General features: G+C 40.7%; 1 protein-coding gene and 1 pseudogene across 2 annotated transcripts; one reads left to right on the top strand and one right to left on the bottom strand.

Moving 5' to 3' along the window:
• The first annotated feature begins 21,230 nt into the window (after positions 1-21,230).
• LOC138871514 (sesquiterpene synthase 9-like) lies at positions 21,231-30,177 on the top strand (annotated as a pseudogene).
• Positions 21,980-28,926, bottom strand: LOC104233481 (uncharacterized). Of its 2 annotated transcripts, XM_070150053.1 has the most exons (3): positions 28,337-28,926; positions 27,858-28,217; positions 21,980-22,464 (listed from the first exon to the last, which is right to left on the bottom strand). In XM_070150053.1, exons 1-3 carry the CDS (start codon positions 28,419-28,421, stop codon positions 22,454-22,456), a joined length of 456 nt encoding a protein of 151 aa, XP_070006154.1. In that variant the 5' UTR covers positions 28,422-28,926; the 3' UTR covers positions 21,980-22,453. The 2 variants fall into 2 exon arrangements, with proteins under 2 accessions (XP_070006154.1, XP_009785180.1); XM_009786878.2 differs by having other exon boundaries at positions 27,858-28,926.
• Positions 30,178-72,089: the final 41,912 nt, after the last annotated feature.

The raw sequence follows: 72,089 nt of genomic DNA, 5'->3' as shown, positions 1-72,089 counted from the left end.
AAATACGAGCACAACGTGCAAATTGCCACCGATCTGGGAGAGCGGAACAGGTTAATTCAAGAAAATGAAATGCTCAGAGCCCAGATCAAACAAATAAGATTGGATGCAGATAAACAACCAAGGCGTCAATCAGACGAGCGCCTGATAAAAAGGTTAAAAAGCGAGATCAGAGAATGGCAAAATAGTTTGGAAAAGTCTGAAAGCGTCCTAGCAGAGCTCAAAGCGCAGTGGGATACGAGAGCAGATAAGCATCGCAGATACCTGGATCAATCGGAAGGCGACCACGAGAAAACCGTTGCTAAGATAAAGAGAGAGATGGCTGCACTTGAGATCCAAGCAGTTAATCAGGCTAAGGATTTCCAAACCGAGAGCAGATACTGGTACGACTCAATAGCCCAGATGAAGTTGGAAGTACGACGACTGAAGCATCAGCATGTACAAGATACTCAAGTCTTCAAGATATGCAGCGATCAGATAAAACGCTTGCTCGTAGAGAAGAAGCAAACCAGAAATAGGATCAAGGCCATTGCCCATGCCATCACCAGACAATGTCTACGATGTGAGAACATGTCCAGTGTTACCTTCCTCTCGGCAGTAATGGTTTATGTCAAGCAGACTATGCACGAGCTAGAGCAACTTGAGAGGGATCTCACGCCTAGGACCGCGGCAAGGCCGAACGATGCCCCGCGGAAACCAATTTTTAAAACCATAATGCATTCATAGGTCAAATCTGTATCTTAGCACCTTCTGCCTGTTTTTCCATCAGGGTGATTTTCAGTCTATTTTTGAGTCTAGGTTTATTTTTTAAAGTTTGCTTTTTCTTTGCAAATGTAGTTTGTAATAGAACATTTTTTTAACAATAAAGAGGTTGTTTCTTTTACGCTCATTTTTGTTTTTCGAACTACGTAATGATCTGATTCACGTAGGCATCGTGATACGTAGGCAATCCTCATCGGATCCGGTCGCATTTCTTTTACTGCAAAATAAATAAAATAAATAAAAGAAAAACAAAAAGAAAAAAAAGAAAACTAAAAAAAAAAAAAAAACGCCGGAATGACGCATGCTCTCGTAGCAAACATATAGTAATCCACTTAACTGTATAGGTGCATCATGCCCAACGTGAGATTAACTATCTGTTATTTGCTACAAATTAACCGTGCGTTTGTCATTGAGCATTTCCAGGGTTTTTGAAAAGACGGTTGGTTTGGTGAAAGTCTGGCCTCGCACTCATATTTCACGAGGTCAAGGAGAAGTGTTCAACCACCTGTTGTTAGGGCCAGAAGCAGTACTCACACTTACTTCACCAGGTCGAAAGGAAGTGTGGAAATGTCTTCAGAAATTCCATTGCAAACGATCCCTGTTTCTGAGGAGAGCTCAATCTCAGCCGTCCTCACACCTGAATCCACAACTGTAGAGGAAAATAGAATCCTACGGCTCCGCATGTTGGAAATGCTGGACGACTGGAACAATGGGAAAGAGCCGCCAAGTGTCGTCCCCGGATTCCCTAAATTATTCTCCAAGTCAAGTGGGACTTCTAACGTCCCCATAAATTATCCTGCTACCCCATTCGGGTACCCAGCCACCTCAGCCTTCTCCGCTGGATTGCCTTCTGAACCTCATCCCCGAATGTCGGCCACTGATGCAAGCATGAACATCTTTACTGCATCGCCTTGCCCGGTTACGGCACAACCTACCACATACAAGCCAAGCCTTGACTCATCATCTTTTACATTCCAAGCCCCATCGTTCTCAATGGAACCAACTAGGTTCGCTACCAATACTAATCCTCTACCGCCTCAGTGCGAGCTTGCACCCGGGCAAGGATCAGAACCCCAGATTTGCAGAACAAAATGAGATTGCCAAAAGGATGAGAAGCCTTGAACAAAGTCTGAAGAATATGCAAGGATTGAGCGGGCAAAAGAGCGTCTCTTACGCCGACCTGTGCATGTTTCCTCACGTGCACCTGCCAACGGGTTTCAAGACCCCCAAGTTTGAGAAATACGATGGGCACGGTGACCCCATTGCACATCTTAAGAAATACTGCAACCAATTGCGGGGAGCCGGCGGAAAAGAAGAACTGCTAATGGCATACTTTGGGGAAAGTCTAGTAGGGATAGCTTCGGAATGGTATATGGATCAGGAAATGTCCCGATGGCATATATGGGATGATCTCGCCAGAGATTTTGTAAAACAATTCCAGTATAACATCGACATTGCGCCAGACCGAAACTCTCTGTCGAATTTGAAGAAGAAGCCTTCGGAAAGCTTTAGAGAGTATGCTATTAAGTGGCGTGAACAGGCGTCGAGAGTGAAGCCTCCCATGGATGAAGTGGAAATAGTCACTACCTTTCTCCAGGCTCAAGAGTCAGACTATTTCCAAAACATGATGTCGGCTATGGGTAAGCCATTCGCGGAAGCGATCAAGATTGGAGAGATGGTGGAAAATGGGTTGAAAACGGGAAGGATTTTGAGTCAAGCAGCCATAAGGGCAACCTCTCAGGCCGTCCAAAGCGGATCTGGAGGAACGACAAGGGGGAAGAAGAAGGAAGAAAGCGACTATGGCAGCCTCTGAAACAAGGGAGTATCGTCACCCCAGGCCCCATTTTCCGGAAAGAGCCCCACAACACTATTACCCCCACTCAAATTTGGCATATGCTCATCAGCCTTATATGGTCATGAATGCCCAACCTTATAACCATCCACCACAACAAGCCAACCGAGGCCCAGCTCCACCTCCCAGAAATCAGCCTCCTTACCGCAACCACTATAACCCACAACCCCCGCAGAATAATTACCGCCCCCAGGAGCCACCCCGACGGCGGACTTTCACGCCCATCGGTGAACAATACTCTACTTTGTTCCCTAAGCTAGTCCAGTTGGGTTTCTTGCAACCAATTCCCCAAACGAGGCAAAACCCAACATCGCCTTCTTACAAAGCCGGAGTCAGATGCGCCTATCATTCAGGAGCCGAGGGACATGATACAAACGACTGCTGGTCATTGAAAAGAGTGGTCGAAAATTTGATAGAGCAGGGGAAAATAGTGCTAAGGGACGAAGAGATCCCAAATGTGACTAACAATCCATTGCCCGCTCACAATAATGGGCCGCTGATCGACATGATTTGTGAAGACAAAGAGTTCGACCCTGCTTTGAAAGCCATAATTGCCATCGTCGACACGGGGAAGAGGCCTGAAATAGACCAGAAATTAGAAAAGGGGGAGGAGGCCAAGGTTGCAGAAAGCAAGCCTGAAAAGAAGGTGGAGAAGAAAGTGGTACCAGCAAAGGGTGGAGTTCTTTACATACCACGAGGTCAAGCCAAGAAGACGCAGAACTTCGGGATCAAAAAGACAAAACCTATGTACGTGCCAAAAGGGGCCTATGTGGTCCGGGGGACGATTCAACCACCTCGGCTGAATGAGCCAGTGGTTATCGGACGCGTGCCACAAAAGCCAATGACCAACCCGTCCACAGTGCCGTGGAATTATCAAAAGACTTTGGTAATGTACAAAGGTAAAGAGGTCATGGGAGAACTTCCAGAAAATACTTTCATTGGAAGGTATTCAAATACCCAAGAACTGAACAACGCCACACAAAGGCGCTTCCCGCCAAAGAAGCCCGTAAGTGTTGAAGAAGCGGAAGTGTTCTTCCAACAAATGAAAATGCCGGATTACGAAGTGATAGATCAGCTGCGCAAGCACCCTGAGCAAGTATCCATGCTGTCATTATTAATGAGGTCAACCAAGCATCAAAAGATCCTGCTGAAAACCCTGAATGAAGCATATGTACCGGTTGAAACCTCGGTGGAGCAACTAGAGCGGATGACGGAAAGATTCTTCGCCGTCAATCAAATCTCTTTCAGCAAGAATGATTTACCCCCAGAAGGAGCGGCACACAATAAGGCTTTGCATTTAACAGTTAAATACGAGGACTACTATGTCAAGCGGGTAATGTTGGATGGAGGCTCAGGCGTTGACATTTGCCCGCTCTCCACGCTACAGAGAATGGAAATTGGGACCGGAAGAATCCGACCCAACAATGTCTGCATAAGAGCTTTCGACGGCATCAAGAGAGATACCATGGGAGAAATAGACTTGTTGTTGGTCATAGGACCAGTCGAATTTCGAGTAACCTTCCAGGTGATCGACATGGACACATCCTACAATTTTCTCCTTGGCAGACCTTGGATCCATGCGGCAGGAGCCGTGCCTTCCACTCTTCACCAGATGGTAAAGTTCGAGTATGAAGACCGAGAGATCGTGGTCCACGGGGAAGATGAGCATGCCATTTATCAGGACCCATCCATCCCGTACCTTGAACCAAGAGAAGGAAGTGAACATACGGTCTATCAAGCTTTCGAGATTGTACTGGCAGAGCAGCACGAATAGGGAATACCCGACCCCCAGTCTTTCTTGTCTAACGCCTCATTTATGGTGGCCAAAGAAATGATCCGGCACGGATTTAGGCCAGGGAAGGGACTCGGACGAACCCTTCAGGGAATAACAGAACCCGTTACTTTGCCAGTCATCAAGAAACCTTTTGGACTAGGTTTTAAACCTACTCCAGCAGACGAAGAATGGGCAAAGAAGAGAAGAAATGAGGGTTGAAAGTTACCTCGACCGCTGCCGGATTTATATGCAACTTTCATCAGGCCAAGGTACATCGAAGAAGGAGATGATGAGGTCTTCACAGCTGAGGAAATCGAGGAGATATGTGGGGCAATGAGGGAAATGCTCTACGAGATCCACATGGTTCAACCAGGTGAAGGAACGAGCACTGCTGAGATGCTGTACATGGGCCGAGCGCCCAACTCCAAAACTGGGAGGCTACGCCATTCCCGACTATACGGAAGTCCGGGTAGACCTGTCCTGCCACCTTTCCTGTGTCACAAGTTGTCTCCAGGACATAACTTGAATGTTTTCTTCTTTTCAATTATTGCTTTGAATTCCTAGTTGTAAACACTGTTGTCTTCCAATTTGCCAAAGAAAATATAAAAAAAAATCATCATTGCTTTCCCATTCTTTCTTTTGTTCTGATTTTTATTATTTTGCCTTTTATCTTTCTTTTCAGTCCTAATAATGCGGCTTTAAATATGACATGCTTGCGGACTTCACGCCCGGATCACAATGAGTTATTTAACTGCGAATTAATGAACCCAGAACCAGAATATGATGCGGAAGAGGCTTTTAGGGAGATAAACCGAGAGTTGGAATATTTCGAGAATAAACCTAAGCCGAATCTGAATGACACTGAACCGGTAAATTTAGGAACCCCGGAAGAAATCCGGGAGACCAAGATAAGCATTCACACGGACAAGAAAACGCGAGAGGCGATAATTCAACTTCTTCTTGAATTTAAAGACGTGTTTGCTTGGTCATATGATGACATGCCGGGACTAGGTGTTGATCTAGTGGTTCATAAATTGCCCATTCATCCTGATTGTCCTCCAGTTCAACAGAAGCAACGAAAGTTCAAAACGGAGGTCAGTGACAAGATTAAAGAGGAGATCACCAAGCAGCTGAAAACGGGAGTGATCCGGGTAGTCCAATATACAACATGGTTGGCGAATGTGGTTCCAGTACCGAAAAAGGACGGGAAAACTCGGGTATGTGTAGATTACCGAGATCTGAACAGAGCAAGTCCTAAAGATAATTTCCCGCTGCCCAACATCCACATCCTCGTTGATAATTGTGCCAAACACGAGATACAGTCTTTTGTAGATTGTTATGCTGGGTATCATCAGGTACTGATGGATGAAGAGGACGCCGAGAAAACTGCCTTCACCACGCCTTGGGGCACCTACTGTTACCGGGTCATGCCATTTGGTCTGAAGAATGCTGGGGCTACTTACATGAGGGCCATGACTGCCATTTTCCATGACATGATGCACCAGGAAATAGAGGTGTACGTGGATGACGTGATAGTCAAGTCTAGGACGCAGGATAATCACATCCAAGACTTGAGGAAGTTCTTCGAGAGGCTAAGGAAGTATGACTTGAAGCTAAACCCAGCCAAATGTGCTTTCGGAGTTCCGTCGGGCAAACTTTTGGGTTTCATCGTAAGCAGGAGAGGTATCGAGCTAGATCCAACTAAAATAAAATCCATCAGAGATATGCCTCCCCCAAGAACAAAGAAAGACGTGATGAGTCTTTTGGGCAGGTTAAACTACATCAGTCGGTTTATTGCCCAGCTGACAAGCACGTGTGAGCCCATATTCAAGCTGTTAAGGAAAGATGCGGCGATTAAGTGGACAACTGAGTGTCAAGAAGCCTTTGATAAAGTCAAAGAATACCTTTCGAATCCCCCGGTCTTGGTCCCTCCAGAACCGGGAAGGCCACTTTTCTTGTATCTAACAGTCTTGGAGAACTCTTTCGGCTGCGTCCTCGGGCAACACGACGTAACCGGAAAGAAGGAGCAAGCAATCTACTACTTGAGCAAGAAATTCACCGGCTACGAGGCCAAATACACTCTGCTGGAAAGGACATGCTGCGCTCTCACATGGGTTGCTCAAAAGCTGAGACATTATCTCCAAGCCCACACTACATTCCTCATAAGCAGGTTGGATCCTTTGAAGTATATATTTCAGAAACCAATGCCTACTGGGAGACTGGCTAAATGGCAAATCTTGCTTACGGAATTCGACATAGTTTATGTCACTCGCACGGCAATGAAAGCCCAGGCGTTAGCAGATCATTTGGCCGAAAATCCGGTTGATGAGGAATACCAGCCATTGGATACCTACTTTCTAGATGAAGAGGTAAACACCGTAGAAGTAATCTCGGAGGAAGCTCATGTTTGGAAGATGTTCTTTGACGGAGCCGTGAACGCCAAGGGTGTAGGGATTGGGGCAATTTTGATCTCGCCTTCCGGTCAGCATTATCCCGCCACAGCTAGACTGCGTTTCTTTTGCACAAACAATACAGCTGAGTATGAAGCCTGCATTATGGGCATGCATATGGCAATCGATCAGGATGTCGAAGACTTGCTGATTATGGGAGATTCTGACCTGATCATCCGGCAGGCTCAAGGCGAATGGGAAACTCGGGATGTCAAACTTATCCCGTACCGACAACATATGGAGGACCTCAGCAAGCGCTTTACATCAATAGAATTCAGGTACATTCCGAGGTGTCACAATGAACTGGCAGATGCACTTGCTACTTTGGCTTCAATGCTGCCCTACCCGGGCAATGCCCACGTCGATCCTTTGGAAATACAAATCAAGGAAAGACACGGTTACTGCAGTGTAATCGAGGCAGGATCAAGTACGCAGCCTTGGTACCATGACATCAGGAAATTCCTGAAGACGCAAGAATACCCAGAGCATGCTACTGGAGATCAGAAGAGGACCATTAGGCGACATGCAAGTGGTTTCTTTCTAAGCGGTGAATTGTTATATAAGAGGACCCCGGACCTCAATCTCCTAAGATGTGTCGATATCGAGGAATCGAGAAAGATCATGCACGAAGTACACGCAGGTGTGTGCGGACCTCACATGAACGGGTATGTCTTAGCGAAGAAAATCCTCCGAGCAGGTTATTATTGGATGACCATGGAAAAGGATTGCTTTAGCTTTGTCCGGAAGTGTCATCAGTGTCAGGTGCACGGTGATTTGATTCATGCACCTCCCACGGAACTGCATCCCATGTCCGCCCCTTGGCCATTTGTCGCTTGGGGCATGGACGTCATTGGACCGATTGAACCAAAGGCTTCGAATGGACACAGGTTTATACTGGTAGCCATCGATTACTTCACAAAATGGGTAGAAGCTGTCACTCTCAAGTCGGTCACCAAGAAAGCTGTGGTAGATTTTGTACACTCAAATCTTATCTGTCGCTTCGGTATTCCGGCGACTATCATTACAGATAACGCAGCAAACTTGAACAGTCACTTGATGGGAGATGTGTGCGAGCAATTCAAGATAACACACAGGAATTCCACTCCTTATCGGCCAAAAGCCAATGGTGCCGTGGAAGCGGCAAACAAAAACATCAAGAAGATTCTGAGGAAAACGATCCAAAGTTCCCGACAGTGGCATGAGCAGTTACCTTTTGCATTATTGGGGTACCGCACTACGGTACGCACGTCAGTAGGAGCAACTCCTTATCTTTTGGTTTATGGGACCGAGGCCGTAATACCGGCAGAGGTAGAGATTCCTTCACTTCGAATCATTGTCGAAGCAGAAATCGAGGACAGCGAGTGGGTTAAGACTCGGTTAGAGCAATTGACGTTGATTGATGAAAAGCGGATGGCTGCAGTTTGTCACGGACAGTTATACCAACGAAGGATGGCCCGTGCTTACAACAAGAAAGTCCGACCCCGGAATTTCGAAGTAGGTCAGCTGGTACTGAGGCGTATTCTGCCGCATCATGAAGAAGCAAAAGGAAAGTTTGCCCCAAATTGGAAAGGCCCATACATCGTAAGGAAAATATTGCCAAGAGGAGCATTGTATTTAGGTGATATCGAAGGAAATGACCCCGACACAGCAGTAAATGCAGATGCAGTCAAGAGGTACTACGTCTAAATCATACTCCAGTGGTCCTGACACGTTTGAAAATGGCGAAGGTTTTATTCCCCACTACTCCCCAAACACTACCCAATTCTCTCTACCAACTTTTGAGCCGCTTACAAAACAAAAAAACAAACAAAAAAAAAAAACAAAGAAAGAAAACAAAAACAAAATTTTATTGAGGCCTGAACTACGTTTGACTTGATTCCGAAAGGATACGTAGGCAGCCTCTCCCTGAGGTTCAGTCACACCAACAATAAAATCCCATTCACCCTGAAATTGAAACTGGGGCACGTCGAGCAGTTTAGGAGTTAGTATCATCTACCTCTCTTTACCAAGCACAAACCTTCAAATCAATTACCAAAGATAGTGGGAAACCAATAAGCATCACAAATGGAAACCGGCACACCCTGAGTTGAGAGAAATAAAATGAGAGAGTCTCGGCGGTGAAAACCTTCGGGCACCACGAGGCGACGGGAGAAGAGAAACCAAAATGAGAGAGCTTGTTTAGTAAAAACTCGCAAAGAGTGCTATCAAGCGATGACAGGAAGAGAAATGAGAGAGGTCAGCCAGCGAAAACCCGCAAAGGGCGCTGTTGGCCGAAAAAGAATGACGCCATCCCAAGAAAGTTTCGGCAGAGTGCCACCAGTTTGGAATCACAGATCCGTTCTGGTTCAGGAAAACGCAAGCTCTTAGAAGGTCAGACGTCCAGTCCAAAAAGCATGTCATGTCATTTAAAGCCAGCGTTATCTTCCTCAGATAAGTCTTTCTCATCCCGAAAAGGGTATTCCTTTTCTGATTTGTTTTCCCCTTTCTTTGTTTCTTTTCGAATCCCTTTTGCATTTTAACCCCGAGTTCAGGACACACCGGAAAGGACAGGTGGCAGGTTTGTTTGCACGGAATCCCGTCTCATGAAGGAAAGCACCTCATCTCGTTGATATGATTACCCAAGCATGATGAATCATGACGTTTGATGGTGTTCCGGAGTAAAGAAGAAAGAGAGAAATCTTGAAATCTTCCCCAGCAAGTCCACCTTCGGACAAATCCCCACAGAGTCTCCCCTTGTACAAAACCCCACAGAGTTTCTCTTTTTGTACAATCTCCCACAAAGTCTCCCCAGTATATATATATATATATAAAAAAAAAAATCCCCGTTGGAATTTCATCAGCACATCCCCAGCGAGTCCTTTTGTAAATATTCCCCAACAAGCTTACCCCAACAAACCCTGGGAAACCCGTTTTGAAACAAAAACCCAGCATACCCCATTGTACAGAATCCGCACAAAGAATCCACTTTGTAAATATTCCCCCCACATAGCTTCCTTTTGTACAAGTTCCCACAGAACACCTCCAATAAAATCCCCGTTGAGAACCTTCAATCAAAATGGGACAAAAAGAAAAAAAGAGGCCTTACGAGGCAAATCATCACAGAATCCGGAAATACAAGCCTGAGCAGTCTAAAGGTTTCGCCATTCGAATCAAATCAATGGCGGGACTTCGCAACAGAAATAGAGACGCAACAAAGCAATTGGGAACGATCAAGGTCACCGAACCAACCGTCGTTTCCGAACTAACAATTTTTCTTTGTCTGAAAAGTTGAAACAGGAATGATCCAAGACAACCATGCAAGAAGCGGGTGTCGCCCAAAGAAGAAGGTACACGGGTACAAGAAACATTTTGGCAATAAGGAATTCACTCAAAAGGTAAGTTCCCGCAAAACTCCCTTTTATCTTCTATTGAAACAAGAAAACTCAAAAATAGATCGTGTAGTATTCTCGAGCTTTATCTCCAGCCAATCAGCATTAGGGTTTTAAACCCTCTAAACTGAGCTTTTCCATGCAATCAGCATTAGGGTTTTAAACCCTAAACTGAATTTTCCTTTTTAGTCAGCATTAGGGTTTTAAACCCTAAACTGAACTTTTTCCTTTCAGCCAGCATTAGAGTTTTAAACTCTAAACTGAGCTTTTTCATGCAATCAACATTAGGGTTTTAAACCCTAAACTGAATTTTCCTTTTAGTCAGCATTAGGGTTTTAAACCCTAAACTGAACTTTTCCCTTTCAGCCAGCATTAGGGTTTTAAACCCTAAACTGAGCTTTTCCATGCAATCAACATTAGGGTTTTAAACCCTAAACTGAGCTTCTCCATGCAATCAGCATTAGGGTTTTAAACCCTAAACTGAATTTTCCTTTTAGTCAGCATTAGGATTTTAAACCCTAAACTGAACTTTTTCCTTTCAGCCAGCATTAGAGTTTTAAACTCTAAACTGAGCTTTTCCATGCAATCAGCATTAGGGTTTTAAACCCTAAACTGAATTTTCCTTTTAATCAGCATTAGGGTTTTAAACCCTAAACTGAATTTTCCTTTTAGTCAGCATTAGGGTTTTAAACCCTAAACTGAACCTTTTCCTTTCAGCCAGCATTAGAGTTTTAAACTCTAAACTGAGCTTTTTCATGCAATCAGCATTAGGGTTTTAAACCCTAAACTGAATTTTCCTTTTAGTCAGCATTAGGGTTTTAAACCCTAAACTGAACTTTTCCCTTTCAGCCAGCATTAGAGTTTTAAACTCTAAACTGAGCTTTTTCATGCAATCAGCATTAGGGTTTTAAACCCTAAACTGAATTTTCCTTTTAGTCAGCATTAGGGTTTTAAACCCTAAACTGAACTTTTCCCTTTCAGCCAGCATTAGAGTTTTAAACTCTAAACTGAGCTTTTTCATGCAATCAGCATTAGGGTTTTAAACCCTAAACTGAATTTTCCTTTTAGTCAGTATTAGGGTTTTAAACCCTAAACTGAACTTTTTCCTTTCAGCCAGCATTAGAGTTTTAAACTCTAAACTGAGCTTTTTCATGCAATCAGCATTAGGGTTTTAAACCCTAAACTGAATTTTCCTTTTAGTCAGCATTAGGGTTTTAAACCCTAAACTGAACTTTTCCTTTCAGCCAATCAGCATTAGGGTTTTAAACCCTAAACTGAGCTTCTCCATGCAATCAGCATTAGGGTTTTAAACCCTAAACTGAATTTTCCTTTTAGTCAGCGTTGGGGTTTTAAACCCTAAACTGAACTTTTTCCTTTCAGCCAGCATTAGAGTTTTAAACTCTAAACTGAGCTTTTCCATGCAATCAGCATTAGGGTTTTAAACCCTAAACTGAATTTTCCTTTTAGTCAGCATTGGGGTTTTAAACCCTAAACTGAATTTTCCTTTTAGTCAGCATTAGGGTTTTAAACCCTAAACTGAACTTTTTCCTTTCAGCCAGCATTAGGGTTTTAAACCCTAAACTGAGCTTTTCCATGCAATCAGCATTAGGGTTTTAAACCCTAAACTGAATTTTCCTTTTAGTCAGCATTAGGGTTTTAAACCCTAAACTGAGCTTTTCCATGCAATCAGCATTAGGGTTTTAAACCCTAAACTGAGCTTCTCCATGCAATCAGCATTAGGGTTTTAAACCCTAAACTGAATTTTCCTTTTAGTCAGCGTTGGGGTTTTAAACCCTAAACTGAACTTTTTCCTTTCAGCCAGCATTAGAGTTTTAAACTCTAAACTGAGCTTTTCCATGCAATCAGCATTAGGGTTTTAAACCCTAAACTGAGCTTCTCCATGCAATCAGCATTAGGGTTTTAAACCCTAAACTGAATTTTCCTTTTAGTCAGCGTTGGGGTTTTAAACCCTAAACTGAACTTTTTCCTTTCAGCCAGCATTAGAGTTTTAAACTCTAAACTGAGAATTTTCTTTTTAATCAGCATTAGGGTTTTAAACCCTAAACTGAATTTTCCTTTTAGTCATCATTAGGGTTTTAAACCCTAAACTGAACTTTTCCCTTTCAGCCAGTATTAGAGTTTTAAACTCTAAACTGAGCTTTTTCATGCAATCAGCATTAGGGTTTTAAACCCTAAACTGAATTTTCCTTTTAGTCAGCATTAGGGTTTTAAACCCTAAACTGAACTTTTCCCTTTCAGCCAGCATTAGAGTTTTAAACTCTAAACTGAGCTTTTTCATGCAATCAGCATTAGGGTTTTAAACCCTAAACTGAATTTTCCTTTTAGTCAGCATTAGGGTTTTAAACCCTAAACTGAACTTTTTCCTTTCAGCCAGCATTAGAGTTTTAAACTCTAAACTGAGCTTTTCCATGCAATCAGCATTAGGGTTTTAAACCCTAAACTGAATTTTCCTTTTAGTCAGCATTAGGGTTTTAAACCCTAAACTGAATTTTCCTTTTAGTCAGCATTAGAGTTTTAAACCCTAAACTGAACTTTTTCCTTTCAGCCAGCATTAGAGTTTTAAACTCTAAACTGAGCTTTTTCATGCAATCAGCATTAGGGTTTTAAACCCTAAATTGAATTTTCCTTTTAGTCAGCATTAGGGTTTTAAACCCTAAACTGAACTTTTTCCTTTCAGCCAGCATTAGAGTTTTAAACTCTAAACTGAGCTTTTCCATGCAATCAGCATTAGGGTTTTAAACCCTAAACTGAATTTTCCTTTTAGTCAGCATTAGGGTTTTAAACCCTAATCTGAATTTTCCTTTTAGTCAGCATTAGGGTTTTAAACCCTAAACTGAACTTTTTCCTTTCAGCCAGCATTAGGGTTTTAAACCATAAACTGAGCTTTTCCATGCAATCAGCATTAGGGTTTTAAACCCTAAACTGAATTTTCCTTTTAGTCAGCATTAGGGTTTTAAACCCTAAACTGAACTTTTTCCTTTCAGCCAACATTAGGGTTTTAAACCCTAAACTGAGCTTTTCCATGCAATCAGCATTAGGGTTTTAAACCCTAAACTGAATTTTCCTTTTAGTCAGCATTAGGGTTTTAAACCCTAAACTGAACTTTTTCCTTTCAGCCAGCATTAGGGTTTTAAACCCTAAACTGAGCTTTTCCATGCAATCAGCATTAGGGTTTTAAACCCTAAACTGAGCTTCTCCATGCAATCAGCATTAGGGTTTTAAACCCTAAACTGAATTTTCCTTTTAGTCAGCGTTGGGGTTTTAAACCCTAAACTGAACTTTTTCCTTTCAGCCAGCATTAGAGTTTTAAACTCTAAACTGAGCTTTTTCATGCAATCAACATTAGGGTTTTAAACCTTAAACTGAATTTTTCTTTTAATCAGCATTAGGGTTTTAAACCCTAAACTGAATTTTCCTTTTAGTCAGCGTTGGGGTTTTAAACTCTAAACTGAACTTTTTCCTTTCAGCCAGCATTAGGGTTTTAAACCCTAAACTGAGCTTTTCCATGCAATCAGCATTAGGGTTTTAAAACCCTAGACTGAATTTTCCTTTTAGTCAGCATTAAGGTTTTAAACCCTAAACTGAACTTTTTCCTTTCAGCCAGCATTAGGGTTTTAAACCCTAAACTGAATTTTCCTTTTAGTCAGCATTAGGGTTTTAAACCCTAAACTGAATTCTTCCTTTGTTCGGCGTTAGGGTTTTAAACCCTAAACTGAACCTTTCCCCAGCTAGTCGGTATTAGGTCTCCAACCCTGAACTGAGCACGCATATCCTCTTTCATCAATTTTATGAACTTCCTGGTGAATAATTAACGAAATTTTCCTAGTGAAACTGGGGCAGAAAATTTCGTTCGTTTGTTTTCTCCCGCAGGTCTGACCTCGAGCCACATGGATCGAAATGACCCACGAGATGAATCCCAGTTCGGAATCAAAGAAGAAAAAAAGAAAAAAAGAGAAAATGTCCCGAGATATCGGAGTAAATGCAAGGAGGATTAACTCCAACGTTTGATTAAGGGCCTGAAACTCTGCCAGTCACATTTTATTCGGTATCCCGGAGATTAAACAAGTCGCCGCAACTCGCAAGCATCAAGATTCAGATCAGAGTCTACAAGCAGAATCAGCTAAGACCCAAGATCAAGTCGTAAAAGAATCATAGATAGGAATCTTGTAACTAGCAGTTGACATGCATATAAGTAGTTAGTTCAGTTTCCAATTTTCGTTTGGTTGTAATAAGGCGGTCAGTGACGTAGCAGTGACAACAGCAGCAGCAGTAGCAGCAAGCATTGCAGTCCCATGGTAGTCCCAGCTACCAAAACTTCTCGAACTACATTGACCTGATTCCTGTTTAGCCCAGGATATGTAGGAAATCTTTGAAGCAAGATTCGGTCAGATCTTTCAAAAACATGCTTCATACGGAGTGGCCCATAGGCAAAAATCGCTCATACACGCTCACTTTATCTTTGCACGGAAACTCTTCGTGTTTCCGAACAAAGAGGGGCAGCTGTGAGCACGTGATTTTTGTTTTGCGCGACAGTCGCTCCAAAAGAATAAAATTGGTCTTGCTGTACAATTTTTCGATTTCTGTACGGCACTTTGTTGATTTATTTGTGACTTTCCCCATTTTTATTTATTTACTTGATTAAAACAAATCACAAAAAATGTGTGTGTCATGCATAATTCGAACCGTAATCCGGTCGTTAAATAGAAAATCATAAATAGGCATCTTCGTCCGTGATTTTATTTTTTGTTTAATTTTACCCGTTTTGAATTATTTTAATGTGTGTGTGAATAATTGTATTAGGTGTTTATTTTAATTTGATTTTTGTATTTTTATAATAAAAGAAAAAAAAAGGGACCCTGCCTTTCCGGACTTGGGCCAATTTATCAAAATTGGCCAAAACAAACAGCCCAAAACCCAGGCCTGCCCAGTCCAGTCCAGGTTGATACCGAGGGTGTCTAAACGACACCGTTTTAACCCAGTGTGGTCTAGGCCGTTGATCTCAGATTAATCAACGGCCAAGATCACATTTCCATAACCCACCAATGGCCCCGACCCATTTACACCCGGACCGAACCCAAACCCTAAACACTTGAAACGACACCGTTTCACTTAAGACCATCAGATCCAAACCGTAGATCTAGATTGATCTAACGGTTGAGATCAACCCACCCACTAACTATATAAGCCCAGATCCTTACCCTGCCCCCCCATCCGACACCCCAGCCTTCGTCTTCAACCTCATCCTCATCAAACCCTAGAGCCGCCCCTGTATCCCCCACCATGAAAACCAGCGGCATGAACGTCGGTGACCTTCCCCTTAACACCCTAGAACCCCCTTTCCATCCTGAACATGGATCTGTTAACCATGTAGTTCGAATCATCCCCTAGGTCCTCGAATCTTCATTTGAAGATTCGAGTCAAAACTTGGTTTACACCAACCAACCCCAGCTTCACACCAGACACTCCCCAGACCCTCCTCGTGACCAAACCATACTTGGTTTGGTCCGAATCTAACCAGGGAAGCCTGAATCCCAGATCTAAGTTTTGAAAGTTTTGTGTTCCTCCGTCACTGGTTCAACCGAAGAGATTAAGGTCTAATGGACTTTAATCAAAGTGTTTCTCATCTGAGAAACACTTCGTTTAAAGTCCGTTCAGCCTTAAGAAAGGCCTGACCAAGTCCGAGTTAAGGTTTTGATCTTTTGCGGTTTAAGGTGAGTTTCTTTCTTTTCTTAGTTGTTTTGGTTCGTTTGATTGTTGTAAGGGTCTGTTCGTTTTCTGTCCTTGACTTCTATCAACTGTGCTTCAACCGCTTTGCCTGAACCTCTGTTTGTTTGTCTAAAATCCCCCCTCCTATTCTGATAAGACATATGTATTTGTTGTACAATAATTGAGCTTCAAATGTTGACTGAGCAATTGGTTCCTCGAGTACCACTTTGCTCAGTCAGTATAATTCGAATTATGGGTCGATACTGTTAAATGTCGGATTTTTGGTTACGATTGTGTATGTTAATGCTAATATAGTCGAGTCGACATGTGTCGTCAATTAGTTTCAACTGTCCGAACAATAACAAATCGATTTACTTCTGCTAAGCATTTGTTGAGTCAATTAAGAACCAGTTTTTGTTTACTTATAGCTGTTTGAATTGATCAGTAATGTAAAAAGGATTGTTTGTTTAAAGTTCTGAAATGGAGGGCATGTGCACTTAGCACAGCATGTGCATTGGTGCACCTCATGTGCCTTGTGCACAGCCTGTTTTCCTGCATAAAAGGGCTTTCAATTTTAAAATGGTTTGACAGCATATGCTGTCAGATATATTCTACTGCCCATACTTGCTTTTAGTTAATAAAATGGAAAAGTTGAATCTGCCAGGGAATGTGAATGGGGTCTAATACTTAATTAGCTAAAGTTGGGATGGAAAATGGGAGGCACATGGGAGGGGTATTGGTGATAATCTATCAGGCTGTAAAAAGGGTAATATGAAGGCTTATAAAAGGGAGGACATACAGAGATAAGGGGGGAATCAGAACTGAAAAAGAAAAATACACACATTGTGAGGAGTTTTGAAAGAGAGAGCTGATAGAGATACACAAAAAAGCATACAGAGATAGAGAGAGACACTGAGAGGGAACATCTGAGAGTTCAAATTCTGAAAACAGAAACTGGAAAAGTTTTCTCTTTGATAATCCAAATAGATTTCAAATTGAGGACTGACATTAGAACTTGAAAAGAAAGGAGATAGGGAAAGGGATATCACAAAAATCAGGAATTGTCTTCTCCCTACTGTTTGTTCGATTCTCATTTTGTTCAAACTGTCCAAGTTAGTCCTGTTTTCCTTCAAGTGTCAGTTAAGTCTATTGTTTGGATTTGTGTTGTTGGCTTCCCCTGGAATTGGATTGCTTGATTCTATGACTCCATTACTACTGGGAATTTGTCTCATTCTGCCTTTCCTTCATTGGCTTTACTGGCCTCTTGCATTGGGATTTCTGTTCTATTGGTACCTGCTGTTACTGCTGCTGTTTGGTATCGCTTCTATTGCCCTACTGACCCCTTGCTCCTTCTGTTGTATCCAATATCCAGGTACATACTAACACTCGCATTTGATGTAACAATGAAAGCATGAATCAAAAGATTTGAAGGAGTTAGAAGCACCTGTTGTATTGCTTATGAATTGCTTTTTTAATGTTGTTAAGATATGTAGTTTCTTGGTCTGTTAGCCTAATAGAGACACATTAGTAAGGTTGTACTTAATTAAAGTTTATGCCAATCTGAAACTGTGACATTTTATTCGTTTAGTAGTACATAAGATGTAAATACAATCCATGAAATGTGCAGCCATTTTAATACAATTGTTAACTCAAACTCGCTATTTAAGCATGTTTCGAATATGTAAGGGCAAATGATTGTTTAGCTCTAGCTAAAGACAATACAATTTCAAACTCTTGAGTTTCAGTTTGCGTGAAGCAGTTTACAGGATGAGTTTCAAATACCACTAGTCGCATTTCCTAAACAAGCAATTTTAATTAATCTTGTCTGAATAAGTTAAAGTTAGGGAGCTCTTGTAACAGTCGTAGCATTTCATCAATCCCATATACATTTCTTTTATCAAGTTCAAAGCATGTTTTCATGAGGTACAATGTTTCTTCAGTCCGTAAATAATTAATCGGACGATTAGCTAAAATCCGGATTTGGGCCAAACACATAGTTAAAAATAGCACGCATCTTTTCTTCTATTTTTAAGAGATAAACACATCAGAAATGTAACCGTTTTAGGATGTTCCTTCTAAAATAATGAGACGAGCCTCGCCAAATGAGATGTAAATCGCGGGGCCCTCAATAAATAACCTTGATAATTATCTAGAATTCAGGATGGGCCATTTAATAAATTTCATGGCCTTCTACAAATAATAACGCGCTAGACCCCCTGAGGCGCCCTTAATAAATTACACTATTAAACTTGGGTGCACATTGATGTGACCCGAATCCAAATCTCAACGGAGTCGAAATGTGTTAACAACTACGGGTGCATTGATTGTGACGTGGTTCGAGATGCATTTTCACGACGTTGCAATTCTATAAAAATAAATGATAATGATAAAAACGGTTTTAAATTTAATAAAAGCATATATAGTCATAACATGTATTTGAATCAGATATTTAGCCATTATAACAATTTAAGCGACCGTGCTAGAACCACGGGATTCGAGGGTGCCTAACACCTTCCCTCGGGTCAACAGAATTCCTTACTTAGAATTTCTGGTTCGCAGACTTCATTTGGAAAAGTCTAAAAATTCCTCGATTTGGGATTCAAGATAAACCGGTGACTTGGGACACCAAAAGCCAAACCTTTCCCAAGTGGCGACTCTGAATTAAATAAATAATCCCATTTCGAATATTGTCACTTAAATTGGAAAAACTCCCTCGCGCATTTAACCCTTCGGGGCGGGCGCGCAAAAAGGAGGTGTGACACATATCATGTTCTCATTGCCCCTGCAATCACACCAAGTAAATCTGAGCCTTATGAAATCACTATCAATCATTCCACACTTTTGAATACATAATATAAACTTCCAATTTTTCTCCATTCTATGAGGTTTGCTACGTACTTTTTTTTCTTTCTGTAGGATCAATAATAGTATTAAAATCTCTAGAAATGCACAAAGGTCCAATGATATTCTAACTGCACTAATGGATCCATTGCATATGATTATTATTAAGAAAATGTGATAAATAAAAGCATTATGCAGTACGTTGACATAAACAGGTTAGATAAGATTTCTGATATGGATACGTCTTTTCGGTAACGCTAAAATCGAGGCCCCTATATAATTTTCGAAAGTTAGAAAAGGGAAGATCCTCGTGTCAATTATAAGTATTAATTTAAATTATAGGAGTAGAAAAAGAGCGAAATTGCAAGGGGTCCACTAATAATATGAGATAATTATTATTTAACATGTCAGAATACTTTTTCCCTTCAACGGAATTAAGGGATTTTCTTGTTTGCTTTTCATCATTATATATGATCAGGCACCCTTTTGGGAGCTAAAACTAGTATGGGCGACATCCATTCTCTTCTTCTTCTTCTTCTTTTGTTATCCTACTTGTTGTAATCTTTCTTAGGAGGTCAGGTTTTTACGCCCTCTCCTATGCGACCTCTTCGCCTAAATAATTACACGGTAAAGGTGTCGTGTCAAACTCCACATCACCACAAGAAATGAAAGTATTATATACAAGATGAATATGATTTATTAAAACGAAAAGAAGGGGATGTTCTCATAGCACGTACGTTTTCAATGTAATTTAAAAATATTTTTAACTTTAAAATTTATGATTTATTATATTTTATGTAATTTTAATTTTTTTATTATAAAGAAATAAAATATCGATGTCTAAGTTCTATGTATTCAAAATTTGAACACCCTTGAGTACACATAGCTTCTCCCCTCATTTTGAACCCTATAATTATTTTTTATGGGCGAAATACATAAACGACCCCTTTAAATTGTCCACAACGATCAAACAATCTCCTCAACTGACCAATTTACCATTTAGACACTTCAAATGACTATTAAGTGTATCAAGTAAACACATGTTGCTGATAAGGCATATGCCTATTTACGAACAAAATTTGAGCGCGTCAAGTCATTTTTTCAGCCTAATTTTATTTTTCTTTGACAAAAAAAACCAAGAAACCTTAGAGCAGTAGCTAGCTAAACCAGCTGTAACTAAACCTCTCTTCTTTCTTTATTATGAACTAAACCACCTCAACCCCACCGTGAAACTGCTATAGAGGCGAGGAAAACCAGCCATTAAAGCTCGAACTAAGCACCGAAAACTACAAGAAACTGCCGCCTTTCACCACAAAACTCTATTGCTCGTAACCTTCGGAGCTCCGCCTAGTTCCGTCGACCCAAAATCAGTCCCAGACCCAGCGAAAGAAGGCAACAAAAATGTTGTTGCTGCGAAAAACAACAACTTTTTTTGTCAGTTCTGTCACCCACATCTCTATCATAAGAACACAATTTCTCCACCCTCTTTCATCTTCACCGGGGGACATTTTTAAAGATAATTTTACACCAAAAATAATAAATTAGAGAAAAAAGTGATATAAGCCTAAATTCATAATTAAGAAAATAATGGAGAGAGAAACTGAAGATTCCAATAGAATCATTTTTTTTAGTTTTGCTTGGAGAATGAATTTTCCGGCGATAGAGATCGCATAAGAGGAGCTTTTCCGGCGAGGTCCATTAATAATTCCTTAGTGGATTCTCTATTTGGCTAAACTATGTTATTTCATATTTGTATGAGTTTTAATTTGTTGGGTGAATTTGCCAAAGGCAGGGGAAAGAGGATGGGAATGAGAGCATAGAAGAAGATGAAGGGGGGGGGGAAGAGGGGGATTGGCGCTGGTTTTGATAAAAGTACAGGAAAGGGGTTTATTTTTCTTCTTTAGATGTATTTTCTAGTTTTGTTATTATATGTGTCTTTTTTATTATAAATTACACGTGTCGTACTTTAATTGTCTCATTTAACAGTTCATTGACAATTGTAACTCACGTATGTAGTCTGCTGCACCCGGGTGTTTACTTGATACACTTAATAATCACTTGAAGTGTCTAAATGGTGAATGGGTCAGTTGAAGAGGTTGTTTGATCGTTGTGGACAATTTAAAGGGGTGTAGTTCACCTTTTTTTTTATTTATACAGTGAGAATATGAATCAGAGCATTTCAGAATTAAACAGGGATAGTAGTCTGTATGTCGATTCTCCAGTGAGCCTCCTCTCCATCTCGCTGCATGTTGTCACTATATGTTTTGAGTACTGTTAACTGCAACGGAACCATAAGTGAGAGATAGAGACTAATGAGTCGAGTATTAATGGTCGATTTTCCTTAGTTTTCAAAATTTCAATTGACTATTTGGGAAAACGCTACTACTTCTCATCAACTCAGAGTACACTCATATGGTTTTCCGGCCAGCTCTGGTCGTCGCATAATATTGAGGCAAGCAATGGATAGCTCACGTCCTTTGGCAGATTTTCGTTCAACCGTTTGGGGACACCATTTCCTCTCCTACACTTCTCAACAAACTGTAAGTACACAAGAATTGCACATTTCCCCTACATTAATCACAACTAATTATACAATATGCTCAAAACTAATACTACTACTATATATGCTCAATTTTCTCTTGCAGGAAATTACTACCCAAGAAAAACTTGAACTTGAAGAGTTAGAAGATAAAGTCAGGAAAATGTTGGTAGAAACTCCTGATAACACTTCACAAAAACATGTGTTGATAGACACAATCCAACATTGGGAGTAGCATATCATTTCAATAATGAGATCAAAACATCCATTCAAAATATCTTTGACGCGAGTGAGAATATTAATGATGACAACCTTTACGTTGTTGCTCTTCGCTTTCGACTTGTGAGACAACAAGGCCATTACATGTCTTCAAGTAACTTATTTCTGCCCTATCACTTTTCTTTTTCGTCGTTAATTCATTATTATATTTCAAAATTTCACCTGTATATAGTAGTAGTTTTTTTTGTTTAAAGGATGATTATATTAGCAGCTAATATAAAATAGGTACATCATCAGAGCCAGTGACGGACCCAGAATTTTATGTTAGCGGGTTCAATCTTAGAAGTACATAACTTTAGTCATAAAATAGTAGTTGTTAAGTGGGTTCAAATTAAATATTTATACTAATTTTATGCAACTTCAATCGTAATTTATACATATACACAGTATTATTTTTTGATAAAGGGGAACCCGCTTGCCACCACGTGCGTCCTCCACTAATCAGAGGGGTTGCACAATATACACAATATGTCTGCCCAAAAAACTTTATTTGCAAACACCAGAGGAACTGCCCAGCATGGTTGTTCTTCCAAAAAGTTCTTTTCTTGCTCCTTCCTTTGCCAGTAGATCAACTACCCCGTTCTTCTCCCAGTAGTTGTGTTTCACCACTGTTCCTCTTAGTAGGGATAATACTAAGGTTTTCAAGCACTACTAGTGTATTACATATAGAGCTAGATACTAGTCTAGTAGTAGATGCTTCATTTTTGTCTTCCTGGATCATCCTCTTTACTGGATCTGGAGGTGAGTGCAAAATAGTTATAGTAGAGCTTAGGTGTTGTTGCTTGGAACCCAATTTACACAAAAAGTGTGCCACTTTGTTGCCTTCACGGAAGCTATGCCGGACCACTAGATTCCCCAATTTCTTCAACGAGTACCTGCATTCCAAGATAGTGTTAGTATAAGCAGGAAAGATATTATGTTGGAGCAGTTGGATTATGTCCGTCGAGTCAGTGTCAATCTCCAGTGGTGCTAGTCCTTTGTCATGTGCCAATTTTAAACCTGCATGAAGTGCCTGTAATTCTGCATGAGTAGGGTTGTAGGCTTTGGTTTTGTTAGTAAATCCTACAATCATGTCTCCCTGACTATTTCTTATTATGCCCCCAATGCCTCCCTTGTTGTGGCTACCCAAGGAAGCATCTATGTTTAATTTGTAGTTATGAGGTAGTGGTGGGTACCATTTAATGTGTACCGGAGTTTTCTGCGTTGTGCATTTGTAATTGGAGGCTAGTAATTTAAACTCAATGGCTCGTGTATTAACCATATGGTAATTTAAGTTGTTTGAGTAATTGTGGAAGTAGTTGTTGTTTCTATTTAGATAAAGGTGCCATATTGCAAAAGGAAAAACATCTTCCCAAGTTATGGAGTTGTGAGTAATCGGTACTTGAAGATCTTTAATAGCTAATAGCCAGTGTTTGTTGTGAGGGATGGTGTTGATGTCAGTGCCTGTGTTGTCTCAGAATGAGCGTGCTACAGTGCATTCAAGGAAGATATGAGTTATGGTTTCTTCTGCCATCCTACAAATCATGCAAGTGTTGTCAATTGAGACACCATTTTGATAAAGGTAGGAGTTAGTGGGTAATCTATTTTTAAAGTATTGCCACAGAAAAAATTTGATTTTGTTTAGGGTATGCAGTTTCCAAATTCAATCATAGCCGGTGGCCTTTTGGGTGTGTTGGTGAAGTAATTTGTAAATTGAGTGGGTTGTGAAGGTGCCATTTGCGTTGAGCATCCAAACGGGTGTGTCTACGGCAAGGGGGTTTTTGAGATGGAGATGGGGGTGATGTCAGTAGCAATATATCTGGATAGATCGAATGATATTTTGGACCAGTTCCACTGATCATTTAGCCAAACCTGGTCAAGGGTCAAGTTGCTATCATTCTTGTTAAGAGGGACTTGAATGATTGAGCGAAAGTTTGTTTTTTTTGGGATCCAGCATCTATAGTAGAAGTTTATGGATTTACCATTGCCAATATCCCAAGCCAATCCTTTATTGATGGTTTCCCATCCCTTCAGGACATTTTTCCAAATGAAGGAGGTGGTCTTAGCATTAGGCTTATTGCTGTTTCTTTGAATTAGAGTGTCTGCTCACATGGTTGATGGATTGGTGAATAGTCTCCATGCAAGTCCCGCTAGAATGACTTGGTTTTGTGCCATACCTTGGGTATCCCCCAGCCACCTAATTCCTTTGGAAGGGTTACAACATCTCACGAGATGTAGTGTATTTTTTTTTAATTGTAGTTGTCCCCTAAATAAAGTCCCATTGGATTTTATCAATTTGGTGAAGGATTTTTTGGGAGGGATATGTACTGCATATTATGGTTAGGGATGGCATTGAGGGCAGCCTTTACAAGGGTTGCTCGTCCCGCAAGGGTGAGGAAATTTATTTTCCAGTTAGAAAGTTTCTTCCTCATATTGTCAATTACAAATTAGAAGTCAGATGGTTTGGTCTTGTTATTGGTAATGGGGAAACCCAAATACTTGCCAAATTGGCTAGTTGGGTTAATGTTAAAAAGGTCTATTGCATAGTCTTTTATGGCACTTGAGCAGTTATCGGAGAAGAGAATTTTGGACTTGGTGTTGTTAATTTTGTGGCCTGATAGGGAACAAAAAGTTACTAAGGAGTGGTGAATGGTATTGATGGATTTTTTATTTGCTTGGGCCATGAATGTCAAGTCATATACGTAAAAGATATGTGATACATGAGGTCCCTTTGGCCCAATTCTAATGGGGATCCATAGAGTAAGATCCACTTGGTGATGTATGTATATAGAAAGCAATTCCATGGTTAGGATGAACAGGTAAGGGGATAGGGGGTCCCCTTGTCTAATCCCCCTCGAGGGTTCAAAGAACTTAGTTTGAACACCATGTACTAAGACTGTTATTTTGCTTGTGGTTATGCAGTTCATGATCAGAGAGGTGATTTTTAGTGGGAATTTGAAGAAGGCTAGGGCCTTGTAGACAAACGACCATTCTAGCCCGTCAAAGGCTTTCTCAAGGTCGATTTTGATTATCAGTTGACCATTCATCCCTTTTATTTTTTTGAACTGGTTTATAACTTCTTGTATAATGATAGCATTGTCACATGCTCGCCTACCTTTTAAAAAACTGGTTTGGCATGGGCTGATTAATTCAGGAAGGAAAGGTTTGATCCTGTTAACAATTATTTTGGTGATTATTTTGTATGTGGTGTTGCAGAGACCTATTGGTCGGAAATTATTAAGGTTATTTGCATGCTTGAATTTGGGAATGAGGCATAATAAGGTTTGATTCATTTCCTCAGGGATTTTATATAGGGAGAAGATTTCTTTGCATAACCGTATGACAGAGGGTCCCACAATGTTCCAGTGACGTTGATAGAATATTGGGTGCATACCATCAGGTCCTGGGGCTTTGTATGGCTTGAAGGAATATACTGCAGAAATGATTTCTTGGGTGGCTAGGGGCCTATCTAAGGAGGAGACATCTATATTGGAGAAATTTGTGTAAGCACTTTTAATAGTATTCCACTCTGATAGTGTATTATTGGTAGTGAATATATCTTTCAAATAGTGGTGTGTGTGATCAATGATTTTTTAATGATCTGTAATCCAATTGCCAGCGTTGTCTTTAAAGAAAGAGATACTATTACGCCTCCGCCTATTTAGGACTGATATGTGAAAAAATTTAGTATTTGCATCGCCCTCATTAAGCCAATTCAGGCATGATCTAATCTTCCAATGATCTTCCTCTAGTTGAAGAATGTTGTTATAATCATTGATTAGAGTGTGCTCTAAATTTCTAAGGAAAGTGCTATAGGTATAGTTTGGTGAGTTTTGAATTCCCTTAATTCTAGCCAATATCCTTTTCTTATTGGCAAAGATATTACCAAAATTGTGAGCACTCCATTCACTGACGTTTGTCTTGAAACAAACCTCGGCATCATTGAAGTTTCTATTATTCCAGCTTTTCTCAACGACTTTATTAAACTCAGGGTGGCTTAGCCAATATTTTTCGAGTCTAAATGGGTTGTTAGTATTTGTCCTAGTATTAGTAAGTCTGAGTAGTAAATGTTTATGGTCGGAGTATGTCTTTGGGAGGTGAGTAACTAACACTGAGGGGTATTATTCCAGCCATGCTTCATTAGCAAGGCATCGATCAAGTCTTTCTAGTATGAGACCTTGCCTCCTATTTATGGTTGGACCATGTGTAACGGCAACCTTTGAATCCTAGGTCAATTAGGTTGCAGTAGTTTATACAAGACCAAAATCTGGAGGACCTATTTTTTTTAATATTCCTTCCTCCCCATTTCTCTTCTTGATTTAGGACATCGTTAAAATCACCACCTATAAGCCATGGGCCTTTGTAATTGTCAAAAGTATTCTTTAGGCTATTCCATAAATCTATCCTACTTGATAACGAGTTACTAGCATAAATTGAACTAAAGAGCCAATGGTTGTGATTTGGTAATACCTGGACTAGAGCATGAAGTTCCTGATCAGTTTGCCTAACACGCTCCACTACTACCATTGTGTCAACCCATATAATGACCATACCACCAGCTCTGCCAACCGCTGGTATTTCTATTAAATTCGAGAAATTAAAATCTGCCCTAAGTGGTTGCCCATTTTTGTTTCTAGTAGGTCCCCCATGTATGGGTTGTGATTATTTATAAGCTCCTTAAAGTTACGTCTGAAGTCTGCATTATTGGCGCCTCTAACGTTCCAAATGATTATGCCGGTGGGTGTATTCATGATAGGGCAGTGGTTTTGGAGTTTAGTTGCATGGTTAATTACCTTCGTGAAGGGGCTGTCCCTTAGAGTGGGGTTCACTAGCACTGCGTACTTTGCTGTTGCAGTGTTGATCGATGGAGTTATCTCTATTGAGCACCTTTGAAGTGCCACTGGGCAGCGCAGTATGTATATAAAACTTCAGTTTAAAGGTAAGTTGTTTAAAAATATTTGTTTAGCATATTCAATAGATCTTTTGCTTCTTGTACTTCCTGGTCCAGATTTGGACCTTGTTCCATCGGAGGGGCCATATGAGGATGTGGATGGGCTTGTTGAGGTGTCCAAGGGAAGAATAGAGGGTTCATTTCTGTCACCTCATGTGATGGAAAAAAGGGTACTTCAAACATTTGGTTCATGTTCAGGAGGGAATTGAAGTGTTGTGGAAGGTTCCAGTGGTTGTGCATTGTTTGGTAAAGATCATGGGCAATTGTTGGGGCTAGGGGATCGAGAATGTTTGCCATCCACATATGGTTCATATAATTGTCCATAGCCATTCTCATCCCCTCCGCCACCACTTGTGCTAGGAAGTTTTGATTTTGGATAATCACCATGACTTCCTGTCCCTCTATCAACATTGAGAAGAAGAGAGCTTGGCCTTGGAGACCCTGTTCGATCCAAGAGGTAGGTTGGTGGTCCGGATGCTATGGTTGGGTTGCGTAGACTAAGTTTGGAATGTGCATGGGGTTGTTTGGATTGTTGAAGTTCATCGTGGGAGGTTGAAATGAGTTCCTAGGCACTTTGTAAGTTAGTAGTCCCAGACGTGATCTTTTATTTAGAGGTAATAGTAGGTTTGGAATTTTGTTGGTGTGAAGTATTTGTTTTTAAATTTTCGGTGGAATGTCGTAAAGGTAGGGAGAAAGATTGAATATCTTTTGTGGTAGATTAAACTTGGGTGTGATTGGTTGAATTAACCGTGTGAGAGTATATAGGATTTGTTTGGTTAGAGGTGTCCATAGGTGTGTCCATTTTCACAATGTCCGCTGACAAGTGTTTGCATGTGTGTTGCATGGGGTGTGACTTGTCGTTTGGAGATTGAGTGTTGAGTTAATGCAAGGAGTGATTAGCGTCTAAGTTGTAGCTGTTATTAGCTTCTAGATTTGGCAGCAACTTTCCATGCAAGTGTTGAGCATGCTCATTGGTGGTAGCCACATTTTGTACACGTGGCAGTTGTGTTGTGGCCTTGTTTCTTGTTTGTATCGAAGAGTTTTTATGTGAGGAAGAGGAAAAGTTTTGTAGTTTCAGAGGAATGTCTGCGGGGATGTCCATTCCTTCGTATTCCTCTATTTCCTGAAGAGTTTCAAATTTATTATGGAGAAGCTGGGGTTGGTTAGAAATATTAGAGTCCATTTTCCCAATTGAGTTCATGATTGTTTGTTTGTTTGGTGAGTATATTGGGCTGGTATTAGGGGGTTGGGATTCATCAGTATCTTTAGACCTATATGAGAGTTTTTGAGTGTGGAGGTACTTACCTGTAACTACTTCAAAACTTTTGATATTAATACCTGTGTATCCGCTTTGAGTGCCTTGATGGTATGGTACTGGCTGTGCTTTACTATTCCTTGTTGCTCTTGGTTGTGGTATACTTGCCTGTGTTTTGCTCCTCTTATGGAATGCCACCATTTGCCAGTGGTTTGTGGAGGTGGTGGAAGTCACCATGTTGTGCTCTACATCTCGAGATATGGGGGTAAGTTTGGTATAAGAACAGTGCTGGGTTGTATGTCCTAATCTTCCACAAGCTTTGCAGAGGATGTGCTCGCCTTCATAGATGATTTGCTGCTTGTAGTTGCCTATTGATATACAAGGTTGAACTGGCTCTTCGAGTTGCATCTCAATGCAGAGGCGTGCATATCTTTCTCGCAGTGCTGCACTTGTACATGCATCAATTTTCAGAAGTTTTCCTATGGTGTTGCCTATTTTCTTTAGTATAATAGCATCGTAGAACTCAGTAGGCAGCTGGGGAAGTTGTAGCCAAATGACTGACCTTTCTTGGGTGGCATTGCTTGCTTTGAAGTTTGGTTCAGATTTCTTGATGGATAGGAAGAAGCCATTGATAAACCATGGACCATTTTGGAGGGCGCTGATCATGTTTTTCTCCTTGCTAAATTTTGCAATAAAGTAATCAGAGCCAAGATCTATCAGCGGGAAATTCTCCGATGGTTTCCATATTTTTTGTATTTTCTTTTCTAAATATTGGTGTTGTATTCGTTTACCTAGTAGCTTAATGATCAAGGAGTGTTTCCATGGTAGATACATTCTATTTTTGTCCTTCTCTGATAGTTGGATTGTTCTTATGCCTTCATGTAATTCATTTGATTTTAAAAGCATGGAATCCTCTGTTTTATTTTGTTCTTCCCTTGCATGTTCATTTTCCACCATATCGCTGTACATCATATATTCTGATGAGCCAGTAGTTTTTCTTTGAAGGATGTTTGAAGGCTTGTAGTTATAGTATTAGTGTTTGTAGTACTGATGTCTGGTGGTTTGGGTGGGATGTGCTGGGCTTCTATTTCAACTTCTTCTTTCTCCATCAGCTTGAACTCCTATTGCCTTTTAAATTTCCTTTTAGAATGAAAAAACTGGTGAGAGCCTATTTTAAAGAAGCCGAATGGTTGAACGCGGGCTACATTCCAACATGTGAGGAGTATATGAAGAATGCACTTGTAACCGCTGCCCTTATGACACTTGGAACAAATTCCTTGCTTGGTATGAAGAATGCACTTGTAACCGCTGCCCTTATGACACTTGGAACAAATTCCTTGCTTGGTATGGAGGAAGTTATAACAAAAGATGTTTTTGAATGGATCACAAATGAGCCTTCAATTGTTCGAACTTCATCAACAATCTATAGATTAATGGATGATATTATCGACCATGAAGTAAACACCATAACTTATCATTTACTAATTTGACTATTAGATCTTGGCACAACCAAAAAAGGGACAAAGGGGCAACTTATCAAGTTTTTGTACATAAATTTTACTTTATTGCAATAAAATTACTAAACTATTTTTTACGATGAAAAAAAATGATTCAACTTTAGCTAAATATCACGAAAAGTTACAAAACTACTTTTGTAATTAAAAAGTTACCCAAGTTTGCCTAAGTATCACCAGAAGTCATGAGAGGGAAACTCAATAGACATTTTGATTACAAAAATGATCTTTCGGTTACAAAAATTATTATTTAATTCGTGACTTTTTGTGATACTTTGGCGAAGTTCATTGATTCTCTTGTTATAAAACATAATTTAGCGACTTAGAAAAAGTTGAGTAATTTTTTTATTACAAAAAAATAGAATAGTAATTTTTGTATATAAAATAAAATTTAAATGATCATGCACGAAATTACCCCAGAATATGTATTGGAATTGCTTCATTTTGGCTTATCTATATGAAATTTAGACATGACCGAAAAATGCTTAATTACAAGTAAAATTCTGATGAAGATTATAAGGAAATCTATTGACTTAGGTTCAACAACAAAGAGGACATGTAGGTTCAACAACAAAGAGGACATGTAGCTTCCGTCATTGAATGCTACATGAAAGAATATGGAGCTTCAAAAGAAGAAGCATACGTCGAGTTTCAAAAGAAAGTCAAGAATGCGTGGAAAGACATAAACAAGGCATTACTTCACCCTACTGAAGTACCAATGTCTATCCTCGAAAGAGTTCTAAATCTTGCACGATTACTAGATACACTTTTTCAGGATGAAGATGGATACACAGATTCCAATTCCAAATGTAAAGACATTATTACCATGTTGCTTGTTGAATCTGTCAATATTTTACTATCACAATGCATCTGCAACTTTATCCAATAACTTATTGTGAGCAAACTTGGAAAGTTTTTGTATTCTCATTTTAATTAATAAAATGGAGATTGTTCGTGTTCAGGAGAAAAAATAATAATTGAAACTAAAAACAAGTTCAATTAGTTGTATGGAGATTCCTCATACAATGAGGCTATCAAATAATTATTTGTAACGTATACTATTCAAAATATAGATTAGTTTTCAATTTTCATGAACTTGTATAAAAAATGAAAGTTTTTATTGATTGTTTAGAACCTAGTATAGTATGGCTAAAATTCATCTTCGTACTTATTATGAAATTAACGAGTTATATAGTTAAGTTATAACTTTTTTTTTTGATAATAAGGATATTTATATTATAGAAGCATTAAAGATTGTTCTTAGTACATAAGATCTGAGAATGCAGCTTGTCACGACTTGGTAGCCCAATGTTTGTGACATTCTGGTTGCCTAGGAGTATTAGTCTATTACAAGCCGTAATGTCTAGTGACTTCTTGGAAAGGTAAACAACATCCATATCTTTAGCAAGTTGAGAGATAACAAAATGAGGTGGTGTTGGATGTAGTTTTGCTGACTTCTTGCATGGTTGCCAAAAGGTGTCTTTGTTTGCATCTGTTGCAAAAAGATGAGCTACTTGGTTTCCTTCCCGGAAGTTATGCCATAAGGACAGGTCCTTCCGCTAGAGCATCAATAACCTGCATGCATGAATAATATTAGTCATAACAAGATGATCATTATTAAGTGCATGGATATCAGTGGAGTTTGTTTTGATTTCTAGTAGAAATAGGTTGTAATGGGTTGCTATTTTCATGCCTTCATGGATTGCCTGAAGTTCTGCATGCAGAGGTGATATAGCCTTATCCATTTTTTGATAACCTAATATCCATCTTCCTTTGTTGTTGCGGAACACTCCCCCAATACCAGATTTATTACCTTCGTGTTTAAAAGCACCATCTGTGTTTAGTTTGTACCGATCGCATTGTGAGGGATACCATTTTATGTTAATGCTGGGTTTATCCATAGTTGTTGTGCCAGTGGAGTTGAAAAAGAGGAATTCATAGGCTAGGTTAGAGATGTCTTTCATACGGGGGGAGTAGTGGGTGAGTAATGGGTGTTATTGATATTGTTGTTATTTCTATTGATCCAGGTCCCCCATAGAAGGAAAGGTAGGAGATTGTTCCAAGGAATTTTCAGGGGAATTGGGTTTATGTCTCTCAGCTTGGTTAGCTAGTGTTTGTCCAGATCAGTGTTCATATTAGTGATATGAACTGTCTCCATATCGCTAAGACTATGTGATATGTGAGGAAAATATGAGTGATAGTTTCCTCTTGGAACTAGGGCAATTGGGGTTTATATTTATTCCAATGTGATGGGGATATGAACGGCAAGGAATCTTATTGTGAAGGATTTGCCAAAAGAAGTATCTTATTTTGTTAGGGCAAGGTAGTTTCCATATCCACACAAAGTCTTGGTTACTAATGTTTCCTTGGATTAGTAAGTTGTAGCAAGATTTTGTGTTGAATATCCCGTTTGGGCTGAGACTCCAAAGGGGTTTATCTATGCTTTGGAGGAGTAAGGGGATAGAATTGATTTTGTCCACGATGGAGGAAGGGATAGTAAAAGAAGTTTCCTGAAAATTCCATCTTCCTTTGTGGTATAATCTCTTAATAGGAAGGTTAGCTTCATTTTTGTTTAGAGGGCCCTCAATGCTAGCTCTAAGAGTTGAGACTTGAGGGATCCATTGGGTCTCCCAACTATTAAGATTAGAGCTTTTGCCCGGAGGCCATTGAATTCCTTGGTTACAAATTTCCCAGCCAGTAACAACACTTTTCCAAATGAAGGAGGTGTGTTTGATATTCCTTTTGCAGTATTTACGTATTAGGAGATTTGCCCAGGGTGATGAGGTATTGTTAATGAGTCTCCACGAGATACTACCTAGTAAAACTTTATTATTTAAAAGGGCGTCTTTCATTCCTAGACCTCCTAGAGTTTTAGGCTTGGTAACAGTATTCCAATTAATGAGGTGAAGTTGTTTCTGATTTGATGTAGTGCCCCAAACAAAATTCCTTTGAATTTGATCAATAAGTTTAAGGGTTTTTTTGGGAGCAAAGTATATTGCATAGCATGGTTTGGGATAGAGTTGAGAGTAGCAAGGGCTAAGGTAGTCCTACCAGCTATGTTTAGAAAATTGATTTTCCAATTTGAAAGTTTGGCCCGCATTTTATCAATGATGAATTGGTAGTGTTTTGCTTTGGGAGCATTGTTAAGAATTGGAAACCCCAAGTAGTTGCCAAACTTATTGGCTATATTGATGTTAAAACCTGATGCAATTTCTTTGGTAACTTGAATAGGACAGTTTTGGGAGAACAAAATCTTTGATTTCCCCCTATTGATCTTTTGACCAGACATATTACAAAAAATATTAAGGCATTCTTTGATGGTTTGTAGGTTTCTTTTATCAGCTTTTGCCATGAGGGTAATATCATCTGCAAAAAACAAGTGAGATATGCTAGTGTTATGGTTGCTTAATCTAATGGGGTCCCAAAGATTGATGTCAACTTGGTGACAAATTAGTCGGGATAGCATTTCCATGCACAAAATGAATATGAAGGGGGATAGGGGCAGCCTTGTCTGATACCCCTACTTGGTGCAAAGAAATAGGTTGTAGTGCCATTTACTAAAATGACAATGTTGCTAGTGCTGATGCAATTCATAATAAGATTTTTTATCGTAGTAGGGAATTGAAAGTAAGAAAGGGTTAAGTAGATGAAAGACCATTCCAATCTGTCGAATGTTTTTTCCAGATCTAATTTTAGAATCATGTAGCCTTTTTTCCCTTTCATTTTTTAAAATGGCACATCATTTCTTGGATTATGATGGCATTATCAGAAGACCTTCTCCCTTTTAAGAAGCTAGCTTGGAAAGGACTTATAATTTGGTTGAGGAAATGTTGAATTATATTGGCAATGATTTTGGTAATGATTTTATAAATAGTATTGCAAAGTCCTATGGGCCTAAAATTTTTCAGATTATTGGCATTTGGGACTTTGGGGATTAGACAAATGTAGGTGTTGTTGATATCATTAGGTAGAGACTGAGTATTAAATACTTGGGGTACATAAATCTATAACTGATTTGCCTACAATGCTCCAATATTTCTGGTAGAAAAATGGATGTATGCCATCTGGACCCAGGGATTTAAACGGTTTGAAGGAAAAGACTGCCTTGTAGATTTCTCCCTTTGCAAGATGATTGTCTAGGGTAGAGAGATTAAGGTTGTTAAAAGTTTTTGGATTGTTTTTAATACGAGATCAATTGGAGGCAGAATGATTAGTTTGGAAGGCATTCTCAAAGTAGTTAAGTGTGTGGTCTAGGATTTTGTTAGGTTCATTGATCCAATTACCAAATTCGTCTTTGGAATAAACGATTTTGTTTTTCCTAGCTCCATTAGTTGCACCAATATGAAAGCATTTTGTATTCGCGTCACCTTCTTGAATCCAGGACATTCTAGCTCTAATTCTCCAGTATTCATCTTCTAATTTAAGAATCTCTCTATACTCTTGTTGAAGATTAGATTCTAAGTTCTGTAAATAAAAATTAGAGTTATAGTTATTGGAGCATTGAATGCCGTTTAGTCTAGCAATAATCCTAGATTTTTTAAGGTGAATGTCTCCAAAATGCTACCTACTCCACTGTATGATATTACCTCTAAAGTTTTGGGAGCTATGAATATAGTTGGAGTTACTCCAACTGTTTCTAACTAAATTTATGAAATCCGAATGACGGCACCAAAATGTCTCTAGTCGGAAAGGTTTTTTAAAGGTGTTGCATTTTATAGGGTTGCAAGTGATCAATAAGGGGTTTTGATCCGAGTGGATTCTAGGGAGATGGGTAATGTAAGCATCAGGGCAAGATTTAATCCACTCCTTATTGGCAAACACCCTATCTAACCTTTCTAGATTGAGGCCTTTATTTTTTTTTTCTTTTATTTGACCACGTAAATTTATGACCTTTGAAGCCTAGGTCAATATGAGTACAGTGGTTAATAAAATCCCATAGGACCTTTGCTCTATTTTGATTAATTTTTCTACCACCTAATTTCTCATCGGAGAATATGACATCATTGAAATCACCCCTATTAACCAAGGGCCACTAATTTTACTATGCATGTCTAATAAATTGTTCCACATAGTGTTCCTAATTTTACTATCGTTACTAGCATAAATAGAAGTAAAATACCAAGTTTTGTTAAGGGAGAATACCTCAATTGTGGCACTAATTTCCTGGCTTCTACGCACAAAGCTATGTACCATAACCTTGGTATGATCCCACAAGATAACCATACCTCCCGACTGGCCATCTGCTGGAATCTCTATCATATCTGTGAATCCAAAAGGATTGAGGAGAGAAAGGCGGATGTCCATCTTCGTTTCCAAAAGTGTAACCATACTAGGGTGATGTGTTTCAATTAGATCCCTGAAGCTTAACCTAAAATTGTCATTGTTACCCCCTCTTATGTTCCAAATTATGAACGTGGTTGATCTATTCATGTTTAAGAGCGGGTTGTTCAGGTCTCCATTTTCCCTCATTCTCATTGGGAATATGGGATTCCTCCTCTGAAAAGGAACGAGAATCATTGCGTGTTTTCCTACGGTAGGGTCTGCTGGTGGTCTTATGTCCATTGTGCACTTGTACAGTGCCAATGTATAGTAAAGAATTTGCTTCTGCTCTTGTCTCTCCATAAATAGAAAGATTTTTAGCTCTTCTAGGTTTGAATCCTCGACCACATTTTGAGGGATCAAGTTTACTAGATCGATTTCTTCCTCTATTGCCTGCTCCATTTGGTTTTGATTTTGATGAGGGTGAGGGGTTTGCATGGCTTGGACAACTGGTACATCTAGAGGTGGTGGTGGGTTTTTATGTGCAATCCAAGGTGTGAACACTGGATTCATGGTGGTTAGGAATTCCGAGGTGAAGAAGGGTAGATCCACAACCGAAATTGTGTTCTGAATTTGGACAAAGTTTGCAGGCACGTTCCAGTCCCCCCTCATTTCTTGAATTTGTTTGGTGGTGAGAGATGGGGCTATGGGGTTTAGGATGTTGTTCAACCATATTTGGTTGATGTAATTGTTCATCGCCATGCGAACTCCTTCGGATATCAGTTGAGCAATGTAGTGAGAATTTTGGATAACTATCACTGTTTCCCTCCCTTCTAGTGTGATGTTGAAAGAGAATGCATGCCTAGAAGCCCCATTTCCACCCAGGAATAATGGTTGATGATTCTGAGGAAGAGGAGGTTGGATCAGTATCCTCCTTGGCTGATTGTTTTGGTTCTGATTCTGGTGGTTTTGAGGAGGATTGGGTTCCATGTTTGAGTTGAGTGTTATTCTTTGGAGTTGGTGAGATGATGGCGTCTTCTTGTTGAGATTGGGATTCTGGGCATTTTTGATAGAATTTGGATAATTTAATAGGGACAGAGGAACAATCGAATTGGTAGAGTTAATGTTTCCTAGGATCTCAATGATTGATTTGTTTTATTGCATACAAACTGTCTGGTTTGGCGTGTATTTAATAGAGATTTTCTGATTCTTGAGCGGATTGGGATGATGTGTCTTGTTGTAGGGAATATCAATGGCCATTTGTTTATTGGCTTGGTTATCAATGACCATCAAGGGAGATGAGTTGGTTGGGTTAATATTGCACGTTAGAGGGGTGTTAGGGGTAGGATTAATAGGATCTTCATTAGTTGGGGGTGTGCTGTAAGGTAGGGTGGTATTATGGGTGTTATTAGGGTTTGATTGGGTGAGAGTTATGGTGGGTGTAGCTGGTAGGGGGAAAGTTTGGGTGTGTGGGGTGAAAAGTGGACCCATTGTTTTATCTATTATTTTATTGGTAATATCCTTGTTAGGGAGATTAGTGTTTTGATTATTTTTAACGGGGTTTTTATTGTGGATTGTGGGAATATTATCGTAATTAATATTGGTAATGTTTGTATTAAGGTTATTACTCACGTCATTAGAGTAATTATCATCTGAGTTGGTTTGTTCCAGCACATGAAAACTTCTAGAGTTTTTGCTAGGGTTTGGGAGAGGGGTTGTTTTACCGTTGTTGGAGGATTGTAATTGGTGAGATTTAGTTTTGTAACAAAACTTTTGAGAGGATAGAAATTTATCTAACTTGGCTTCAAAAATATTTACGCTAATACCTGGTTCTTGAACAATTTCTGGCAATTCTGAGACATTTCTTGGGAGATCTCTTCATTTACCTCTTTTGAAAGGGACAATTTTCCATAGTCCTTCCAACTTGGTTTGCCGGATTGGATTGTGTCTAGATCCTTAATGAGTGGTTCCTGCCTTTGAATGGTCTTGGGTTGATTGCACTGAGTTGTTACATGGCCTAGGTGACCACATGTTGTACATAGTAATTTGTCACCTTCATAGTGGATATGTTGTTTGTGACATCCTATAAAGAGGAACGAGGTGACAGGTTTGTTTAGAGGGAGTTCCACATAGAGACGAGCATATGTCCCTCAGAGGGCTGCCGACGTACAAACATCAATTTTTAGGAGTCTTCCTATGGAGCTTCCTACTTTTTGTAGTATTTCCTTATCGTAAAATTCAGTGGGAAGTTGGGGAAGTCGAATTCAGATTGCAGTAAAAGATTGTGTTGCTTTAGATGCTACAAAATTTGGAATTCATTGTTGGATTGAGAGGAAGTGACCATAGATAAATCATGGACCTTTTTGGAATACATTAGCCATGTTCTCTTCTTTAATGAATCGAACGATATAATAGTCCTCCCCTAGATCAATTATTGGGAAGTTTTCTGATGGTTTCCAAAGATCTATTACTTTCTTTTTCAACAAATCATGAGTGATCCTCTTCCCTTGTAACTTAATGATTAAAGAGTACCTCCATGGAAGGTAGATTCTTAGTTTATCTTCGTTCGTAATAGGTACTGAGATGTTATACTCGTGGGAGGGAATTGATGGTTCGCTTGGGATCTCTGTGCCATAGTGGAAATCTATTGGGACTTGTTGTGGAGGTGATGAATCATAGGTTAGATCTATATTAAGGCTCATCTCTTTGTTAAGGAGTTTATCCTTAAAAGAAATAGGTTCCTTTGTCATGGATTTGACTTCCATGTGGCTGGTTATTAGGTTGATATCCGGTGGTTTGGGGGGAATTGTTAAGGATTTGGGTGTTGGTGGCACTTAGACACACTGGTGGTGTTTCAAAGTCATGACTAGAGAGAAAAAACTAGAGAGAGAATGGTTTCTACTTCTTTACTTGTAAATAATAAGAATGCTTTAAGTTATAACTTAGATTTTAGCAACAAAGTGATATTTGTCTACAGAGATCTACACACATCAAATAGATCAGAGAAGCGGTGCAACTTAAACTAAAAGAAGGAAAGAGACGCTTGGAGTTTCAAATTGTGAAGATTATATGAAAATGTACTTCCAGAGCTCTATCTTTATGACACTTGGAACAAATTCCTTGCTTTGGTATATATGGAGGAAAGTATGATACAAGATGTTGATGACATCCAATCCTACTCTCTAGTAGCACGGTTGTTAGTAATAATAAACCCAACAAAGGTTAGGGTTGAATCCCGTAAGGAATAGGTGTGTGTTAGAGTGTCCAAATACGTGCAAACTCGATGATTCTTAATTTAATCTTCAAACAGAGAGTGATTGTTCAATTTATTTTCGACACTAACTAGTAAAGTTTAACTAAGAAATTCTATCAAACACGTAGAGCGCAAATAAGATATAGTTGTAACAAATAATAGAAAGGCGCTAGGATTGCTTCCCCTTCGTGTAGGCTATGCTTTTGGGTATTGTGAAGACCCGATAGGTGTAACGACTTGGCCGGTCATTTTAAGAATTTATGCCCCGATCCCCTATTAATTGCTTTCCCTATGTTTGTTTCTACTATTTTGATATCCCGGCATGATTCGTTGTGTGTTTCGGAGTGTTTTGGAACACTTAGTCCCTCAATGAGAGTTTAAGCTTTAGAATTTGGACCATTATCAGAGCAGTGTGAAGACAACATTAGAATGGAATTCCTTCAATTCCGTTAGCTCCGTTGAGTGATTTCAGTCTTAGGGGCATGTTCGGATTGTGATTTGGAGGTCCGTAGCTTATTTAGGCTTGAAATACCGAAAATTGAATTTTTGAAGTTTCCGGATTGTCAGTGACATTTTGATATCAGGGTTAGAATCCGATTCCGAAAGTTAGAATAGCTTCGTAGCATCGAGTGTGACTTGTGTGCAAAATTTAGGGTCAATCGGACTTGGTTTGGTTGGTTTCGGCATCGGTTGTAGGTTTCTTGAAGTTTCAAGTTCTTAGGGTTGGATTGGAAGGTGATTCGTGGTTTTAGCATTTTTTGATATGATTTGAGAGTTGGAATGAGTTCTTATGATGTTTTAGGTTTGATTGGCATGTTTAGTTGAGGTCCCGAGGGCCTCAGATGAGTTTTGGATGCTTAGCGGATTGGAATTTGGACTTAGGCAAAAATCTGAAGTTGCTGAACCTGTTATAACCGCACTTGCGTGTGTGGGACTGCAGGTGCGGCACCGCAGAAGCGGTTTGGGGACCGCAGGTGCGGTCTAAGGCTTGAGTGGAGTTGGTCACATATGCGGCCCAAAGACCGCCGAAGCGGACCGCATCTGCGAGTAGTTGGGCGCAAGTGCGAGTGTTTACCTTGAAAATGGTAATTACAATTAGATTTGATTTGGTGGTTCTAAAATACGTGATTTATTTTTATGCTAGTTGTTAGGCAGTAGATGCTAAGTGTGAGACTAGAAAATGAGATAAGAACTTGAATGAGATATATTTAGGCAAATCGAGAGGCTGAGAATCGGGGCCTCGAGCCAGGTTATACGGGGCCTCGAGGTCGAGCTAGGTACTAAGCTGTGGATAGCCGATGAAGGACTAACAACTTTGAAAGCTTTGATGAAGGTTCTTTATGACCAATAATGAGCAATTAATGAAGAATAATTAATAGAACACAACAAATGTAAGTAATAAATGTAAATAATAGAATTAAGAGAGAATATGTTAGAGAACACAGAACGTTCTTGTATTGAATGTTGTAAGTGATATTATATGTGTTACAAAATGACAAGGGTCCTCTTTATATATATGAGGTGGAATCCCAACATAGTACAAATGCATTTATTACAAGTATTTAAGGTTGGTACAACCATTTAATGCCATGGTACATGCTTGAACTAGCCTAATAGACTTTTGGTCAGCTTTAGTCACTTACCTTGGGAACTTCCCGTTTGTCCATCATAGCCGTCGATTGCACTACCTCGAGGTCGATCATTGAGAATCCTCAAGATCAAACCCCAAGTAGAGCCTTCTGGGGGGGGGGGTCTTGTGAAGTGCCATAATCGATCATAAAATTAGACCCTCTAAATTTTACTGTATACAGATAGTCCCCACGTTTCTTAGATTGAAATGATAAGAATGATTTTGATGTTGATCTCCTCGAGCCTCTCATGATACCATCATGCTTATGACGTAAGCTTTTTTGATAACTGAGATGTCCCATCCGTTCATCTTTCCATAAGCATTCAATGTAGCGTTGGTTTATTTTCCTAAAAGCAATAATATCGCTGCCGATCCGTTTCCCAAACGCACTAATTGCGCCGATCGATATGTTTCCCAAATTGCATTGATTGCGCCGTTGGTTATGCTACTGACTTTCTATAAATGGGAGCTTTCTTGAATCACAACTCCATCCAGTCATTCTTCATTGACCTTCAACTCTTTTCTTCTCCACGTCCACATCCAAATTCTATTTTCCATGCTTCAAGCCCGTGACCATAGGGTCACACGGTAGCGGTCTCGCCAGTTATGTCATGGTTCTCTCTCAGAGCTTTCCCCCACTGATAGGGATTGTAAGCACGTGATTTTTGACTCTCCCCGAGAATTTTCACATTTTTAGTGTGAATATGTGAAATTGGGTCTAGTATAGCTATTTTAACTATTTTTACTTTATTTCATTGCAAAAAGAAAAAAAATTACAAAAAGTATATGTATAAATTTTAGTCTATGTATCCCTCATAAATTTGAAAAAAAATCAAAAATTGCACTTTATTTTGGTACTTTATATAAATTCGAAAATTAACAAAAAATATATATATAATTCTATTAATGTTTTGAAGTCATTTTAATACAAAAATATTATTTCATATTTTTGTCTTTATTAAAAAAACGAAAATTACAAAAATAGTTTTATTAATATGTTATAGTTATTTTAACTTTGAAAAATACAAAAAAATATTACTTCATATTTTATCTTAATATTTAAGAAAAACGAAAATTACAAAAAATAGTTTCATTAATATTTTGTAGCTATTTTAAATCTTTAAAAAATATTTTAAAAAAATATATAGTTTTGTTTAAATACTAGTCTTATTTTGGTAGCTATTTTGCTTACATAGGACTAGTTAAGCAACGTGTTCCTATTTCTCGGGTCCGGGCAAAAGAATAATATTCGGGTTTAAACTACCCGGTTTTAGGCCTAATTTTCGGACCTAGCCCATAATAAACCGTGTCCAGGACACGTGGGGAACCCCACCACGCGTGGGGGACATATGCCTCGAACCCCACCACGCGTGGGGCTCATTTTTATGGGCATTGAAACACGGACGAGGGGAATTTGAAAAAGGAGGGATTTTAAGAATTTAAAAAAAAAAAAAAAAAAAGAAAAGGAGAACATGTACTGTTTATCTTCTTCTTAAAAGAAGAAGCAGAACATAAAAACGGGAACGCCCCCATCGTCAAGAAAAACGAACAGACCACCCTCCTCAACCCATCACGTTCCCGACCACCTCCGACCAGTCCTAGCACCCCCCCTCGTCGTCACACCACCTGCCCAACACCACCCGTCCCCTCCAACTCCGTCGACTGCCCGACGACCAAACAACCAGTCACACCTCCACGCACTTCCTCCACCATCCAAAGGCACCACCTTCTCAAACACCACTGTCCGAACGCGACTCAACCATAACCACCACCCAAACGACCACCCTACTGTCCAAACGACCCCTCGCTCCCCAGCAGTGAATCGAACCAAGCGTCCTTCACTCCCTCGTCGTCCAAACACCACCACCCTACTGTCCAGACCACCATAACCCAGCCGGACAAGCAGCAGCTGTCGTTACTGCGTCGTCACTATCCGTCGCGCCACCAGCTCCCTCCCGTTCGTCGACCGCTGCTGTGTCACCTTCCCCAGCACCACGACCAACAGCAACAACCAGTGTCCCTGTCGTTCCCCACGCCCCAGCTGCTATCGAGCAGCAGTTGCTGCTGTTTCCCTCGTCGGAACCACCATCGCTTCACCGTCCTGTCCAAAACACGACAACCAATCGGCCATGTTATCGTCGTTCTTCCACTGTCGGCGTACAGACCGTTGAGGTCGCCTCTGTTCGTCGAGGTCCGGCGCGTCGAGTTTGTTCGTTGAAGTCGATGTTGAGGTTCGGTCCATCGCTTCATGCATTTCTGTTTATTCAGGTTAGTAAACTTCAAACATTAGATAAGGAAATGTTACGTTGAACATTCGAAGAGGCAATATATAAATTGATGCGATAATGTTCTGCTTATGTTTTCACCGTATGTGTTTTGTTCATTTTTGGCGTTACATATTTTTGTTTATGTGATATCATTTAATTAAGTAGGGTTAGTTGTTCCACGACACAGTTTAACGTTAAGTTGTTCGTCTTTTCTCTTGCTTAGTTCATTCGGACAAAACTAGCATTACTTGTTGTTATTACTTCCAAAAACACTCATTTTGCTAGATTCCTTTTATTTAAATTGTAACGAATTATGAGATTTCAGTTGTAAATAGGCTATAAGGTTTAATACTGTTAAAGGCGTAAAAATGGCATCCTTTTAAAAATATATATATAAAAAATAATAATAATAAAAAATAATGAGTAAAATGAGACGAGTCTCGCCAAATAAAAGGGACCAAGTGCGGGGCCCTCACAAAATATATGTATTAAATACTTAGACTCCGGGATGGGTCGTTTAGCAAATTTCACGGCCCTACCCAAAAATAATAATGCGCTAGTTGCTTTAGGCGCGCCTTTAATAATGTTATCTCCCTGAACTCGGGTGCACGTTTATGTGACCCAAATCCAAATCTCAACGGAGTCGAAATATGTCTCTAGTCACGGGCGCATTGATTGTGGCGTGGCCCGAGATGCATTTCCATGACGTTGCAAATTATTTTAAAAAAAAAAAAATAAGAATGAGATGAGCCTCGCCGAATAAAAATACAAAGTGCGGGGCCCTCAGTAAATACTTGTTTAAAATTACTTAGAATTCAGGAGGGTCGTTTAGCGAATTTCGCGGCCTCCGCAAAAAATAATAACGCGATAGTCTCTTTAGGCACGTGTTTAATAATTTACTTTCTTAAGCTCGGGTGTGCATTTCATGCAACCCAAATCCAAATCTCAAAACATCAAATAAAATGTGTTCTGGATGGTGGGTGCATTTCATGTGACGCAGTCCAAAGACGTGTTTTAAGCGATGTTCACATTCTCCTAAAAACAATAATAGTAAAGCGGTTAAAAGATAAATTTGCACATAAGTTCATAGTGTATTAAAAATCAGATAAATAAGCCAAATATAACAGTTGAGCGACCGTGCTAGAACCACGGAACTCGGGAATGCCTAACACCTTCTCCCGGGTTAACAGAATTCCTTATCTAGATTTCTGGTACGCAGACTGTAATATAGAGTCATTATTTTCCTCGATTCGGGATTAAAATTGGTGACTTGGGACACCGTAAATCTCCCAAGTGGCGACTCTGAAATAAACAAATAAATCCCGTTTCGATTGTCCTTTAATTGGAAAAAACTCCCCTTGCACCCTCTCTGGTGCGGAAAAAGGAGGTGTGACAGCTCTGGCGACTCTGCTGGGGACTAATAACCCAGAACCACTGGTTCAGGGTTAGAAATTCGAGCTTAGATAAATTGTTATATTTGGCTTTATCTGATTTTTTACATGTTTTAAGCCTAATGTGCTAAATGTTGCTTTTACCGCTTTGATATTATGTGAACTGTATATAAATTGTGCCGAAACCCATCTTCTCTCTGAGTCTTCTAAATCATGAAGAAGGGCGTACTTCGTATGACTTCTTTTCTGTATAGTGTCAAATCCCAATTTAGAACGAGGTTCGGATAAGTTGCTAAGCCGGTGAAGCTTCTGTATTCCCGGTACGCTGCCCCCCCTCGGCTCGAGCTGTCCGCTCGGGTAAGCCAGGTCTAGAACAAACACCCAGGTTCTGAACCTAGTATAACAAAGCCACATGCCGGATCCCTAGTAGGAACGTTTATTTGCATCATGTGCATTTGACTTAGGGGACTCAACACAGGGGTTGGGTCCGTCTAGGACAAGCAACCTGAAAATAATAGACCATCTTATGACATCCTATGTGCTACATGTTGTATTTAGTCAAGGGCGTATGGGTCATTGGGTCATTCCCAGCATAATGTTATTTTAATCAAAGCATGGGGAACATTTGTGGAATCCAAGAAGCCTTGGAATTCCCTATGTCCCCCACGCTTGCTTTTTGGGAAAACACATGGGGAACATTTGTGGAATCCAAGAAGTCTTGGAATTCCCATATGTCCCCCACGCTTCATATGTTGGGAAAAGCGCATGAGGAGCATTTGCGGAATCCAAGAAGTCTTGGAAATCGTTATGTCTCCCACGCCACATTTTTAAAAGAAATAATAAATAAAAAAAAAAATTTACAAATAAAACAAAGCATGAAAATTCAAAAAGATTTTGTATGTTTTCATTATTTTCCACAGATTAAAAAATAAAATCGTAAAAAAGAGGAGAAAATAACAGCATAGAAGTCCGAGTAGAGTCGAAACTCTGCCGAAATTTTAAAAAAATGAAAAAATGTCTTGTTAGTTTGTTATATTAAAAGCAAAGGAAAAATAAAAAAAAAATCACCATTGTTCTGTTTGTTTTTAAAAAAATCTTAAAGAAAATAGTTTGTTTTGCCATTAAATGAAAAAGAGTTTGTTTTTTTTTAAAAAAAAATGTTTTATTTTGTTTGTCTATGAAAATGCCAGAAATAAAAATAAAAAGAGTTTTATTATTTGTTCCAAAAATAAGTATATATAATCCAAAAAAAAAATCAAAAGAAAGTTCAAAATTCAAAAAAGATAAAATAGATAAATAAAAATCCGAAAATATTTTGATTCTTCTTTAGAAAATTCAGAAAAAAAAACATTTTAGAAGCATTTCTTTTATTAAAGGTAAAATTCCAAAAAATATTTTCTTCTTCTTCTTTAGAATAAAAAAAAAAAGCAAATGAAATTCAAAAATATATCTTAGAAGTGTTTCTTTTAAAAGAAAATCAATAAAAAAATGCTTCCTTTCTTCTTTTAAAGTAGTTCTTTTGCCCGAACTACGCGGGTTTGATTCTCACCGGATGTGAGATACGTAGGCAACCCTCATCGGGTCCAACCCCACCTTTTGCTAAAATAGCTAAAAATCAAAAATTTTAATCTTGTCATAAATAAGTCGGGTGATGTCCAACCCACCTTTTGCTAAAATAGCCAAAAAACAAATAAATAAAAAATATATGTCAAATTTTAATTTTGTCATAAAGAAAGTCAGGTGACGCTGTTTTATCAAGACATAGCCGAATGTTCCCGAAAGGGACGCCGGAAGGCTGACTTTGCATAAACAGCCACTTTTGGGTCATTTTTGAGACTTGGTCCAGTTGACCCCCACAGCCTAAAAATCTTCGTCCCCGAGACGTTGAAAGGCCGTGTTTGCAATATTGACTTTTCTCATTTGAAAAACGATAAAAAAGAGTTATAAATAAGTCAGGTGATGCTGTTTTGTCATAAAAAGGGCCGAATGTTCCCGAAAGGGACGCCGGAAGGCTGACTTGGCATAAACAGCCACCTTTGGGTCATTTTGAGATATGGACCCACACAGCCTTATAAATCTTCGTCCCCGAGGCGCTGAAGGGCCGTGTTTACAACGCCAAGTCTTTTATTGTAATTTTTAAAAGAAAAAAAAATCAAAGAGTCAGCGGTCATGTGAATACCGTCTTTTGTCATAATAAGCCGAGCCAGCTTCGGCCGCGTCTTAAACCGTTCTTGCCGAAATAGCCTTAGAGTATCTTTCAGTTGTCGAAAGGTTATTTTCGTAAAAGAATGGACAAGTTTCAAAGTGTCAAAATAATCCTCCCCGGCCTCAAAATTTATATGAAATTTGGAAGGGGCCACATTTGCAAAAAATAACCGTCCGGTTGCATTTGGCAAACGGGGAAAGGAACTATCCGTTCGTTTTTGAGTTTGTAATTGTTGATTAGAGTATGCGAATTATTTTGATTTTCGGGTCCGTTTGTTGTCTCTTGTCAAAAGTCTGTTTTTGCAATCAAGTTTGTTTTAATTTGAAAATTGGAAATTCCAAAAAAAAAAAAATGTGTGCGTTTATTATTGTTTATCTTTTATTGGTCCGAACTACGCAAGGTCTGATTCATGCGGGGTCATGATACGTAGGCAATCTCCATAAGATTCGACCACAACAAAAAGAAAAAATAAAAAAAAAAGGGAAAAATGAAAAAAAATCGAAAAAGAGAAAAGAAAAAAAAGATCGAAAGGAAAAGAAAATACAAAATAAATACAGGGGTTCCCAAAGTACTTCAAAGGGGCAAATAAACAAGTCGGGGTGACACATGTTGTTTAAAGCAAAGCATGTTAGAAACGGTTAACTGCCTAGGGGCATTGCATCCTCAATGTGTTGTTGTCAAATCTGTTAAACTCTAAACGCTAACAAGTTTGTTGTTTTCCGAATCTCAAACAGTTAGTTATTAAAGAATTCTGGCAACACACCCTTACCAAACTATATCCAAAGGACCGATAACAACAAGCATGGCTACTTCAGAGAATAGTACCGAGGAAGAAAGGCCGATGAGCCAGTTGTTAATGGAAGCGATGGGAAAGATAGAAAGGATGGGACTAGATATGAATGCAATGCAGGTAGCTCTAGCCAAAGCACAAAAGAGCCCTGAGCCATTGGGGCACATGCCGGAATACCCTCACTCCGGCCCTTCAACAAGCCTCCCAAATCCCCGTTACCATCAAGAAAGAAGCCCTCATGATTCCCAGGCTCCACCACCCCATCAACCTCTCCCCACACCCGATATTCCCACTTTTGTGGGACCCACATCAGCCCCCTTGCACAGAACGACCAGCGAGCCATTGTTTCAGGCTCACGATACGCAATACTATCCCCCTGAGCCTACATTCCATGCCCTCGAACCACATGCTCACAATCCACACTTGGAGGTACCGGCAGAGATCGAGAAGCCGGTTAAAACCCCTGAACAGGATAAGGTGTTGAGAAAGTTCAAAAGCTTGGAGCAGTCCTTCAGGAACCTGCACGGTTTGGGCAACCAGGTCAGCGTAGCATACAAAGATCTATGCCCTTTCCCAGACGTCCAACTCCCGGCTGGGTTCAAGATGCCTAAGTTTGATTTATATGAAGGGCACGGTGATCCCATGGCACATTTGCGGGGATTCTGTAGCAAAATGAGAGGGGCAGGCGGCAAGGATGAGCTGCTAATAGCTTATTTCGGCCAAAGTCTGAGTGGATCGGCACTAGAATGGTATACCAGGCAGGATTCCAGCAGATGGTATACTTGGGATGATCTGGCGCAGGCTTTCGCAGGTCATTTCCAGTACAATCTCGAGATAGTCCCGGACCGTCTCACATTGTTGAGGACTGGAAAGAAGCCTGGGGAAGGTTTTCGTGAGTTTGGTTTCCGCTGGAGAGAACAAGCGGCCAGAGTTGATCCTCCCATGAAAGAGGGAGAAATGGTGGACTACTTCTTGCAAACACTTGATCCAACTTACTTTGGTCACTTGGTGACAACGGTTGGGAAATCCTTCAATGAAGTGGTAAAGATAGGGGTCATGATAGAGGAGGGCCTAAGGTCTGACAAAATCCTAAATTACTCAGCGCTCAAGGCAACGACCCAAGCTATTCAGAGCGGCGCGGGAGGTGTGCTAGAGGTCGCATCAATCGAAGCAGGTACTGGGTCCAAATTCAGAGGTCCTTCCCCTCGCTACCAGCCCAGGCCCCACACTCCATACAACCTTCCACAACCCTACTATCCACCATCAGAGCCACTCTTTTCAGACCATCATGCCCAAGCCTACCCCCGAGCTCCATATAATCCGCCTCAATATTATCCTCCGAACAAGGTCCGGTCGCAGGGTCAACCATCAGGTCACCCCCGTTGGCGAGAGCCAGCACCACGTAATGCATCCTTGCCTTCACAACGTTTTCAAGCACCCAACGACCCTAGAAAACAGGGGCATGGGGGAAAACAAAGGCAAGGAAACAATTTCACGCCAATTGGGGAGTCCTGCGCAAGTTTGTTCGAAAAGCTAAAGCTTTCAGGACTGATTGAGCCGCTCCTTGGCTATACTCCAGATCCATATGCAAAAGGGTTCAATCCTGCTGTACGATGCATGTACCACTCTAATGTCCAAGGACATAGCATTGAAGATTGTCGTTCTTTGAAAAAGGAAATCGAAAGAATGATTCAGGAAGGGGCAATTGTGATCGACGATAGTGACAGGGAGCAGGCGAATCATCTTGAGAACTTGTTGATTGATGTTGATAATACTGAAGTTGGGGATGGTCTTGGCAATGTTGATATAGAGATCAATGGCTAAAATGTCATGCTTTGCAGTTGGAAAGACACTCCATTTTGGGTCAACCGAAGAGGATCTTTGATGGTCTATTTTGTTGTCATTTCCGCTGTTCGGATTATTAGGATTGTAATTCGGATTTGTCTTGTGTCAAACCTTCCTATCTTTCCATTTTGACATATAAGTTTGTTTAAGTTTTGTCGAGGCTGGGTTAGAATTTTATTCTGGTTGTTTTGTTTGTCTGGTCATTCAAACCATTTCACCGGTAATCTAATGCAAAATCCGGTCCTTTTTATTTCAAGTTTTGTTTAGTCCTTTTATCATTTTTTATTCAATACCGATTCTAGGGACATGACATGCGCACCCAATTTGGGCCTAGTCTTTAAAGTTAATCATAAAACCCCAGAAAGGCGATCAATCCATTTAAAGGAAATAAGAACGGTTTGAGATTATTTGGAGCCCGAGTCATGTGGAACTGGGGCAAGTTAAACACAAAACCGTTAAAGAAAGATTCGCCTAAATTGGCATGAGGGTCATTCATAATAAGGAGAATGAGAGTGTCGCCCAACGGTGCTTTAGAAGGGACAAATGACCAAACAAATGTTGAATATAATTGTCAAGTCCAGCACCACCAGAAGAGACTACGAATTTAAACTGTATTGTTTGCACTTTGCATGTTTTGAAGACTGGAATGACGAAGGCATTTTGTTCTGCTACCCAAACACTTTATCCTTCGTTAACCCCTTTTGAGCCTTATTTATTTTCTTTCATACCCCTCGTTCGGAATTAGTAGCAACGAATAAAATACGCGAGCATGGCAGGTAAGAGAAAAGAAAGAAAAGAAAACAACAAAATGGAAAAAGAAGAATAAAAGAAAAAAGGAGAGAAAGAAAAAACGACAAAAAGAAAGGAGAAATGAAAGAGAAAAGAAAAGAAAAGTGATAACAAAAAAAAAAAAAAGAAGAGAAAGTCAGATGAAAAAGAGGAATTGGGAACTACGTTTGACCTGATTCCTCAAAGAGGATACGTAGGCGCTTCACGGCTCGGTCATAGTTTTGAAAAATGAAAAAAAATCAATTAAAATATCCCCAAGCAAGAAACTGGGGCAAAAGTTGCGTTTGTTGTAAATAAATCTAATTCCGAAGGTTGTAATTAATAACCCAAAATTAATGCATTTTTTGAGCCTTTTATACCCTTTCTTTCTAGCCCTATCCAAAACCCACATTACGGTCCAAAGAAAGACCTTCTGACCAGCCTTCAAAAGATGCCAAGTCAGACAAATGAAGAGTCTTACCGGCGAACATAACATTCTATTCCACAGCATAAGGGACTCTAATCTCCAGCAGAAAGAGTCATGCCGACGACACTCCAAATCCCCAGCTGGAAAATGATACAAATGAGAGAGTCTTATCGGTGAAAACCTTCACAGGCACCATAAGGCGATGAAAGCTGAGAGAAAACCAAAATGAGAGAGGCTTGATAGTGAAAACCCTTCGGGCACTGCAAGTCGAATAAGATTGGGAATCAGATGGGGAATCGCCAATTGAGGATCTTGAAAGATGATTGGCGGTAAAGGATAGGCCACATACGCATGTCATGGCCATTAGAGTCGGTATCTGCATTTGATAGGGTTTTTATTTATAGTTTCTTTTGTTAAAGAGTCATGTTTCTTCCTTTGTCTTTTTATCCTGTTCCCTTTCATCTTTTTCCTTTCATAGAAAAATCCCCAATAGAGTATGTCTGGTCAGAACAGGTATGAAATGACTTCAAATAGGCCATCAGCTTTCCAAAATGAGATCTGACTAGTACATCCAAGTGGTATAGTCAGTAGGGAGCAAACGCGAGGCCAGTGTCAAGAAACATATCCCCAGCAAAGGGAATTGACAAAAGGATTGACAAGCGTCAAGAGGGATATCCTTGCCAAAACCAAGGTTATAAACCTCAAAGCAAGGAGAGCAGTGAGCATGATTTGGCGAAATCAATGCTAGACTAAAAGGTCGGGGAAAATGCCAGTTTCCAAGCTATGCCACAAAAGAAGAGGGATATCCCCCAGCAGGAAGGGATTATCCCTAGCACATAATATCATCCCCAACAAGTTGTGCAACGCAAAGCAAGGAAGGAAAAAAGGAAAAGCCATCCCATTGGGAGTATCACAACCAACCACCATGTTTTAAACTAACAAATTTTGTTTGATTTGAAACAGGTAAAGGAAATGGCATTGAGGCAGAAACGCATGCCACAAGGGATATTATCAAACTGGGGCAGAAAATTTTCCTTCCATTTAGAAAATTTTCTGGAAGTCAGGTACCCCCAGCTGATAACATTTTACCCCCCAACAGGTAAGTAAATCAAGGGAGGTATTCTTTGAAGGGAGAAGCTATGCAAAAACAAAACAAAAATAAAAAAGGGAATAGAAAAAAAAAAAAAAAGAATAATAATAAAAATGGGGAAGGTAGAAAAGGAAAATTCATCCCAATCCCCAGCAAGTATTCGAGGTAAGACATTTTCAAGTCTTAAGGATATTTCGGGTTCATCCGCCCTCAAATAGGATATGTTGGGTTCATCCGCCCTCAAATAGGATCTGTTGGGTTCATCCGCCCTCAAATAGGATATGTCGGGTTCATCCGCCCTCAAATAGGATATGTCGGGTTAATCCGCCCTCAAATAGGATCTGTCGGGTTCATCCGCCCTCAAATAGGATCTGTTGGGTTCATCCGCCCTCAAATAGGATATGTCGGGTTCATCCGCCCTCAAATAGGATATGTTGGGTTCATCCGCCCTCAAATAGGATCTGTCGGGTTCATCCGCCCTCAAATAGGATATGTCGGGTTCATCCGCCCTCAAATAGGATCTTTCGGGTTCATCCGCCCTCAAATAGGATCTGTTGGGTTAATCCGCCCTCAAATAGGATATATTGGGTTCATCCGCCCTCAAATAGGATCTGTTGGGTTCATCCGCCCTCAAATAGGATATGTCGGGTTCATCCGCCCTCAAATAGGATATGTCGGGTTAATCCGCCCTCAAATAGGATCTGTCGGGTTCATCCGCCCTCAAATAGGATCTGTTGGGTTAATCCGCCCTCAAATAGGATATGTCGGGTTCATCCGCCCTCAAATAGGATATGTTGGGTTCATCCGCCCTCAAATAGGATATGTTGGGTTAATCCGCCCTCAAATAGGATATGTCGGGTTCATCCGCCCTCAAATAGGATCTTTCGGGTTCATCCGCCCTCAAATAGGATCTGTTGGGTTAATCCGCCCTCAAATAGGATATGTTGGGTTCATCCGCCCTCAAATAGGATCTGTTGGGTTCATCCGCCCTCAAATAGGATATGTCGGGTTCATCCGCCCTCAAATAGGATATGTCGGGTTAATCCGCCCTCAAATAGGATCTGTCGGGTTCATCCGCCCTCAAATAGGATCTGTTGGGTTAATCCGCCCTCAAATAGGATATGTTGGGTTCATCCGCCCTCAAATAGGATCTGTTGGGTTCATCCGCCCTCAAATAGGATATGTCGGGTTCATCCGCCCTCAAATAGGATCTGTTGGGTTAATCCGCCCTCAAATAGGATCTGTCGGGTTAATCCGCCCTCAAATAGGATATGTTGGGCTCATCCGCCCTCAAATAGGATCTGCCGGGTTCATCCGCCCTCAAATAGGATCTGTTGGGTTCATCCGCCCTCAAATAGGATATGTCGGGTTCATCCGCCCTCAAATAGGATCTGTTGGGTTCATCCGCCCTCAAATAGGATCTGTTGGTTTCACTCTTTTTATTTCAGGTTTTACCAGGCGCCCACCTGTATAATGAGAGGAATACATTCAGTCTTTACTTTTAAGTGTTGAAGCCAGGCGCCCATCTGTATAATGAGAGGCATAAATTCAGTCTTTACTTTTCAAGTGTTGAAATTGGGAGCCCGCCCAGATAACAGAGGCATACATTCCACGTTTTTACCCATAGGAGATGCATTTCTTCCTAAGCAAGTTTCACCAGTAGGAGACGCACTTCCTAAGCAAGTTTTATCAGTAGGAGACGCACTTCCTAAGATAAGTTTCACCAGTAGGAGACGCACTTCCTAAGATAAGTTTCACCAGTAGGAGACGCACTTCCTAAGCAAGTTTCACCAATAGGAGACGCACTTCCTAAGCAAGTTTCACCAATAGGAGACGCACTTCCTAAACAAGTTTCACCAATAGGAGACGCACTTCCTAAGTTTATTTCACCAATAGGAGACGCACTTCCTAGTTTCAGTTTCACCAATAGGAGACGCACTTCCTAAGTTTCAGTTTCACCAGTAGGAGACGCACTTCCTAAGCAAGTTTTATCAGTAGGAGACGCACTTCCTAAGATAAGTTTCACCAGTAGGAGACGCACTTCCTAAGATAAGTTTCACCAGTAGGAGACGCACTTCCTAAGCAAGTTTCACCAATAGGAGACGCACTTCCTAAGCAAGTTTCACCAATAGGAGACGCACTTCCTAAACAAGTTTCACCAATAGGAGACGCACTTCCTAAGTTTATTTCACCAATAGGAGACGCACTTCCTAGTTTCAGTTTCACCAATAGGAGACGCACTTCCTAAGTTTCAGTTTCACCAGTAGGAGACGCACTTCCTAAGCAAGTTTCATCAATAGGAGACGCACTTCCTAAGTTAGTTTCACCATAGGAGACGCACTTCCTAAAGCAAGTTTCACCAATAGGAGACGCACTTCCTAAGTTCAAGTTTCACCAATAGGAGACGCACTTCCTAAGCAAGTTTCATCAATAGGAGACGCACTTCCTAAGTTATTTTCACCATAGGAGACGCACTTCCTAAAGCAAGTTTCACCAATAGGAGACGCACTTCCTATGTTCAAGTTTCACCATAGGAGACGCACTTCCTAAAGCAAGTTTCACCAATAGGAGACGCACTTCCTAAGCAAGTTTCATCAATAGGAGACGCACTTCCTAAGTTATTTTCACCATAGGAGACGCACTTCCTAAAGCAAGTTTCACCAATAGGAGACGCACTTCCTATGTTCAAGTTTCACCATAGGAGACGCACTTCCTAAAGCAAGTTTCACCAATAGGAGACGCACTTCCTAAGTTCATTTCACCCATAGGAGACGCACTTCCTAAGTCAGTTTCACCATAGGAGACGCACTTCCTAAAGTTCAGTTTCACCATAGGAGACGCACTTCCTAAGCAAGTTTTACCAGTAGGAGACGCACTTCCTAAGATAAGTTTCACCAGTAGGAGACGCACTTCCTAAGTTCAGTTTCACCAATAGGAGACGCACTTCCTAAAAAGATTTCACCCCTAGGAGATGCACTTCCTAGTTTGATTCATTTTTAAGTTCGACCATAGGAGACACAATTCCTAGTCCAGTTTTGAAGTTTACCCGTAGGAGACGCACTTCCTAATCAAGGTCTTTCAGGTTCATAGGAGACACACTTCCTAGTTCTAGTCACTAGAGTTTTCACCCTTAGGAGATGCACTTCCTAGTTTAGCTCATTCCGATTCAACCATAGAAGACACACTTTCTAGTTTGAGTCATTGAGGTTTTATTTTAGCAGACACATTTGCTAGCAAGAGTTTTGGTTTTACTCATAGGAGATGCACATCCTAGCCTAGTCTTTAGTTCACTCTCATCATTGCATCAGTAGTGTAAGTGAGTTACAATTTTGCTAACGACTCACAAACCTTCCCAGCACAAACTGGGTTAGGAAATTTTGTTTGTTTTGTTTGTTTTGATTGTCAGGGACCCGCCTGTAGAACGGAGAAAACATTTTTCAAAATCAAGCAGTGACCCACTGGAGAGCAGAAGGATTACAACAAAAATCCCCAGCACTCAATCCAAGATAGAAGCAACAAGAATCTCGCCCCAAGGATGCGAGTCAACAGTCTGAGAGGGTCAACAAAAGCTAGTCACAAAAAAACAAAAAGAAAAAAAGAAGAAAAAGAAAAAGAGAAAAATGAATGAATCCGAAGCACGGAAGTGGAGAACAGATGTGATCTGCTCAAGAACTAGCGCCTACAACTAGCAAGTATCAAGATTCAAATCCAAAGTCTGTATGAAGCACCATTCAAGACTCAAGACCAAGTTTCAGAAGACTTAAGAGATAGGAATCCTTGTAACTAGTAGCTGATAGGCTTAGTTAGTCTTTTTCAGTTTTCATTTTTGTTGTAACGACAGGACCGCGGACCGGAACCTCAACGGAACGGCACCTCGATCGGCTCTTCACCTCGGTACACTTCACTGTCTCTCTCATTTCCGAACTACACGTGGCCTGATTCCTGTATAACCAAGGATATGTAGGCAGCTCAGATACCAGGGCTCGGTCACATTCCCTCCCTTTCCTTAAGTGTAGTCCGTCCAAGTAATGGTCGGGTCAAAAACACGGCTAGTCGTTCTTTGTCGGAAAACTCTTCGTGTTTCCAGTCAAAGAGGGGCAGCTGTAAGCACGTGATTTTTGACTCTCCCCGAGAATTTTCACATTTTTAGTGTGAATATGTGAAATTGGGTCTAGTATAGCTATTTTAACTATTTTTACTTTATTTCATTGCAAAAAGAAAAAAAATTACAAAAAGTATATGTATAAATTTTAGTCTATGTATCCCTCATAAATTTGAAAAAAAATCAAAAATTGCACTTTATTTTGGTACTTTATATAAATTCGAAAATTAACAAAAAATATATATATAATTCTATTAATGTTTTGAAGTCATTTTAATACAAAAATATTATTTCATATTTTTGTCTTTATTAAAAAAAACGAAAATTACAAAAATAGTTTTATTAATATGTTATAGTTATTTTAACTTTGAAAAATACAAAAAAATATTACTTCATATTTTATCTTAATATTTAAGAAAAACGAAAATTACAAAAAATAGTTTCATTAATATTTTGTAGCTATTTTAAATCTTTAAAAAATATTTTAAAAAAATATATAGTTTTGTTTAAATACTAGTCTTATTTTGGTAGCTATTTTGCTTACATAGGACTAGTTAAGCAACGTGTTCCTATTTCTCGGGTCCGGGCAAAAGAATAATATTCGGGTTTAAACTACCCGGTTTTAGGCCTAATTTTCGGACCTAGCCCATAATAAACCGTGTCCAGGACACGTGGGGAACCCCACCACGCGTGGGGGACATATGCCTCGAACCCCACCACGCGTGGGGCTCATTTTTATGGGCATTGAAACACGGACGAGGGGAATTTGAAAAAGGAGGGATTTTAAGAATTTAAAAAAAAAAAAAAAAAAAGAAAAGGAGAACATGTACTGTTTATCTTCTTCTTAAAAGAAGAAGCAGAACATAAAAACGGGAACGCCCCCATCGTCAAGAAAAACGAACAGACCACCCTCCTCAACCCATCACGTTCCCGACCACCTCCGACCAGTCCTAGCACCCCCCCTCGTCGTCACACCACCTGCCCAACACCACCCGTCCCCTCCAACTCCGTCGACTGCCCGACGACCAAACAACCAGTCACACCTCCACGCACTTCCTCCACCATCCAAAGGCACCACCTTCTCAAACACCACTGTCCGAACGCGACTCAACCATAACCACCACCCAAACGACCACCCTACTGTCCAAACGACCCCTCGCTCCCCAGCAGTGAATCGAACCAAGCGTCCTTCACTCCCTCGTCGTCCAAACACCACCACCCTACTGTCCAGACCACCATAACCCAGCCGGACAAGCAGCAGCTGTCGTTACTGCGTCGTCACTATCCGTCGCGCCACCAGCTCCCTCCCGTTCGTCGACCGCTGCTGTGTCACCTTCCCCAGCACCACGACCAACAGCAACAACCAGTGTCCCTGTCGTTCCCCACGCCCCAGCTGCTATCGAGCAGCAGTTGCTGCTGTTTCCCTCGTCGGAACCACCATCGCTTCACCGTCCTGTCCAAAACACGACAACCAATCGGCCATGTTATCGTCGTTCTTCCACTGTCGGCGTACAGACCGTTGAGGTCGCCTCTGTTCGTCGAGGTCCGGCGCGTCGAGTTTGTTCGTTGAAGTCGATGTTGAGGTTCGGTCCATCGCTTCATGCATTTCTGTTTATTCAGGTTAGTAAACTTCAAACATTAGATAAGGAAATGTTACGTTGAACATTCGAAGAGGCAATATATAAATTGATGCGATAATGTTCTGCTTATGTTTTCACCGTATGTGTTTTGTTCATTTTTGGCGTTACATATTTTTGTTTATGTGATATCATTTAATTAAGTAGGGTTAGTTGTTCCACGACACAGTTTAACGTTAAGTTGTTCGTCTTTTCTCTTGCTTAGTTCATTCGGACAAAACTAGCATTACTTGTTGTTATTACTTCCAAAAACACTCATTTTGCTAGATTCCTTTTATTTAAATTGTAACGAATTATGAGATTTCAGTTGTAAATAGGCTATAAGGTTTAATACTGTTAAAGGCGTAAAAATGGCATCCTTTTAAAAATATATATATAAAAAATAATAATAATAAAAAATAATGAGTAAAATGAGACGAGTCTCGCCAAATAAAAGGGACCAAGTGCGGGGCCCTCACAAAATATATGTATTAAATACTTAGACTCCGGGATGGGTCGTTTAGCAAATTTCACGGCCCTACCCAAAAATAATAATGCGCTAGTTGCTTTAGGCGCGCCTTTAATAATGTTATCTCCCTGAACTCGGGTGCACGTTTATGTGACCCAAATCCAAATCTCAACGGAGTCGAAATATGTCTCTAGTCACGGGCGCATTGATTGTGGCGTGGCCCGAGATGCATTTCCATGACGTTGCAAATTCTTTTAAAAAAAAAAATAAGAATGAGATGAGCCTCGCCGAATAAAAATACAAAGTGCGGGGCCCTCAGTAAATACTTGTTTAAAATTACTTAGAATTCAGGAGGGTCGTTTAGCGAATTTCGCGGCCTCCGCAAAAAATAATAACGCGATAGTCTCTTTAGGCACGTGTTTAATAATTTACTTTCTTAAGCTCGGGTGTGCATTTCATGCAACCCAAATCCAAATCTCAAAACATCAAATAAAATGTGTTCTGGATGGTGGGTGCATTTCATGTGACGCAGTCCAAAGACGTGTTTTAAGCGATGTTCACATTCTCCTAAAAACAATAATAGTAAAGCGGTTAAAAGATAAATTTGCACATAAGTTCATAGTGTATTAAAAATCAGATAAATAAGCCAAATATAACAGTTGAGCGACCGTGCTAGAACCACGGAACTCGGGAATGCCTAACACCTTCTCCCGGGTTAACAGAATTCCTTATCTAGATTTCTGGTACGCAGACTGTAATATAGAGTCATTATTTTCCTCGATTCGGGATTAAAATTGGTGACTTGGGACACCGTAAATCTCCCAAGTGGCGACTCTGAAATAAACAAATAAATCCCGTTTCGATTGTCCTTTAATTGGAAAAAACTCCCCTTGCACCCTCTCTGGTGCGGAAAAAGGAGGTGTGACAGGGATCATACTGATTTTTTGTTGTTATTGTTGGCCCAAAATAATGAGAGAGGAATCTCAAATTATCTTCGTATTAGAGGATATGTGGACCATAAACTGCTGCTCATCTCTCTTAACTTCAACCTGGTGTGGCACTTCACTCCTTTTTCTTTCCATGGAGTGAAGTGGTGCCCTCTACTAACTTTTGTATCCCACACCAGTGCAATGTCTCAAGAAGTGGCTTCCCAATAGTAGTGCTGGCGAGACCCTTACTCGCCAAATTTTTCCCCCAACCACTTCTTCATCTTTTTCTGCTTCTTCATATTTTTCTGCTTCGGAGGAGGTCCTCGAAGACGTCGTTTGGAATATCGAGATGGGGTCCCAGAAGGAATGGTTCTCGAAGATATTGCTTCCGACGTTGTACCTCCGAGAATAGATTAGACTTTAGCTGTTATTTTTGCTTCTTTGTTTCGGTGTAAGGACCCTTCGGGGGCTTTTGTAATCATGTGTAAGGACCCTTTGTGGGCTTTTGTAATCATCGTTTATTAACACAAAAATGTTTCTTCAATTGTGTCTTATGCTGGATTTCCCTCTATTTGCGTTTGTGAAAAATATGAGCACGTGACTTTACCGATCGGTCTGAATACCGAGCCTGGGTGTAGGGATTTCCTCGGTTCTTGATTGGTTAATATGATTGTCCCTGAGACCCTTTGCCATTTATCAGACCAAGTCCGGGTTGACTTGATACAAACTTAGGCTGCCGGAACTAGCGACTTCGTATCGAGTGAGAATGGGGCCTCGATTTTTAGAACAAAACTTAGCCCTTTTAGACCCCATTGATAGTTCTCGAGGGACGGAGTTGCTTGACCACTTGAAAATAAAAATAGCCCTTAGACTTTCACAGATAGTTCTCGAGTGAGAGTTTGCTTGAGCTCGGGCGACCTTAAAAACTTGATTTGAACTTAGAGTGTAGATAGTCCTGAGGCGTTATAGATAAACCCCGGACGAAGATACGCTTGGAATCGGATGGCCCCTGGGCTAAAGTAACCGTGAGAGTGTTTAAATTGACCTGAAGGTGAAGATAGCTCCGAGGCTTTATCAATAACTCTCGAGTGAGAACTGCCTTATGCTCAGGTGTTCCGAGGGCCAAGGAACCGAGTGAATCTCCCGTACTTGTAATAGTAGAGACCCTCGAGATCGGGTACCATCTCAAGGCTTAGATTTATATGGATAGATCCTTAGAGCTCATAGTTATAGTAATGGAGATCTCCAAGATCGGACACCATCTCGGGGCTAGGATGAACCCCTTTTGGAACCCGTTCTGTAGTACCAAAGGTCCTCGAGATCGGGCACCATCTTGAGGCTAAATTGGTGTCGACAACTCTTTAAAGCTTATATTCACTTTGACAAAGCTCCTCGAGGTCGGGAACCACCTCGAGGCTTAGATTGATATTGATGGCTTCTTAGAGCCTATTGTTATGGTAGTAGAGAACATCGAGATTGGGCACCATCTCGAGGCTGGATCGGTACGGGAACCTCTGACCCATCGAACATTGTATGACAGCTTAACTGGCATGGCACGACCATGAAGCGACCGGGATGGTCCCGTTAGTATACTTTTCCGAAAGTGATAATGGCTTAGTCAGAATTAATTGGCCTTTAGAGTAGGCGGACAGTCGCCGCTTGCTTTATATATGAGTTCGTTTCCTCCCTTTTTGAATATTCCACTTTTTTGAGCCACTATCCATTTTCATAGAGTTCTTCTTCCTTGCGTCAGCCTTTCCACCATTTTAATTCAAAGTTTTCGCCTGAGTTTTTCACTTTCCTTCTCTTGTTTTATCATAGCCATGACTGCTACGCCCAAATTCGTTCACCAAGAAGAGGAGGGTTCCACCTCTTCTTCCCGCTCAATCAGTGGTACACTGCCGGCGTCTAGCGAACCAATCTCAAGACATTTTGTCTCAAGGAGGGACCTTTCGGTAGGGAGTCCTCCTAATGTCGAGGGCCATTGGGATCATGCATCAAGGTTCACTTCATCAATAGGAGAGGAACACCTCGAGGAAACGAGGTGAGACTGCGGATGGGATGAAAAAGTGGTACTGTAGGTACCTTCCCCGAAAGAGAACATCACGACTCATACAATGGGGTTTTACAGATATACACGTACCCCTTCACGTTGGGCCCTCTTGATAGGGTCGTACTTGACTTCTGTCAAAGATATCGGGCTACCCTAGCACATGTTCACCCATCATTATGAAGGACAATGCTGATGATGAGGTTCTTTGCGGAAGAAATCGGGCTCGAGTTCATCCTTAGCCATCTTATCAGATTGTACTGACCCTTTCATTGTCAAGGCCTGATAGCTTTGCGATGCCAATCCACCAGGCCATTTGTTGTCGATGACGAAGAAGACAGGGACCGAGGATGGATGAATCGATTCGTCCGAGTAAGGACTGTCGATGTTAAACCTGCGGAGTTCCTGTCGTTTCTTGAGAAATGGAATGTCACACGTAAGTGGTACACTTGTGTTTTTATCATTTTTGCTCATGGTGGAGATGGATTCTATAAAGACGCTTTCTTTTTCTTTTTGCAGCAACCCCGTGTATGACATACGAGGTCCCCGACCTGACGGATTAGGCTTGGAAGCTGGCAACCCGCTCGACCCATGACGAGCGTAAGTGGAGAGATCTATCCAAGGGTAGATGGGAGGCAAAACACCACGGTACATGCTGTGTGGTTTGCTTTCTTTGGAGGGTACTCTATGTGTACTAATTCCGCCATCGCAGGCATTGGAGAATTTCCTGAGGTGAGATCATGCTCCCTCGGAGAGGAGGAGGGGTTGTTGGCTTCAAGACTGAGGATTAATAACAAACGGAAGGAGCCCTCGCAGGACGAAGGTGCTTATAGCGAGACAAGTCCTGCTCGGAGGCCTAGAGAGGATGTCTGAGCTAAGCCTGTAACAACCGAGGCTTCCGTCCTTGGAAAAATGGTTCCCCCTTTTCCCGTCGAAGGTACTTTTAGGGACAAGATTCTCTGCCGCTATCTTTTTTTCCTGTTGAAGGTACTTCTAGGGGTGTTTGAGGCCAGGGGCAGCCTGACTCAAGCGAGGTCTCGAACGATCACGTTCCTATTAGGAGCGATTCTGCTGGGGCAGATGAGACCAGGCCGATAGGTATGCATTCGATTTTTGAGGAGGCTCAACGGCTCTGTTCCGAGGTGAGTTTTGGTCGATTGTATCAGTTTTTTAGTTTTGCACTTCCGCTTACTTATTGAGCTCCTTTTTAATAGGCCTTTGACAAGCTCAAGTCCGAGCTGCTCTGCCATGAAGCCAGGTTGAGGAAAGCCTTGGATGGGAAGAACTCCCTTTGGCCTCTCTATGATAAGAGGGGAGATGAGTTGGTATACCTACGGTACGAGGCGAATCGGAGCCTAAACTATGGAAGCCACCTTGAGAAACAGGTAACCTTTGCTCCTAGGGGATTTGGAACGCCTTTGGGGCGAGCTTGGCCAGGCCAAGTATGAGTGTAACGGGCTAAGTGCTCAGATGGATGCCCATGCTGCGGCCAAGAAGAATGCTTTGGACAAGGTTTCTACCCTCAAGGTGCAACTACGAAATGCCCGTGAGAATAGCTCGCTTCATACGAGCAGGATTGCAAGGCTCGAGTCCGAGCTTTTGAAGATGAAAGCCGAGGTCATGGATGCTCGGGCTGAAGCTGAACAGATTCGGGCTAAGGCTGACAAGAAAGTGGCCGTCTATTTAAAAGACGCTGCTGCTGCCCGAGCTAAGCTGAGAGAGGCTTCCGATCGAGAGAGCAGAAGCAATGAATATGCCCGGTGCAAATCTCGGAGGGAAACTCTCGAAGAGATTCATACTAAGGGCTTCGATCTCTCGAAAGAGATAGCGCAAGCCAAGGCGGATGAATACGACGCCAAGTTCCTTTTGTCCGATGCCGAAGATAATGAGGAAGGGGCCGACGGGCTACAGTCCCCGAGGGAGACGTAGACTAGGATTTTTCTTTTTGGTTCTTTGTACATGGCTCTTAGAGAGCATTTGAAAATGTAGCCTTACATTGTTTTATATGTGCATATATAAAGAAGCCTTTCAGTTTTCTTCTTTCATGAATTTCTATTTGCTTGTGTATGCCTTTCTTTGTCTTGAGTTTTAACATTTTGTCAATGATTAGCCAGACGAACTGGCCTTTGAGTAAAAACCCTTAGGTTTATATTTTAGCCCTGGGGCTCATTAGGCTGGTTCGTAGGCTCTTACGCATTTGCTCTTAGGCGTATTTAGTTAACTTTTTCAGGTTTAGTCTTCGAGTCGGATTTCGACTCGACCTCACTAACCCTCAAGTTTTTGAATTTTAAGCTGGCTCTTAGGCTCTTACGCATAGGGTTGGTACGACCTCCTAATATAGGCTAGCGATAGTGTCTCTTACGCGTGGGGTCGGTACGACCTCTTAATATAGGCTGGCGACAGTGGCTCTTACGTGTTGGGTCGGTATGACCTCTTAATATAGGTTGGAGACAGTGGCTCTTACGCGTGGGGTTGGTACGAACTCAAATATAGGCTTTATTTTCCCTCGCTAAAGACTTTTTGAAGTTTTTGTGTTTGCCCGACTCTTCGACGGCTTGATAAGAGCCTTGATTGTGAGTCATTATGTAACGATAAATGAGCATCTCGAGAGGTTCCGTTCGATGACTGAATTGTTTCAAAGCCTATTATTTGGAGCTGATATGATCGAAGCTCTTTTGCTCATGCTGAGGGTAGCTTGATTAACCGGTTCTTTTTGAAGTTTTTTCGAAGTAATTGAAGGCCTGAGATTTTGTAGCGATGGTCGGGCATCCCCGAGTCGCGTTAGTTTGGCTGGTACTACCTTGTGACCGTAGTCATTGTATTTGTCCATAGCCTTTTAGTCCGCGAGTGAGGTAGCCTTGGCGTCTAAATTGAGGGTATGGAATTTTAGGGGTCTTACAAGTTCGGATATATAGCCTTGACTTTAGGATCGGGATTATGCCTTTTGTAAGGTCTTACAAATTTTAACATGCCTCACTTGAGGTCTTATAGATGAGTTACTCAGTACAAGTGTGGTTCATGCCTTTCTTGAGGTCTTACAGATGAGTTACATGGTACAAGTATGGTTCATGCCTTGCTTGAGGTCTTACAGCTAAGTTACTTGGTACAAGTATAGTTCATGCCTGGCTTGAGGTCTTACAAATTTGGTGTTGCCTTATAAAGGTCTTATGATCTCGAGGTTGCCCACATGGTGTCTTATAGCCTCAGATTTTCAACAAATCGATGGGGGTGACAGTTGGTTGAAGTCCCCGAGTCATCGAAAGTTTCTTGGCTCTAGAGCCATTCCTTGTAAACTCGGTATTGCCTTATTAAGGGCTTACGAGTTCGAAGTTTCCAACCCGGAGGTCATGTGGCCCCTAGTTTTTAGCGTCAGTCTCCGAGCATTCGGAAAGTTTCTGGCTCTGGAGTCATTTTTTGTAAAAGTGGCATACTTCTTTGAAGTGCAAAGCGTTTTGATGAAGGGGAAATATTCTTCGATTACTTGGTACAAGTATAGATGTTTTTACCGTCAAGGGCTCAATTATTCTATGCGGACACAGTTCGTTCGACCGTTTGGCCCAATACGTCATTTTCCTATTGAGACCCTTTTTGGCTCATCTTGACTTCTTCGAGAATGTGGTCTTCCGGGGGGATGCCCCACAGTGTTCGAGGTTGATTGAAGAGAAGACTTGAACACTTGTGAAATTCTCCTTAGGTAGCATATAGATGTTGCCTCGGTAAAAACCTTGTCGGTAAAACCCTTCTTGGGATAAAACTCGATCGAAGGAAAAGAGTGCAACGTATGCTTTGAAACCTTAAGGTCTTCGAACTGGACTGCGCTTCGACTGTTCTGATCGTACATATCCACAAAGGTTAGTGTAAGATGTAAATAAAAATGGAGATGGTTATACCTTAGTAGCGATGACGCTTTGAGCTTCGATATGCTTCCAACGTTTGCTCCGAGGATGCGACACGGTCCTTTGTTTGTTTTATTTGGGTATAGCTGAGAATGTGTCTCGTGATTGCTATTTCACTGTTTGCTTATCCTGTGGCTCCTTCGATATCGAAGGCGTCGATGCCGGTGCTATGTCATGTACCACGAACAACTCTCTTGCTGTGTGTTGCTCTCCGTACACAGTTTTTATTCGTCCTTTGTCAGGAACTTCGTCATTTGATGAAGGGTTGATGGTACTGCTCTCATGCAGTGTATACATGGCCTTTCGAGCAAGGCGTTGTACCTCATGTCTCCATAGATGACATGTAATTTGGCATTTTGTGTTGCTCCTGCCACGTTGACCGGGGGGGGGGTGATTTCCCATTTAGTTTTCTCGCTCACTATATTGAATTCGCTGAGGACTTGAGAGGCATGCACGATCTGGTCGAGCAGTCCGAGCTACTCCACGACCCTTGACTTGATAATTTTGGCCGAGCTACCTGGATCCACAAGTACATGTTTAATTTGAAATGTATTCACAAGAAAAGAAATTACCAGTGCATTGTTATGAGGCTGAGACAGGGTCTCTATGTCCTCATCGCTGAATGTGAGAGCGTCCTCGGGTATGTAACCTCGAGTTCGCTTTTCCTTGGTGATGGATATTTTTGTTCTTCTAATAGTGAGTTCCTGTGGGATGTCGACTCCCCCAACAATCATGTGGATGACATGTTATGGTTCATTTGTTTCGTTTCTCCTGTTCGCCTCGCTTTTTCGGAACTGATTTTTGGCTCGGTCACTAAGGAACCCTTGGAGATGCCCTTTGCTGAGTAGTTAGGCGACTTCTCGGAGTTGTTTGCAATCTTCGGTCCTGTGACCATGTGTGCTGTGGAATTCGCACACCATGTTAGGGTTCCTCTGTGACGTATCTGATTGTACGGGCCTTGGCCACCTGGTGTCTTTGATTTTACTTACGGTTGACACAATGTCTGAAACATCGACATTGAAGTTGTACTCGGATAACCGAGGTGCCTCTATCAGCCCGGTGTATCTGTCAAATCCGCCTCTGTTTATGAGTCTTAGAGGATTCTAACCTCGATATGTCCTTCGGTCATTTCGGGGTATCTTACGCCTTGGAGCGTTTCTTCGATCTTCAATGTACAGTTGGTACCTTTCCTTGTTTGTTCTTGGCTCCTTTGCCAGGAGCCTGCTGGGATATACCGAGCCCGAGGGGGCTCCCATTTGGTCGTCCTCGACCCTAATCTTCGACTGATATTGGTTGTGAACATCCGACCAAGTCACGATGGAATATTCAACTAAATTCTGCTTCAGCTACTTCGAAGCCACCGAGCTTCACTCGTTCAATCCTTAGGTGAAGGCCTGCACTGCCCAGTCATCGGAGACTGGTGGTAATTCCATTTGTTCTATTTGAAAGCGAGATACAAACTCCCGCAACATCTGGTTTTCTCTTTGCTTGATTTTGAAGACATTAGATTTCCTTGTAGCGACCTTGATGGCACCGACATGTGCCTTTATAAAAGAATCTGCCAACATAGCAAATGAGTTTATTGAATTTGGAGCGAGGTTGTGATACCACATCATGGCCCCTTTCGAGAGTGTTTCTCCAAACATTTTTAGCAAGACGGATTCGATTTCATTGTCCCTCAGGTCATTGCCCTTCACCGCACAAGTGTAAGCGGTAACATGCTCGTTGGGATCCGAGGTTCCATTGTACTTCGGAAGATCGGGCATTTTGAATTTCTTCGGGATGGGTTTTGGAGCGACATTTGATGGGAATGGCTTTTGTACGAATATCTTTGACTTAACGCCCTTTCAGGATCGGGGGTGCGCCTGGGATCTGGTCGACCCTAGAATTGTAGGTTTCCACCTCTTTATCGTTAGCTTCTATCATCTTTTCGCCCGATTCAATCCTCTTTGTGAGGTCTTCGAGCATCTTCATGATAGCAGGGTCGACTGCTGACACGTTGTTGCTCGACCTTTCAGGTAGCTGTTCGGTTTAAGGGGCCGTTTCTGGGGCCGCTATGCTTGTAGGTTTTTGGTGTCTTTGCAGTTGACCAATGACCAACTATTGTGCCTGTAACATCTTAAAAATAATGTGAAGGCTAACCTCTTATTCCTCCCGAGCTAGGGTTTTTTGAGCTTCTTGTTGGTCTCCTTGGTGTATGCTCCTATTAGTGTAGGAGCTTATATCGACGTGTTGGGCATCACGTGAAATCACATCATCGGGTATTGGCTCTGGTTCGTACTTAGGGTTTCGTGGTGGTACACCAATACCTGGAACAACTACACCATTCTCTCCATGGTCCTCAAAACTGTTGTTTTCATGTGCGTTTACTGAGTTAGACAATATGACCTGAAATCAAAGATTCTTGGACAAGAAAAAGTGTGAAAGGTAACTTGTGTTATGTAGTAAACCAGCAAGGAAACAATCACTATTAATTCTAGTCCCACGGTGGGCGCCAAACTGTTTACCTTGAAAATGGTAATTACAATTAGATTTGATTTGGTGGTTCTAAAATTACATAATTTATTTTTATGCTAGTTGTTAGGCATTAGATGCTAAGTGTGAGACTAAAAAATGAGATAAGAACTTGAAAGCAGTATATTTAGGCAAACTGAGAGGCTGAGAATCGGGGCCTCGAGCCAGGTTATACGGGGCCTCGAGGTCGAGCTAGGTACTAAGCTGTGGATAGCCGATGAAGGACTAACAACTTTGATAGCTTTGATGAAGGTTCTTTATGACCAATAATGAGAAATAAATGAAGAACAATCAATAGAACACAACAAATGTAAGTAATAAATGTAAATAATATAATTAAGAGAGAATATGTTAGAGAGCAGAGAATGTTCTTGTATTGAATGTTGTAAGTGATATTATATGTGTTACAAAATGACAAGGGTCCCCTTTATATATATGAGGGGGAATCCCAACATAGTACAAATGCATTTATTACAAGGATTTGAGGCTGGTACAACCATTTAATGCCACGGTACGGGCTTAAACTAATCTAATAGACTTGGTCAGCTTTAGTCACGTGCCTTGGAAACTTCCCATTTGTCCATCATAGTCATCGATTTGCACTGCCTCGAGGTCGATCATTGAGAACCCTCAAAATCAAACCCTGAACAGAGCCTCGAGCCTTCTAGGGTGGTCTTACGAAGTGCCATAATCGATCATAAAATTGGACCCTCTAAATTTTACCGTATACATCAGGATTTTGGACGTTTAATGAAATATCGCAGGTGCGAGTTAATTACCGCAGAAGCGGGACCGCAGGTGCGGTCCCATAACCGTAGAAGCGGTAATCGCTGGGTGGGAGACAATTGTTCGAGGGTTTCTGAAGGAGAATCATTGGGTAACAATTTCTAACTTGATTTTGATCTTAAAACTATAATCTATTGTTGTTTTCCTCTTCTAATTAAGGAATTTGGGGGATAAAAGTTTGAAAATGGGAGAAAAGTTCCCCAATTGAGAATCCGAGTTTTGAGTGAAATTTTGATAATTTTTATTTGAGTGTGCTCGTGAGTGATCGTGTGTTCAGAATTTGTAAATTTTACCCGATTCCAAAGCGTGGGCCCAGGGGACTTTTTGGGGCGATTTTCTGAATTTTGTGTGTTAGCTTCGAAATTATTAGTTAAACTAGTTACTTGAAGTTATATTTACACTATGCAATTAATATGAATAGATTTGGGCTATTTGGAGTCGGGTACTCGTGGCAAGAACGTGATTTCGAGTTGATTTGAGCTGGTTTGAGGTAAGTGGCTTGCCTAACCTTATGTGGGGGAACTCCTCTTAGAATTTTGGTTCTGTTGTTATATGAGTGCCGTATACGTGAGGTGATGAGTGTGTACACGTGCTAATTGTTGAAAAACCCTATTTTCATTAAGTAAATATCTGCGTTTTCCTTTTTTGTTGAACACTACTTGTATTTAAGCCTACTATTTAGCTTAGGAAAGCATGCTTAAGTGACTTAACTGCACTATCTGCTTAAACTGTCTACTTGAATTCTATGCAGCATGTTTAGAATAGAAATCTCTGTTTTTTTCTTGGCATGAACTTCTGTAGAACTGTGAAATTCTTTCTGAGATCGTTGTGTGTTTACTTTGGGACTACGAGACGATATCCAGGGACATCCCTCTGGGTGTTTTTTTTAAAGTGAAATTATTTTCTTATAAAAATACATTAGGAGGAGAAATAGTACTAGCGTTTTCCAAAGAAGTGTTAAAGATTGCACACCATATGGATGGAAATTGGAAAACACCATAAACAAGCAGTAAAGTAAATGAAGAACAATACTTGTACTAGAATAATATAGCTGCATTTGCCATTGCCTCTACTATCATTATTCTGGTTTCCTTTCTTCCTTCTCTTTTGGTTTGGCTTCTTCCGCCTTCTTTTCTTTAGGTTTGGCTTCTTCCACCTTCTTATCCTTAGCTTTAGCTTCTTCCACCTTCTTATCTTTAGGTTTGGCTTCTTCCACTTTAGCTTTTGGTTTGCCTTTCTGTGGCTTCATGAAGCAGAAACAAGAACAACATGGACCCTGGAACAAGAACTTCATTCTCTCTCTCTGCATGTTTAATTTGGGACTATGGATCGTTATTCCGGGAGATCCCCCTGCACTTTTACGTTTGGGATGACACCCGAGAGATTCCCATGCATTGGATATTTACTTTGGGACTACGGATTGGTATTCCGGGAATTTCCCCTGCATATTTATGATTCGGACTACGGGATAATATCTCGGGAGATCCTCTGTGCCTTTACGTTGGGAATACAGGACGATATCATGGGAGATTCCCTGTTGCTATCTCTGTGTACTGAGCATATTTTGTTTGTGATTTTTACTCTTTATCAACCGTTGGTGTCTTAAATTATAGTATCGCACTTCATACTGTTTTACCTCACACACACACACACACACATATATATATATATATATATATATATATATATATATATATATATAACACCAGTAGGGCCCTGACCTTCCTCGTCACTACTCGACCGAGGTTAGGCTTGGCACTTACTGGGTACCGCTGTGGTGTACTCATGCCCTTTCCTGCACATGTTTTTCATGTGCAAATCCAGGTTCTTCGGCTAAGCCATACTATCAGTGAGGCAAGGCGATCTTTAGAGACTTCGAGGTATATCTTCCACGTCCGTAGACCGAGGAGTCCCTCTCTTTTCTCTCTTTTAGCTATAGACTTTCTGTACTTTCTTTTGATTGGACATTCTGGAGTTAGAACACTATGTAGTATCTATAGCTTGTTATTTTATGAGATTCCGGGTTTTGGGAGTTGATTTAGTTTCGAGAGTGTGTATTTGTATATGCCGAGCGACATCTTAAACATTTTTATTATGTTTTATCCGTAAGTTTTGCTAGTTCTGTATTTCATTTTCTTTTTCCACAATTTATTAGGCTTACCTAGTCGTAGATACTAGGTGCCGTCACGACAATTCACGGAGGGCGAGCTTGGGTCGGACAATAGGTCATTTTGAGTTTTAACCTTTATTTCTATGTTTTGAGACCTCGATTAGCTCCGTTTAGCGATTTTTTATTTGCGTGAACAACCCGTGTCTTTTTTCGAAAAATTTGTATGTGAAAAATTGAAAAAAATATGAATTTTAGGTTTAAAAATAATTTGAGTTAACTACGGTCAACATTTTGTGTAAATGGACCCATATGTATTTTTATGGTACCGATGGGTCCGTATCATGATTTGGGACTTGAGCCAATGGCCGAAATTGAATTCGGAAGTACCTAACTTGAGCTAACATGATTTGTTGAAAACTAGTAATTTGAAGGTTTAAAGAATTCATAAGTTTGACCGTAGGTTGACTTTATTGCTACCGGGTTCGAATTTCGATTTTGGAACTTGGTATAGGTTCATTTTACTATGTACAACTTGTCTGCAAAATTTGGTAAAAAGGAGTTAATTTGGCATGATTCAGACGCTCGGTTATAAATTTGAAAGTTCTTAAGTTTCATTGTGAATTTCATACATTTTGATGTTCGATTCGTAGTTCTAGGTATTAGTTTGGTGTTTTGATCACGCAAGTGTGCTCATATTATATTATTACACTTGTGTGCATATTTACTTTGGAGCCCGAGGGGATCAGGTTAGTTTCGGATAGGCTATGGATTGATTTTTGACTAGAAGGATTGCTGGTTTTCACTGTTTTTGATCTCTGGTGCTTTGTTCTTCGCGATCGCGGAGGGTAACTGGGGACTGGGGAGGTTTTCTTCTATTTGAACCCAGAGAAGAGCTCGTGAATGCGAAGCATTAGAGGGATTACCCTTCACGAATGAGGCTCTTCACTCACGAACGCGATAGGTAAGGGATTCTGGGTGGAGGCCAGGGTTTGTTCTATGTGAACGCCAGCCCAGGCTTGCAAATACGAAGGCCGGGGGGGGGGGGGATACCATCTAAAACGCGAAAACCATTTTGGCCGTTGCTCTCTGCGATGTCATCATGCCTTTAGCGAACGCAAAGAAGGCTTGACGCCCAGTGACTTAAATATCCCAAAGTCGGGATTTAACCCACTTTTCACCATTCCAAGTTTGAGCTCAACCTAGAGGCGATTTTGAGGAGAAATTTCATTCCAACTTCATAGGTAAGTAAAATTTAACTCGTTTTCCTCCATTTTCATAAACACCTATTGATTTCTAACATTTAATATATGCTCTTTCATGGTAGAAATTAGGGATTTAGGTAGAAACTGGGGATTTTGAGAAATTAAGATTTAGACCTCAAATTGAGGTCGGATTTCGAAGCTAATCATATAATCGGGCTCGGGGGTGAATGGGTAATGCGTTTTGGTCAGAATCTCAGGTTTTGACCAAGTAGGTCTGGGTTTGACTTTTGTTGACTTTTCCAAAATCATTAAAGATATGAGTCTTTTTTACTCATGGGTAGTTTCTAAAGCTTATTTTGAATTTTTTGAACTATATTTTGTTAGATTCGAATGGTTTGGAGGCGAATTTTAGAGGAAAGGCCCTGGTTGAGCTTTGATTTGATTGTGGAGTGAGGTAAGTGTTGGATCTAACCTTGACTTGAGGGAATTAGGAACTTGTGAACTATGTGTTGTGTGGATTATTTGATAAAACAACGTATAAGCGAGGCACCGAGTGTATAAACGTCGTCAATATATATATATATATCTGTTTTCATATTTTTCTCGTATTTCATGAACTATCTCATTCCATGCCTTAATTGTTACATGATTTAATTGCTTTCGATGCCGTAATTTGTATTTTGTCATTTAATTATTCTTCTATTAAATTGTTTGTCCCTTCTATGACTCTGTGCATATTTGCTACTTGCCTTAACTGTATTACTTGCACACCTTAATTGTCGCGTGCTTTACTTGTTCTGTTGTTTTTTGTAATATTTGTTGCACTCCTTTGATTATTATGTGGTTCCTTTATTTCCTTGCACTCATACTCTTTGATTGTAGAAATCCTTGTAAATTGAGTTATTGGATTGTTTATGTCATCTAAAATTTATTGGGGGATCAGGTTGCACGCCGCAACGAAAATTAAAAGATGATGAATTGAAATAGTGGAATAAGGGAGGATACTTGATATTCATGAATGATGATATGTTGGGATTGGGTTGTGTGCTGTAACAGATTGTGTACGTTGATATCTAGGGATTCTTGTTCATTTTACACTCCTTTTTACTCAATTTTTGGATTAAAAATGTATACAAATAGTCCCAAAGGCTTACATGTTGTACTTGTTTGCAGGGTTTGGTCAAAAAAGTGATAAGTAGTCAAAACCAGCTCAAAAAAGAGTGAAACATGCACAAGTACCATGAACCAGTCAAGGAATTGCTGCACCATAAAATCAACTACAGCTGCAACAGACCTACTGCGGCCGTAGACCATTCAGTGCGGTCCGCGGTGGAAGAGCTCAAAGAGGTGCACTTTTGGAACTTAAAGCAGTGCGGTCCGCGGAGGATTTCTGGCAGCCGAAGTAGCCTCTTCGTGGCCACAATCCATTTTATGCGGTCCGCGGAGAGGGGATTTAGAGAGTTGGGAGTTTGGACAATTGAAGCCAGCGCGGTCTATGGTGTGATTTTATGCGGACCGCAATGAAGCCACCGTAGCCGCGGTGCATTTTATGAGGCCCGCGATGGCCAATTTCAGAGACTGAGCAATTGAAGCTAAAAGCTCCACTGCGGCCGCAGTCCATTTCTTGCGCACTGCAGTACCTCCATCAGGGGTATTTTTGTCCATAAAATTCGGCCTAGTATAAATACTTTCTTTTCACATTTTTACGGCATCTTTTGTAAACTGTTAGACTCTAGAGCTCGTGAACGGCTTTATTAAGCTATTTTGAGTAATTTGTAGCTAGTTTAGCATTAAATCTTCATTATCTTAGTTTGTAATCAAAGCATATGGGTTATCCTTCATCTATTTATCTATTTTTTCCATTATTATGAGTAGCTAGACCCATTAGCTAGGGTTGTGGCTCAACCCTAATGTGGGTATTTGATGGGTCTTTTGTTTTAAGGCTTGGATGTTTATGGGTGGTTGATATTTGGATTGATTTGTGTTATCCATGTTGAATTACTAGTTGCAAACACTAATTTGTGCCTATTTGACTTGGGCTCTTCTTGAGAAAGAGAGTTTGAGTTTAGAAAAATCAGTCCAACAAGGAATTGGGGTGTAATCAAGAGATTGATAGCTCCAATTAAAGGGTTAAACCCAGAGATAGTAAAACCCAACTTGAGCCTATATTGCTTGAACAATTTTGACACCCAATTGGTCTT

This window comes from Nicotiana sylvestris, chromosome 6 (genome assembly GCF_000393655.2).
Source record: "Nicotiana sylvestris chromosome 6, ASM39365v2, whole genome shotgun sequence".
Classification (NCBI taxonomy): domain Eukaryota; kingdom Viridiplantae; phylum Streptophyta; class Magnoliopsida; order Solanales; family Solanaceae; genus Nicotiana; species Nicotiana sylvestris.
This window is presented reverse-complemented; position numbering and strand designations above follow the sequence as displayed.

Excerpts from the sequence above, each read along its gene's own strand:
- LOC104233481 (XM_009786878.2), bottom strand. The coding sequence starts at position 28,746 with ATGATGTACAGCGATATGGTGGAAAATGAACATGCAAGGGAAGAACAA.